Source organism: Adiantum capillus-veneris, chromosome 5, assembly GCF_014529385.1.
Source record: "Adiantum capillus-veneris isolate H3 chromosome 5, ASM1452938v2, whole genome shotgun sequence".
Lineage (NCBI taxonomy): Eukaryota > Viridiplantae > Streptophyta > Polypodiopsida > Polypodiales > Pteridaceae > Adiantum > Adiantum capillus-veneris.
Window position 1 is genome coordinate 9088995 of NC_140935.1, and position 72089 is coordinate 9161083.

Genomic DNA, 72089 nt, shown 5'->3' on the forward strand with positions numbered 1-72089 from the left:
TGGTGGCCTACCTTATTCTAGGATGCATCACTTTTTGCAAAAGGATGTGATGAATGCCAACATTACAAGATCACACAATGAAAGGATAAGATGTCCTTACATCATGTTAAAGTGACTCAACCATTTGAAAAATGGGGTTTGGACTTTGTAGGTCCAATTAGTCTGGCAGCTCGTAGTACTCAATCTCGATATATTATTGTTGCACGGAAGCCAGGGCGACACGTAAGGCTGATGCAAGGTCAATTTCCAAGTTTCTCTTTGAGAACATTATTACAAGATTTGGTTGTCCCTTTGGATATTGAGTGACAATGGCACTCGTTTTATAAATGGAGTGATAAAAGAACTCACTACCAACTTCATGATAGCTCACCAAAAGTCCACACCTTATTATCCACAAGCAAATGGCCAAGCTAAGAGTACCAACAAGACCTTAATATCTATCTTGACCAAAACGGTGGAAGCTCATCGCAGGGATTGGGATTTGAAGCTGACTTCAGGCCTATGGGCTTATCATACTTCTTACAAAGTGGCTATTAATTGTACACCATTCAAAATGGCATATGGCCAAGAAGCAGTTATGCCATGGGAGTTTGTAATTCCTAGTCTGCGCGTAGCTTCACAAGAAGATTGGGATGGTAACTCTTTAGTTGAACGCTTATATATCCTTGAGAGGTTAGATGAAAAAAGTCAATTGGCTATGCAAAACGCACTTGTGGAGAAAGATAGGAGGAAGAAATGGTTTGACCGTCGTCTAAAGAATAAAGATATCAATGTTGGTGAAAATGTCCTTATGTATGGAGTGCGTAACGAAAAGAAAAAGTTAAAATATGCTGGAAAAGGACCATATAGAGTATGTGAAATCACCCCACAAGGAACCATTCGTGTGGAGACTCTAGATGGAGTTGAAACCATTGGATTCCTCAATGGCAATAAATTCAAAAGGTACTATGATCCTCTAAGCTAGGAAGAGTTACAAGCCATCCATCAAAAGAAAGCAGCCAAAAGAACAAGTAGAGCTTAAAAAGATCCAAGTAAGAGTTGAGGTTCGAGGAAGACAACAACAATAGAAATGGATCCCGTTTCTATGCTTGCCTGGCTGATGTAAAAAATGATGGCAAATTTGGTTTCAATTGCAAATAACTGCTTATCTAGCCCTTGGGACAAAAACCTGATGCGATGTAGTGCCTCAGAACAGGCAGAGCCTGAAGCTGCTGATACCATGTGAACTTGCAACTGATATTATGTGAGAGTGCATGTGTGCAGAAGTGTGTGTGTGTGTGTGTGTGTGTGTGTGTGTGTGTGTGTGTGTGTGAGAGAGAGAGAGAGAGAGAGAGAGAGAGAGAGAGAGAGAGAGAGAGAGAGAGAGAGAGAGAGAGAGAGAGAGAGAGAGAGAGAGAGAGAGAGAGAGAGAGACAACATACCACAAACACTAGAGATGGGGAAAGGGGGCGATCAGCCCCCCACTGACTACCAAAGCAAGAGACCCATACAATGATCAGATGATGGAAGTGGATACCCCCTTGGCCCCATAAATAGGTGCCCAAGGGGAGGGAGGGCAATGGCTAGAAAAATCCCCGATGATTCAACAAGAAATAAATGAAATATGAGAGGGCGCTCGAACAAAGGTGGCCGACCGGCCCATGAGTGGGCGGCCGGACACTGCAGCCTTTATGCAGCCTGGAGCCACACTAGTTGTACATGTATGCCCTAGACCTGTGAAGCAGCAGAGTGGTGTAAGTCTAGCAGTACAACTTCTCATCCAAGTCACTATGTAAGAAAGTAGTGATTACATCCATTGGATCAAACTCCAAATCCAAGAGAGCACATAAAGCAACAAAACACGGAGCATAGTCATCTTCAACCATAGGTGAAAAAATCTCTTGGAAGTCTATGCCTTTCTTCTGTGCATAACCCTCAGCAAACAAACGTGCTTTGTACTTGGGTTTGTCATCAACACATGTACCTTATAAACCCACTTGTTTTGAATAGCTTTCCTACCTTTGGGCAAAGGGACAAGATCCCATGTATTATTTGCATACAGTGATTGTATCTCAGATTTCATAGCAAGCTCCCATTTACTTTTGTCTTCACAAGATTGGGCCTCTTTGAATGTAAGAGGCTCCCCCTCATCATTCAACAAAATCCAATCCATAGATAGCTGGAACCTCTCTGGTTGCCTTATAACACGTGTAGACCTCATCACCAATGATCTACATTGATTGGAAATGGGTCTATATCATCTTGAATGTGCACACCATCAATTGGCGCCTGATTTTTAACATTACCTTGCTGCGTTAATTCATTTTCAGCATGCTGGTCATGTTGTATAATACAATTTTGTGCATCTATTTGTTGTCCATTCCCTTTTGGTTGTTGCACAATAGGTTCTGCTCATTTTCAGCATTAAAAAGGATTAAATTTTCAGCCAAAGGTGGCTTTATGGCTGGCCGATTATGCTGAAACTTGACCTTCTTGTTGTCAATGCTACATGTGTAGCATTTTTCAGCAACTTAACCTCATTGAAAACTATATCTTGGCTGCGTATTATCTTCCTGTACTGAGGTATCCAAACTCATTGGAATCTGAGCCACCTCTATGATATCCAATTGAACTAAATAGACACTATGGGAGAGTACTATATAACGCATTATTGGATACATGAGCTCAACATAGTCTGCTATCATATGGGGTGTGGTGTCAGTTGGAAAAGCCACCTCTATCTGAGAGTATTATCCAAGTCAATGATATCAACAAGAACAAATTTGCGGTTTTTGGAATCTGGCACACTTCTGTCAGTTATGACAATGGGGTTGTAGCTCAAGACTTTTTGGTCATGCTTGCTGGAACTATGGAGGGTAATATAAACCTAGGACGCATGTGGATGATAGCCACCAAATGCATTATTGATTGGGGAACTGGGGGTGTCACAATGCAAAAACCAAATCTTAGCCCTGCCACTCAAGCCATAGTCCTTGAGATATTGCCTCTTAAGGAAATAAAACCGAAAACATTGCATGTCCAAGAGGTTGAACCATATGTACCCATAGCCCAATTCTCTAGAGCTTCAACTACTGTAGTTGAAATAAAGCTTGAGACACACAAGACCCATCTTGATATAACAAAGAAAACATATAAGTGGGTCCCTAAGGCTTCTTTAGCGACCATAGCTAGTGCTAAAAGACAGGAGCCTGGTAAGAGACGTCCACTTGCCCAAGAAATGTAAAGAAACTTTGCGTTGGATTCCTAAAAAACTATTGGAAGCCCAAGGCTACTATGAAGAAAATGATGAAATTTGGGTGTCAAAACGTAAATTCTGCTCTTACCTATCACCTGACCCATGTGAACCCAATCCTGTAGCTCCAAAACAAATTGACGGGATCACGGAAAGAAAAAAATCACAAAATGCTACACACCCGCTGTTAACCCTCACGGCTCACGGACACCCCATCACCTACAACGGACGTGTATTATGTATTTGGTCGAGTCAGGTACCGGGCTTGTCGGACCAATAGGAAAAGGGTAAGAGTGATCGCCGATGAGAGGCGCACTCTAACTGGGACATTCAAGGGATTAGTTGGCTAAGCATGGGCGCCCAAGTGTGAATGGGGTGAGCTCATATAAAAGCCAACTAAACCTAAAATTCACTCATTCTCTCATTTGTGCAATAGAAGAGTGCTCTTGCTCCATCTCCATCTCCATCTTCATCTTCTTCTTATTCACCTCCTTGTGTGTGTGTGTATGTGTGTGTGTGTGTGTGTGTGTGTGTGTGTGTGTGTGTGTGTGTGTGTGTGTGTGTGAGAGAGAGAGAGAGAGAGAGAGAGAGAGAGAGCGATCGAGCATTGCGGCGGCACGACGGCGGTGAAGCGGTTGAGCGCGACGTAGCGGCGTCTCCTTCTTCTTCGCGGCGAGGAATCCTCCACGGCATGAGCATAGAGCAGTGAGTGACACACCATTGCCCTCTTTTGAGCTTACTAGTTAAGCTAGTTGTGTGCTTGGAGCCGTCTATGGCTCGCACACGGTGTAACGACAAGTCCCTTGCTTCGACAGTGCGGCAAGGAGCGCACATTTTTGGCGCCGCTGCCGGGGAATCGCCCTGCACTAAGCCCAAGAGGCACTTTGTGCTTCTCCTATGAGTTGTTTGTAGTAGGAAAGACGAGGAAGAGGAAGAGGAATGAGTTGTTTTTCTGCAAGTTGTTAATTTTTGTATTGTCTGCAAGTTCTGTGATTTCTGCATAATGTTGTGTTTTTGGTTTGCACACAGTCTTTGCACAATTAGTAGTCGTTAGCTTGTTTGCAGTGAATGAATAAGTAGGAAGGCAGTTAGCAATTTCTGTTTGCACACAGTTTTCTGTCAAGGTTTGGCTGCACAGAGTGTTTGCATAGCACTGTTAGTAAGTAGATAAGGTAGTGAGCTGTCTGTGAGCTGTGAGCCTGTGGACTGGGAGGTTAGGTAGGTGACAGTGTGTGTGGCCAAGAAAGGGTCACCAAAACCAAAAATATTTAAGCGTGAGTGACTGGGGGGCTACACTAAAATTTTGATCGGGATCGGGATCATTTCCCCAAGCCCAAGCCCAAGCCCAAGCCCAGGCCCAGGCCTTAGTCCTCTGGTATATACTAGACTCACTCTTATATATATACCCTACTCCCTCAAGAGGGAATGAGAGCATGTGGGGCAAGTCCTCCACTCTCCTCCGTTCTCTTCCCACTTGCACCCTTAGACTTTCTAATTCGGGCCTAGTTCCCTACTAGAAATTGACGGTTTTAGGGATTCCGAGGGCATAAAGTGACCAAACGGAGGGCTCTAAAGCACGGCACGTCCCTCTGACCGAGACGCTCGTTTTGAGCTATCATACATTCTATTCTATAGCTAGGTCAGAAAAAAAGGACCAAAAAATAAGAAAAGACTTGGGTTGCAAAACACCCAAAATTACTAGGTGAGAAGCCTTCACGGGCCCTCACTGACACTTCTAGGGGATCCAAGTCATATGAACCTACGCTCTGGACGAGTGTTAGAGCACGAGCATATTGGTAGTGCCTCCATTTACGCGGGCACCCATTATTCCTCCACCCTAGGTTCTGGACCTTCGGCAGGGACTCAAGGTAGCGCGACCCAAGATCCTCATATCGCGTCTAGTGATTCTTCCTCTGACTACGAAGTCATGGAGGGGTATCCTACACCTAACCCTGATAGTTCAAGTCAAGACATGCATGCCATGGGCCCACGGCCCGGGTCCAACGTGTTTAGCCGCTTAAAAGAGACCCTTAGTAGAGCTACTCGGTCCGAACATGCGGTTAATGAAATAAATGAAGGGAGTGGGGAAGTAAATTCGTCATTCTTGCCTAAAATGGACCCTATGCTTCTTGAGAGTGTGCATGTGAATGTTCCATCCACTGCACCTCTTGATCCTTTAGGACTATCTCCCTCTGAGGTTTTACTACCCGATGGTAGGAGTCTTGCCGAAGTGCAAGAGATCGAACGCTATATGCAAGCAACAAGGGAGAGGGAAATTGAGAACCTACGAGGGCTAGAACAAAGTCGAGCCCTGAAAGAAAAGGCTCCTATGACAACAATCATTCCAGCCGAGCAACCGAGTGCTCCGAAGGTAGCAGTCACAAAGGGGCAAGCTATGGGGAGCAATAATGTTTCCACTTCAAGGGAAACCTCCAGCACGCCAGGCCTAGATGGGATATTCCTAAACGAAAATTGGGAGTATGAACTACAAGCAGAAGCTTTAACTGATCGGTACACAGGACACACCTATCATGTGGGTTGGTTAGATGTTCTACAATCCACATCGGGTGCTACTAGCATAGATGAGCAACAACAGAAAGTCTGTGATGTCCTCCATAGGATTGTCGAGTTAGAAAGACAGAACACAGGGATCAACATGCCTTCAACAGGCCTAATGAGATTCTTGGATACGGGAAAGGCCAACCAACAAACCCTGTCACAAATGGAGACTCCCTCAATGAGCCCCATTGATCCTCCATATGTTGTTTCGCCAGGAGCCTCAGTACAATTTGAGCCCACAAGTGGCAGCTTTACCTTCCCAGATCTAGCTCCTCTTTCTCTTAATGACACTATGGCTACCATGCATATCCCAATGGTGAGCATGACAAGAAGTACACCATGGAGTTCATTTGTTAACACTGCGCCGATGCCTAGTAGCACAGTGCCCCCAACTATACCTACATGTATGTATCAATCATGTGCACCTGTCGTACCTCAGCCTCATGTAGCTCCTACACCTCCGATTATTCCAAGAGCTTACAATCCACAATGGAATTATCCAAGCTCTTATACAAGTGGAGCCATGCCATTTAATAATAACATGCCATATCAGGCACCCCCTATGCCTAGGGCCACGCCTGTAAACTTTGGACCACCGTCTGGTACACCACCATACGAAATTTGGGACCCAAGAGCCGTGCGTATGCCAAGGCCAAGGCCAACTCCCATCTCACATGTGGTTCCAGGAGCACATACACCCATTATACGTGCTCAAATAGGAGATTTGGCAGCATTTGCTCAAACTATCGGTCGCTCTATTGCGGAAAACATGCGTAGTGCACCTGATAGAGAGCCTAGGAGCAAGGCAGTTCAAGTAGCTAAGCTCACACAGAAATTCAATGGAGACGGAGATGCTAGAAAGCATATGGAAGTCTTTGAACATGTGTGCGATTCCTTGGAAGAGCACAATGAGCTACATAAGTGTAAGGCTTTGAGTTTGACCCTAAGCGGAAAGGCTGGAGATTGGTATAGAACCTTAAGAGTAGAAGAAAAAACGATCTACTCTACTCTTAGGAGACTGTTCTTAAAAGAATACATACGAGAGGGAGTACTTTGGGGTGTAGCCTCTCAGCTCCAGAAAGCCCAACGAGAAGAAGGTGAGTCCGTGAGAGACCTCATTAGTCGCCTAAAGAATTTGAATTCTCGATGCAATCCAAACGAGCGATTCAACAACAACCAATTGCTCGATAGATTCATTAGGAGACTACGACATGAAAGTATTTATAACGGCCTAGTCATTAGAGGTATCACTACTTGGGAAGCAGTCACCATGAATGCAATCCAATTGGAGGATAATTTAATGATTGCAGGAGAAAGAGTGTCTGCCGAGCCGAAGTCTAGTAGCTCGCAAGCATCAGGGCATGAGCCAATGAAGATAAAGCAAATCGTGAAAGAGCAAACGATATCTGAGATGACTTTGGTAGATCTCACCAAGGCCATCCAAGAAAGCCTTAGGGGTAATCCTGCTCCACAAAACACTCATATGTATCCAAGAAGGGAGCAACAATGGTGCTCAATTTGCTTGGGCCCACATACTACGAGTGAATGCCCTACTTTCAGAGTAAAGTTTAACAGGACTTGTAACGCGTGTGGTAGGTATGGCCATCAAGCGAAGGATTGCCTAATGCTTAAACGCATCATGAAAAATAGACCGCCTATAGCTTGGGCAGACTCACCTCGAGTTCCTGCATTGATGCCTACCCCACCCATGGAGCAACAGTTGCCATTATAGCACATGGTCCCTAGAACCCAAAATGTGGTCCAAACCACACCGTTGCCACCTCCAGTGCTAGGACCGCAACTCCCTCATCCAAGAGTTACACCTATGAACCAAATAGGTTGCGAGTCATCTAGTACTTATGTAGATTGCGAAGGCGACATAGACCCTAGTATCACCTATGGAGTCGACATGCTTGAGGAGTGTCCCATGTACTATATGGAAGACCATTGGGGACAAATCAAACCGGTATATCAAGCTACTGCGCTAGCAGCAAGAGGCCAAAACATTAATAGTTTTGCCAGGAGACCACCTCTTCAGTGCTACGAATGTGGTGGACCACATCGAGTAGTTGAGTGCCCCATTAGAATGCAAAGAATGCTGCACTAATGCAAACAAGTCAAGGGAGTGCATTGCCAATGCCAATACTCACTTGTAATCGTTGTGGCATAGATCATTTGATCGCACAGTGTCTTAACAATCCAAACGCACCAAAAATCACACCATTGAACATAATAGAGATTGTTGATGGGACACCACCAACTATAAACATAGCGCCAGTGAATGCACTCACACGGTCGATGCTCCAAAAGCAAAATTACATCCTCGAAGAGAGAGATGCTGCATCCATTGGACGAGCGAGAAAGAAGAAAACACGAAGAAAGAAATCCCTTAATGCTTCTAGCTCAAAACCTAGTTGAAAGACTAACATAGGGATAGGAGAGGATCCCGTGTATATGAATGACCCTGAGGATGACTCAAATTCGATAGAGACCATGGAGACCAAAACTATTACTACAAAGGAAAAAGCCAGTGAGGAGGATCACGAGAGGGAATTACGACGAGCACCAAAAGAGTATTCAAAGTTAAACCACCCAGTTGCGAACCCCCAAGATAAGCCACAAGAGATAAAAAATGAGGATTGCAAGAGAAAGATTGGAACCTATCCAAACCCAACGGTGGAAATTGAACGAGTCCAACAACTGAGGGGTTTGGTGGAAGAAACTCAACGAACATTAGAACCTAAACTCAAACATATCCAGATGTCGGACACAGTGTTTCCCACACAAGTTCAACCTCACAAGAACTACAGGCCGTTAGCTATACCCAGTATCATTCGGGAACAGAGTGAGGGTAGGACATCTGAAAGTGGACACACACCTTTCCTACTAGAGAGAATGTTTGGTGAGGGAATGCCCGACCCCCTTGAGGAAGTGGAGATTCCATCTTCACCATTCTCTTGTGAGGGTCCTACGTCCCACAAGATGCCATTAAATGTTGCCATATTGATGGATTTCATGTCTTCAGAAGTTAGAACCACCATCATGTCCAAACTATATAAAGACCCCGAGCTAGTCTCAGCTCTTCGAGCCTTCCTCAATGGAGAACTACAGGCCGGATTACCACAGTTTGCACATATGAACAAACCTGACTCGGTAATGAATGATGAGGAACATTTAGCACCACCATCTGACCTAGCGGGACATGAATCTGTACTTGAAGTACCCATTGACAAGTTGGGGCAATACTTTAAAGGTGATGAATCTAATGCTACTCTACCAATCACTACTAAAGGAATAACTGTAAAGGGGGTCCTTGATGGTGGTGCGGGAGTCAGCATGGTGACAAAGAGTTATTGGGAGTCTATGGGGTGACCTCACCTTGAAGCCACAAGTGTAGTGGTAAAAATGGCTAATGGATCTATTGTTACGCCTATTGGGATGCTTAAGGATCTCAGAATCAAGGTCTTGGGACACAAGGTAAGGCAAACTTTCATTGTTATGGATTTTTCCAAGCATCCTATGTCATTTGAGATGATCTTAGGGCATCCATTCATGAGGGAAGCAAAATGGTGCATGACTGGTCCAAAAACCACGTCTACTTACAGTTCCAAGACTCTGTCATTCGAGCTGACCTTTTAAGTGGTCGAACGCATCCTCTAGGAAATAAATTCATCATTGATAATCGATCAGACACAACAATTCACTCAGCTCCATTACAGTATTGTTACACGTGTATTGAAGACACGGATATTGGGGAGAACTCTCCTTATATGGATATCCTACCCGGAATGGCTGAGTCAGACAATGTCAATTGGGTACACCTGGCGGCAACTATAGATACATGGGGAGCTAGAGGAACAACCTGGGTAACACCAGATGGGGAAGAGATACCACACATTGCACCAGTAAACATGTTAGGTGTAGCGCATGTAACATTCGATGATAAGAAAGAGGCACACCTACCTGAGAGTGAAATCGATGATTCCTCAAAGGCTTCAGGCCAATACACATCAGAAACGGAATCTCAGGGAGAAATGGATTCAGAACCTGAGGAAACATCGAGTGAGCCAAGTATAGAAACTGAACACTCAAGGTCTAGTACGACCATCTATGGTAATTTATATGAGAGTGAAGAAGATACAAGCGAAGACCTATCAAGCGAGTCGAGTTCAAACATTTACCAAAATCAAAACCTTAACAAGAAACAAAGGTCATATAAGAGACGACGATATCGAGCAAATGTGAGAGCTAGGATAAACAAGGAAAGATCTACTGCAGAATGGCTTAGCTATCTAGGGGCATGTGATGCTCACTGAAAGCTAGTAGAAAATTGGGGCGAACATCTCCAGAGTGTCATGTGGTGCAGCCAGCGACCCATTGACCTCGCTCAATTAGAGGTTACAGAGTCGAAATTGAGTCGAACTATAAGAAGACGTCAAAACCGAGAGTTAGCACAACAACAAAAGGAGGCAGAACTAAAAGAAAGGTCTCCGTCAGGACAAGAGCCTGCTGACTTACATACGGCTCCTGAACATTTTAAATCTTATACCATGGGGGAGCGAAAGGTTGTGTATGCCAAAGCCCAACGAATACCTACCAATGGAAGAAGTGGAGTCTATGATGGTCCATCGATAGTTAAAGAGATAGAATTAGCAGAACCAGGTGAGGAGTCTAAACCAGTCTTTATTGCTTAAGACCTTACCGAAACTGAAGAGGCTGTACTTAAGGAGCTCCTCAAGGAATACAAGGATATCTTTGCTTGGACATATCATGACATGAAGGGCGTTCCACCTTCTGTGGTGCAACATACAATTCCCATGATCAACATTGCTAAACCCGTCCAGCAACGACCCTATCCAATGAATCCTAAGTACGCCAAAATTGTACAAGAGGAGATTGAAGAACTTATCCAATGTGGATTCATATACCCTATTGAGCACTCAGAATGGGTTTCTCCAATAGTCATTGTGCCAAAAAAGAATGGGAAACTAAGAGTATGCGTGGACCTCAAGAAAGTTAATGCAGTTACTAGGAGAGATCATTATCCCTTTCCATATTCAGAACATGTGCTTGAAAGAGTTGCGGGCAAGGAACCTTATAGCTTTTTAGATGTGTACTCTGGTTACAATCAAATCACAATTGCATTAGAGGACCAAGCTAAAACTACTTTTATCACAGAGTTTGGAGTGTTTGCATTTCGTGTTATGGCTTTTGGCTTGACAAATGCCCCTGCTACATTCCAACGATTAATAAACACTGCGTTTAAAGAATTTCTAAGGGAGTTTTGTGAAGCTTTCCTAGACGACCTTTGTGTTTATTCTTCTTGGGAGAAGCATTTGTTATATCTACGAAAAATATTTGAAAGGTGCAGATTTTATCGCATCTCATTGAACCCTTTCAAATGCCAATTTTGGGTTAAGCATAGAGTCATTCTAGGGCATATAGTGTCCAAGAACGGGATATCCACAGATGAGAGTAAGATTAAATCCATTGCCGATTTGCCACCACCTACGAACTATAAAGGAGTTCAAAGATTTATGGGCCATGTTGGTTATTATCGAAGATTTATTTTAAACTTTGCTGAGATAGCCGTCCATTGTACAAGCTTCTTATCGAGTTTCACTGGATGGAAGAATGTCATCAATCTTATGAGTTATTAAAGAAGGCCCTAACAATCTTATGAGTCATCAATCTTATGAGTTATTAAAGAGTTTATCTCGTATCCCTAATGGCGAAGCTCCTACGGGGGTTGATGATGAATTGCTTGATACTCCTTTGTTCATTGTTGAGACAATGCTTGAATGGAGTGAAAAGATTGTTAACTTCTTAGTTAATGGTTTTCCACCCAAAGAACTGCAAAAAGATATAGCTCAAAAATTAATCAAGGAATGCGAACCCTATTGCTTACTGGCCGGAACTCTCTATAAGAGAGGAAAATATGATGTTCTTAGACGCTGTGCCCGCGAGGATGAGTATTTATATATTCTACAAGAGGCACACATGGGCGTAGCTGGTGGTCACTTTTCAGGAAACTTTACTGCCCGAAAGATCTTACAGTCAGGCTATTGGTGGCCCACTCTGTTTAAGGATGCATCACTTTTTGCAAAGGGATGTGAAGAATGCCAACGCTTCAAGAAGCCACAAAGAAGTGATAGGATGCCTCTACATCCCATCAAGGTAACCCAACCATTTGAAAAGTGGGGCTTATACTTTGTAGGACCGATTAGTCCGGCTGCACGTAACACGCAATCACGATATATCATTGTGGCTACAGACTATGTAACCAAATGGGCTGAAGCAAAAGCAACACGGAAGGCGGATGCAAAAACAACAGCTAAGTTCCTCTTTGAGAACATTATCACACGTTTTGGATGCCCCTTTGAACTTGTGAGTGACAATGGAACTCATTTTATAAATGAAGTAATAAAAGAACTCACATCAAACTTCATGATATCTCACCACAAGTCTACACCCTATTATCCCCAAGCAAATGGCCAAGCTGAGAGTACCAACAAAACTCTCATCTCCATTTTGACAAAGACAGTCGAGGCTCATCGCACTGATTGGGACCTAAAGCTTACATTAGCTTCATGGGCTTATCGTATTGCGTATAAAGTTGCTATTAATTGCACACCGTTTAAGATGGTGTATGGCCAAGAAGCAGTTATGCCATGGGAGTTTGTCATTCCTAGTCTTCGAGTAGCTTCTCAAGAAGGTTGGGATGGTAACCCCTTAGTGGAGCGATTATATATCCTGGAAAGGCTAGATGAAGAAAGGCAATTAGCTGTGCGAAATGCTCTAGTAGAGAAGGATAGGAGAAAGAAGTGGTTTGATAGCCATTTAAAGGATAAAGACATCAAGGTTGGTGATAAAGTTCTTATGTACGGGATACGTAATGAAAAGAAGAAATTGAAATACGCTGGTAAGGGACCATATCGAGTGTGTGAAATTACCCCGCAAGGTACCATTCGTGTGGAGACTCTAGATGGAGTTGAAACCATTGGATTCCTTAATGGGAGTAAATTCAAAAGATATTATGATCCTCTAAGCTAGGAAGAGTTGCAAGCCATCCATCAAAAGAAGGCTGCCAAGGAACAAGCAGAGCTTAAAAAAATCCAAGAAAGAGTTGAGGCTCGAGAACGACAACAACATCTTAGACGCCAACGAGAGGCTAATCTGGGAATCACGCAAGCATTTTTCGAGGACACAGATGACGACTCATTAGAATCTGAGCCACCCCTACGATACCCAATTGAGCTAAATAGCCCCTATGGGAAAGTACTATACAATGCCTTATTAGATACGGGAGCTAAACACAATTTGTTATCCTATGGAGTTTGGTGTCAATTAGGCAAACCGACCCTATCCCCGAGTATGATGCAAGTCAAGGGCATTAATAAAAAGAAAATTGCTATTCTTGGAGTCCTTCAGACCCCTGTTGTCTATGACAATGGAAGCATAGTGCAGAGGTTTCTAGTCATGCCCGTGGGAGCTATGGAAGGCAACGTAAACCTGGGACGCACGTGGATGTTGGCAACCAAATGCACTATTGATTGGGATACTGGTAGTGTCACGATGCGACCACCGACTCTTACCCCTATCATTCAAGCAAAGTCACCTACGTTGCAAACTCTAGAAAAGTTGAAGGATAGCCAACATTCACAAGCCAAGGTGGTTAACTCGTCTTTGCCAGCTACCCATGAACCTAGCACTTCAACACTTGTAGTTGCAGCAAGCAATAATATTGCAAGTACTCAACCTGCACGACCTAAGAGTACATATCAATGGGTCCCCAAGGCCTTACTTCCAACTACCTCAACCCTCCCATCCATTCCAAGAAAAAATTTCCTGGGAAAACCAAGAGCGCGCCCTAGGAGAGTCAAGACCAAATCGCGATGGATTCCAAAACAACTATTAGAAGCCCAAGGCTACTATGATGGAAATGAGCAAATTTGGGTACCTAAACGTAAAACGTGTCCTGCCCTATCGACAACAAACCCATATGAATCAAATAGTGTAACGCTAAAGCCAATGGCAGACCGTGGGAAGGGAAAGATCACAGAATGCTACACACCTAGTCCAGATCTAGTTTGGGCTCCAAGGCAAAACCAATTTATTCCACCTAGCTCAGGAAGGGGGGAGTTCCATGAAGCTTCTAGCTCCTCATGTAATACATCCATAGAGTTAAAAGCTTCTACACAGCCTCCATCTATAGTAATGGACCTCCATGAAGCTACAAAAAAATCCTCACCTCCTAGTGTTCAAGAATCACCTGATGAACCACTTCAAGTTCGATCCTAGGAGAGTACCTTACCACCCTTGCAACTTGACGAGGCATCTAGGGTAATAGAAAACTACTGGCAAAAATCCTCACCTATTACCAACTGGAACAATTGGTTTCAAAGGGTGACGACATCATTTCAAATGGTATGATCTACCCAAGGAAGGGGGGAGTGTTTGTGGACATCCATCATTCAATTGCTTCCCTCTCAACCTTTCTCCCTGACCTCTTAATCTCTGATCTTAGGGAATGTATATATAAAGCCTTATACTCACAAAAACAAGATAAAAAAGTAAAAGAGCAAGAGCCATAACACAAATCATAAAAACAAATTATGCACAAGAACACGACCCTTGTAATATTTGCACTCTAACCATCATCTATTTGCGTGTATAGATATGGCTAGTACGCTAGAGTCATCCACTCCTGCCTTGTGTGAGAGGTACCCTCGTTACTTTTCACAAATATTTCACATGGTCTTTCCAGTGCTTGCATGTGAATGGGATTTGATAGGTACGCTAGCATGTGAGAGGAATTATGAGGAGTTAGAATGGCTAATGCGTCTCTTGACCACGTCTGATCCATACTTAGTAGAGAGAGTTTCTTCCATTGCACAAGCCTACCCTTTTGACCAAGATGACTATAGGCGTCTAGTGACCTTCTTAATAAACATGGGCACCTATGATGAGGAAGAAAATTTACACGACTACACGGATGGCACATATGGTCTCATGGATGATGACTTTGTTTATCTCGACGACGAGGATAGGGGTTTAGCCTTAGGGTTTCCCCCCAACCTCTACAATATCCTATTCCCTTCACTCTCTAGGGGGAGTGCAAATAATTAGGTTAGGGTTCCTTATGTTTTTTATTGTGTTCAATAAGTGTTAGTACCTTTTTCCACTAATGTGCCTCCTGGAGGTATTCCTTTTGTTTCCTAGTGTGTACAGGAGCGTGTTGCTATTAGTAGGATTTGGACCTTCATGGAATCTTTATCTCAACTCACTCTTCAAATCAAGCGTGACCATCGACACAAATAGGTGTTTCTTGTCCATTAGCATTGCCCCTTATCTTTTTTGCATCTATGCTTGTCTGCTTTAATTATGATTGGTAGCCTAATATTCACCGCATTTGCTTAGTATCAAACATTTAATTCAATGTAATTTTTTGTCATAATCACTTGTCTAGGTTTAAAAATCAAGCAGTCCGACTAAGCTAGTTTAACCAAGTTAGGTATTAGAAATCTTCTCTTAATACCATGGGGAATGCCTTCCTAATAATTAATGGTTACTTAGGTTCTTAATCCTATTTAGGCAGCATTGTGTGAAATGTACTAGGGATTTCTAGTGGGCTTGACCCTATTGACCTTTAGCTTAAGTATTATAAAGGGAGTTTACTAGTGTGATGAGCCTGGGGAGGTGTATCAGTGTTATATGACCCCCCAAAGTTACAAAATTAAAATGCTGAAAATGAACAAACAAAAAATCAAAGTGCCACACTGTAAAATCTTAAGCTGGAAGAGAAATCTCAACTTGATTTGGTACTTCACTCACATGTATTGCCTATGGTACTAGAGCCCTAGAGGTTCCCAGTATGGGCGCTTTTACTTGAAAAGCAAAAAACCCAAGGCATACAAAATAAGCACACACATCAAAATTGAATCACTGTGAAAAGACTTTGGGGGGTCAAAGAAAAAGTAATCAGTCAGGCGATGATTTCATGAGAAATTCCTTTTATGGTAGCTTAACTACAAGGTCTTCTAGATATAGCCTCTAGTCAACCCTCGAACATGAATACTTGGCTCTCGCGATTAAACAACTTAATTGACCACAGAAAATTAAGAAGCTTACCCATGGTATTAATATTCGATCTCTAGTGCCTTTCGACCATCAAATTAGCGACCCTAGACTTGTTTAATTTTTTACCTTTACATCTGTTTATGCATTTGATTACATTGCAATTTAATGTTCATTGTTGACAAATTGTTTGAAATTCTTTTACCAATCAATTTGTCTACCTAAAACTGCTTATGCTTTTTAATCACTTATGAGAATGCAATTACTGTGCCAATGTTGTTTGATTTTGCAGTGACTGAAGAAGGCTAAGGACATTCATCTCATGCTCTTCCACCTCGACGAACGAGCTTCAACTCAATAGCTTCCGAGGACGGAATCTACATTAGGAAGGGGGGCATGTTAACCCTCACGGCTCACAGACACCCCATCACCTACGACGGACGTGTATTATGTATTTGGTAGAGTCAGGTACCCGGCTTGTCGGACCAATAGGAAAAGGGTAAGAGCGATCGCCGATGAGAGGCGCACTCTAACTAGGACATTAAAGGGATTAGTTGGCTAAGCATGGGCGCCCAAGTGTGAATGGGGTGAGATCATATAAAAGCCAACTAAACCTAAAATTCACTCATTCTCTCATTTGTGCAATAGAAGAGTGCTCTTGCTCCATCTCCATCTCCATCTTCATCTTCTTCTTATTCACCTCCTTGTGTGTGTGTGTGTGTGTGTGTGTGTGTGTGTGAGAGAGAGAGAGAGAGAGAGAGAGAGAGAGAGAGAGAGAGAGAGAGAGAGAGAGAGAGAGAGAGAGAGAGAGAGCATTGCGGCGGCACGACGGCGGTGAAGCGGTTGAGCGCGACGTAGCGGCGTCTCCTTCTTCTTCGCGGCGAGGAATCCTCCACGACAGGAGCATAGAGCGGTGAGTGACACACCATTGCCCTCTTTTGAGCTTACTAGTTAAGCTAGTTGTGTGCTTGGAGCCGTCTATGGCTCGCACACGGTGTAACGACAAGTCCCTTGCTTCGACAGTGCGGCAAGGAGCGCACACCCGCTCCACAGCTAGTTTGGGTACCGAAGAAAGAACGATGTGTTCCACCTAGCTCAAGAACAGGGAAGTCAAATGAAGCTTCTTACTCTTGATGTAGTTCCTATACAAAAATAGAAGCTTCGACACAACCTCCACCTACCATTATACATATCCATACAAATAAGGAAGAGTTTGTAAGTTCACCACCTACAACAAAGTTGCAAATAAAATAAAATCATGGAGTACCTTACCACCCTTGTAGCTAGATGAAATGCATAGGGTGATAAAAAACTATTGGTTAACGCCTTCACCCATAACAACCTGGAACGATTGGTTTCAAAAGGTGACGACATCATATGATCTAATCAAAGAAGGTGGGAGTGTTTGCTGACAGTCATCATTCACTCACTCTCCTCTCAACCTTTCTCATTGACCTCTCAATCTCCAATCTTAGGGAATGTATATATAAAGCCTTATGCTCACAAAATCGGATAAAAAAGTAAAAGAGCAAAAGCCACCAAACAATTATCTGAAAACTTACAAGTTCTATACATAACACGAAATCATAAAAACACATTATACACAAGGACACGATCTTTTGACACGACCCTTATAATATTTGGAAAAGGACACGACCTTTTGACATGACCCTTATAATATTTACACTCTAACCATCATCTATTTGTGTATACAAATATGGCTAGTATGCTAGAGTCATCCACTCCTGCCTTGGGTGAGAGGTACCCTCGTTACTTTTCACAAGTGTTTCACATGGTATTTCCGGTGCTTGCCTGTGAATGAAATTTGGTAGGTATGCTAGCGTGTGCGAGATATTTCAACAAGTTAGAATGGCTGATACGTCTCTTGACCACGACTCATCCATACTTAGTAGAGAGCGTTTCTCCCATTGCATAAGCCTACCCTTTTGACCAAGATGACTATAGATGTATAGTGAATTTCTTAGTAAACATCGGTGCCTCCAATGATGAAGACAATTTACATGATTACACGGATGGCACATATGGTCTCACGGATGATGACTTTGTTTTTCTCGATGATCAAGGATAGGGGTTTAGCCTTATGGTTTCCCCCCAATCTCTACAATACCCTATTCCCTTGACTCTCTAGGGGGAGTGCAAATAATTAATTAGGATTCCTTATGTTGTTTAATTGTGTTCAATAAGGGTTGTACCTCTTCTCATTGATGTGCCTCTAGAAGATGGATGTTTGGTAGTGACTATTGTGCAGTTTGTGACTACATAAGGATGCCTTTGAAGGACAATGACAATGGATGTTTACATATTACAACGGATGTTCTCCATTATATCAAGTGGACTACTTTCTTTTATCTATGCTTTCCACAGTTACATGTTTGCATCTTGTCATTTGAGTTCTATCAATGCATAAAATTTATGAGGTTGTGACATTGCCAATTTTAAAGCTATAATTTTTTTGAAACTTCTAGTACCTTGTTCTTCTCTTTGAGTTTGATCTATTAGTTGGCTTTAAGTAGATATCAGGACCTTAGGCTAAACTAAGTCACTTAATTGTTGACTGTAATTTCTAAATAGTCTATTAATTGTAGTAACTTTAGTAATGTTTTAGGCTATAAGGATATAGTCCTCTCTAGCTTATTTCACCTAAGTGTGACTTGTGTTGTGGAATTCCATGTGTTAAGCTCGTATTTGAGACCTTGAGTCTCCCAACTTTTAGTATTTGAGACCTCGAGTCCCCCTAGTACTTGTAGCAACTATGACAACAACAAAAAAGAAATTTTTTAAAAAAGAAAAGAAATAAAAAGAAAAAAAATAGCAAAAACTTCCTTGTATTTTATGTTGATCACACTTAAGTGGTATAAGTGATAAGATCACTAGTCTTTAGACCCCGACAAGCATTCCTAAGGTTAACTACTCTTTAGACGATATTTTTTAATTAACGTTCATCAATCTAGTACTTACTTTAGCCCTAGATCTTATGTACTTCTCTTAGAGTCAACCTAATAGACCGTAACTCAATTGCATTTCATTCAAGTACTACGTTTGTTCTAGTTGGCAATGTTACAATTCATGATTTTTTTTGCATTTCCTAAAATATCATGTATGCATCTCACTTATTGCACGCCTGCACATGCTACCTTTGAGCTTTCACAATGTTGTTTTTCTTCTGCTACAGGTACTATCGTGGATCCCGATGCTGCACTGTTATATTCCAAGGACGAAATCTACATTAGAAAGGGGGCCATGTTAACCACCGGCGTCCACTTCTAGTAGTCATGGGCCCGGTTTCTCGGTCCAATAGGAAAAGGGTAAGAGTGATCGCAGATGAGAGGTGCACTCTAACTGGAACATTCAAGGGTTAGTTGGCAAAGCATGCGTGCCCAAGTGTGAATGGGCGAGCTTATATAAAAGTATCTAAACCTAAAAATCACTCATGCTTTCATGTGTGCAATTGAAGAGTGCTCTTGCTCCATCTTTATCTTCTTCTTCATCTCCTTGTGTGTATGTGTATGCATGAGAGAGAGAGAGAGAGAGTGTGTGTGATCGATCATTGCAACGGCATGGCGGTAGAGAGGCAGATGAGTGCGGCACGACGATAGCTCCCTCTTCTTCGCGGCGAGGAATCCTCCACGAAGGCGAACGTAGGGTGGTGAGTGACACACTTTTTGCTCTCTTGAGCTTGCTAGATTAATCTGATTGTGTGCTTACAGCCATTTGTGGCTCGCACACAGTGTATGAAAAGTCCCTTGCTTTGACATGTGCGACAGATGCGCACACACTTGTTTATGTCTATAACGAGTGCTCTTATATAGAGCTAGAAGAGGTTCCTTATACATCATTGCTTATGTCATAGGTAACGTACATTGTACCTAGTATAGACATATCTAGATGAGTATAGAGGAGGTTTCCATAGCTAGTTTGTTTGGTAATGAGAAATATGACACACATCTCAATAGTTTTCATTTGAGAGTGTTGCTATCACATGGAGAAGCAAGAAGCAACCTACGATTTTTCTACCAAGTACAAAGGTAGGGTACAAGAGTAATGCAGTTGCGGCATGTGTAGTACAATATCTACGGTTGCTACTTCCAAGCTTTCGAGTATAGGTATAGAGGCCGACTTTCATCTATTGTGACAACTTTCATAGCATATAATTGGCTCGAGATCAAGTGTTTCAAGAAAGGACAAAGCACATCGAGGTGCATTACCACTTCATCAGTGATAGGGTCTTGGCAGGCAACATCGACATAAGAGCAAGTTGAAGATATCTTCATGAAACGGAGAAGATACGACGGTTTTGAGAGATGCTTGGCATATGGGAGATGACATATGGGCTTGAGAAGGAGCATTGAGATATCAAGATCAACATGTGCTACTCTTGGATGAATATCACTGACATTCATCATAACTGGCACACCATGGTGGATACGCATATCTTCTCCAATGATACTACAACTGGACTACACTGACTTGGTCTACCTACCGGAGTGATGATACACTTATTTAGCTAGATTACTCAGTAAAAATTCAGAATAGACCCTTGTGCTAGTTGTTCCTTATGCTGTATTATCTCTTTTATGCACTACTTATCTTGTATTAGTAAAGAAGAAGAAGAACAAGAAGAATGCTTGACCTCCATCTCTAGGTGGGCATGTGCTTGTAAGAGCTCCAACTCTCTCCTTATTTATCTACTAACAATAGTTAGACCATATTTGAAAGGGATCTTCATCTCCCACCTGTTGGGGTGTAGGCCAGGTGGCCGTGGGAAACCACCCTTGTACACTGAAGTTCACCTATTCAATATAGGGAAAAAAAAGAGGAAGTGTTGACTTCACTCTTTCTTCTCCACTAACCCACACAGGCTGCCTGTGCATCTCCCCCTTCCCCATTTCTCTTCTTCCCTTCTCTTGCACACACTCCGTACACGCACATGCGCACTCATCAATTGGTATCAGAGCTACGGCAGCGAACCGTACGCGCAACCGCTCTCTGACAATCGACTCGGAAGCGACAGAGCTCGCCGGCTATGGCTGAGCTCGGAGCTCAAGATTGAGCTTGGCAGTGTGCAGCAGATCCGAAATTGCGAGCTTGGCTTGGAGAAGCAAGGAAATCGAAGGCTTTGAAGCCGAGCAAAGGTAGTGGCTTGTGTGCTGGTTACACACACACTCAATTGGAAAGTCAAAAGCAGGACAACAAGGAGTGAGAGCTTTGGGAATCTTTGCAGCTTCTGCAGGCAAATCGGAGCCATCAAATGGTATCAAGGCACCCCGATCCCGAGCCCCGACTACCCCGTGTGTGTAGCTCTCCTTTTTGAGAGGAATCTTTGGATGCTTGGAAAGCTCTGCATAGCAGGAAATCGACATCAGAGACTGTGTGGGGGTGATTAATGAAGTAGCGTTTTCTGAGGGTCAAATCGGGACAGCTTTGTGAGGTCAAGGGAATGCAAACAAAGCTTTTTGAGAGCTTGAAGTCAAGCAAGAAAATCCATGCATGTGCAAGCACTATCGAAAGCTTCAAAAAGTTGTAGCAGCGAATTGCGAGCAGGAGTGAAAGGGGCCGACCAAGAGCTGTCGACAACAGCAAATTGTTTTTTTTTTTTCTGCGTGGTGACGACACACACACACACACATACAATGTGTGTGTAAGCAGCAAATCGAGTAGGTTGAAATTGCCGAGCAGCAAATCGAGCCTCCTGTGGCCATAGTAGTGGGAATTCGGTGGAACCCGGCAACAGTAGCTTGCATCGCTGCTAAAAACGAGCTAGTGTGGTGGTGTTGCTCACGCACGCACACACACACACACACACACACTCAATTGCAGAAGGGCGACCTGTTGCAGTGATTGGAAATTGCCAGGCATAGCCATGGGAAGAAGCCGACAACACACAACACACCCCTCCCCTCTCCTCAGAACTGCAGCTTTGAAAGTAAATTGATTTTTTTAAAGGCTACACAATTTTGATTGTGTGCAAGGGTTTGTTCTTGCCCTCGACCCTCAAACCCCGACTCCCCGAGCTTGGAGATAGAGAGATAGGGACACCTTCTCTCATTACCGGAGAAGCTTGTGTGATAAAGAAAGAGCGAGCGAGAAAGAGAGTGAGAGAGAGAGCTTGATACCGTACTTGCGAGCAAGCCCAAGCAACACACAGAGCGAGTGAGCGAGTGAGAAAGAGGGACCAGAGTCTCATCGTCAACATCAGTGATTCTCCGATTTCAACATCGACTTCTTCAACATCGTCACCCGACTTCGACGACCACACACCGAGTCCGACAAGCTTGAGAGCGATCTTGACAGATTGAGCGAGATCTGCGATCGATACGGATCCGACTCGGTATTGGCCGCTCGAGAATTGGCGTTTTACGGCTACTTGGCTAGCCACTTTCGCCCGGCGGCGGAAGGCAACATCGACATCGACACCGCTCATGCGCACCGGCTCGACACTCCTCATTGCGGCGGATCTCCGACATCCAACCTAGACACCAGGCGCTTCCCCACACGAGCGTGTTCTCGTGATCGAGGACCGTGCTTGTGACATGCGCGGGTGAGGTACCTCTATCATAGAGGAGTGACACCTGGCATCGGCATCGAGTGCACCGATTGCGCAATACGACACAGTTTACGGATATGATACTTTTGGTGGCTATTCGACTAGCATATTTCTGCCCGGCGGCAAAAATCGACACATAACGACACCGACACGCAGGTTACAGGTTACAGGGGGGTTTTTCAGCCCATTCACTCACAGATTCTCCAGGTTACCAGACACAGCGCTTTGGCGATTTGGCGGTCATTTTGACAGCAGATTCTTTGCGGATACATGCGTTGACAGATGCATTTTGTTGTGAGCACACCTAGTGCTACTGAGCTCTTTTGAGAGCAGATATCCCCGCAGGGATCACTTTCCTTGCATGCAGCAGTTCTTGACGCCTGTTTGAGCGCGGTTTTACTCATGTACGTTGAGTTGCGGACACTACCCACTGTACTACGTGTGGAGCCATTTTTGGCTATTTTGGCAGTTTTTCCCGGTCGTTTCTGAGACTCGGACCGGAAGAGCCCTTTCTGAGACTGTGGCTAGTCCATTTGTGTCTGCATTAGCCTTTGGAGGGTCAATAGCGTGAGGTTTTCTTTGAGTTGGGGTGTGCTCAAATGTTGAGACACCTTCGGTGATACAGGTAGCTGGAGTTCCCCTTTACAGTACCCTCGCCATAGGATATGTATCTGGACGGTTATTTATGCTTTTGACACCGAGTTGGCACTCACATACCAGTGGTTTTGTGCAGCAGATGCATAGTTAGTGCAGTTGGCACATTTATATGCATTTTGAGTTGAGTTTTGACTCCTCATACAAAGGAAACTTTGCCGGATTTAGTTGCCGCGAGTCGTGCCTTCCATAGTTGGCACTTTTGAGTCTATTTCGGTTGAGATTTTACTCCCGATACAAAGGTTACTCTACCCAAATTTCTACAGCTTCTCGCCATAGTGTGGCACCTCTCAAACCCTCTTATCAGCGATGGATTCTTCTTCAGAAAAGGAGGAGTATTTCATTCGGAAGTTCGATGGCAGCAACTTCACCATGTGGAAAGAGCGAATGAAAGATGTGTTGATAAACAAAGGCCTCTCAGAACCGTTGAAAGAGCGCGCAGAGGATGATGATTATACACAAGCTCAATGGGAGCTTTTGGATGCAAAAGCCATGGCTACGATACGTCTACATCTAGCCGAGTCAGTCTTCTTCACTATCATAGGGAAGAAAACAACCAAGGAACTTTGGGATAGCTTATGTTCAGCATGGGAGAGCAAAAGTGCATCAAACAAAGTTTTGTCTCATGAAAAAGCTTATGAAGCTCGACATGAAAGAAGGTAGCACAGTTTTTAGTCATTTAAATGAGTTCAACTCCTTGTTCAGTCAGCTGACATCTCAGGGCTTTAAGGAGTTTGACGATGAACTCAAGTCTATCTTCTTATTATGCTCTCTACCCAGTTCATGGGATATCTTTTGCACAGCCATTAACAATTCGGCTCCGAATGGCAAGTTAGAATTCAATGCTGTCACAGATGCGTTGCTCGCTGAAGAGATTCGTCGTAAATATCTCGATAATGCTAGTCATGGAGATGCATATATGGCTGGCAGTTCAACAAAGCCAAGAGGCCGTGACAGAAACAAATACAAAAGCAAAAGTAGAGAGCGAAATCCTCGTAGTCCTAGCAGACACAGGAACCAAAGTAGAGACCGCAATGCCAAAAATGTTGAGTGTTACTATTTCCACAAGAAGGGTCATTACAAAAAGGATTGTCGCAGTTTCTTAAGAAATCAGAAAAACATGCAAAAGGATAATTCTGGCAAAGGAAAAAGTACAGTAAAGATTGAGGAGCTCAATATTGTTGAGTCTCCCATACCTACCACTGCAGTAGAGGATGCTCCTCCTCCAGCGATGCACATTATGCCCACAGAGATTCATGCCGAGGTGACAACAAATGCCTCAGATGTTCTCATTTTCACTTCAGATCTCACTCCAGATGCTTTGGTTGCACAGGATGAGGATTATGCACAGAATTGGATCCTTGATTCTGGTGCAAGTTTTCATGTCACACCGCATAGAGAGTGGTTTTCCTCTTATGAATCCATGCATGGAATAGTCAAGCTTGGTGATTCCTATGAGCTTGACATTATTGGCATTGGTGATGTGAAACTTCAGATGCATAATGGCACTACTTTTGTGGCTACAGAATGTCAAACATGTGCCCGAGCTTACGAAAAGCTTGCTTTCTATAGGGAATTGGATGATCTTGGCTACACTACAGTTTTTGGTAATCGTTCTTGGATGATCCGCAAGAACAACCTTATCATGATGAAAGGCAATAAAAACGGATCCCTGTACTCTTTGTTTGTTTCGAGTGTCGACGAACACTCTATCTATGTTGCCGAGCTGCCGTCTCTTGAGTTGTGGCATAGCCGGCTAGGGCATATTAGCCAAAAGGGAATGAAAACACTTCAGCGTTTTGGCTACTTACCTGTGTTAGATTACACGGACTTTCCATTGTGTGAGCATTGTCTCTATGGCAAACAGACTAGATTGACATCTTCGCCATTGAATAAGAAACTAGGCGATCCTCTAGACTTGGTGCATAGTGATTTGTGTGGTCCAATGCCACATAAAACTCTAGGGGGGGCGAACTACTTTCTCACATTCATAGATGATTCTACCAGAAAGGTGTGGGTGTATCTCCTTAAGCGTAAGGAAGAAGTCTTTTCTACATTCCAAAAATTCCTCGCCATGGTTGAGAACCAAGCAAGAACAAAGCTCAAAGCTTTTCGCACGGACAATGGTGGAGAATACGTCTCCACAGAGTTCAAGGATTTTTGTAATAGAAAAGGCATTCGGCGGCAGTTTACTGCTCCATACACACCTGCACAAAACGGGATAGCTGAAAGAATGAATCGTACGATTCAAGAGTGAGTTGTCTCTATGATGTCTATGGTGAAGCTTACTCCCGAATTTTGGGGGGAAGCTATTCTGACAGCAGTGCACATCATCAACAGGTCACCTAGTTCTCCTTTGAATTTCAAAATTCCAGAGGAATTATGGACTGGCAAAAGGCCAAGCTATGAGCATTTACGTGTATTTGGATGTGAGGCATATGCACATGTGCCCAAAGAACTTCGTCGAAAGTTAGATCCCAGATCACACAAATGCATCTTTATTGGCTATGGTGCAAACGGAGAGATGGGATATCGTCTTTGGCACCCAGAATCAAACAAAGTCATTCGTAGCTCACTTGTGATTTTCAATGAATCAAAAATGCACAAGAAGCCCATCAGAGATGTTGAGTACAGACGTGTTCGTTTTGAGGATGTAGCCTCCGAACCAACTCAGTTCAGTAGTGTTGCACCCACTCCTTAAGTGCAAGATACTACTATTGCTCCGGAGAGAGCAGAGTCCAGCAGTCAGGCACTAAGACGCTCTGAGAGAGTATCACGTGCGCTTGAGCGGTTTGAGCCGGGTATACACCACATTTTGGTCACTGACAATGGAGAGCCAACCTGCTACAAAGAAGCTATACAAATGGAGGATAGAGTTAAGTGGGAGCAGGCTATGCAATCAGAATACAATTTGATTGTGGCTAATGAGACATGGGATTTGGTTGAATTACCAAAAGGCAAAAATGATTTACCTTGCAAGTGGGTCTACAAGAAGAAGTATACAGCGAAAGATCCCGAGCCTAGATATAAGGCTCGTCTAGTTGCCAAGGGTTTCAAGCAGCAAAAAGGTGTGGATTTTGATGAGATTTTCTCTCCAATAGTCAAGATGACTACACTTCGCACCGTGCTTGGCTTGGTTGCTATCCAGGACATGGAACTTGTCCAAATGGATGTGAACACAGCATTTCTTCAGGGGGATCTAGATGAAGATGTCTACATGAAACAACTAGAGGGATTCGTATGTGAAACCCAAAAACCAACGAGGACAAAATTGGTTTGTAGACTTAAAAAGGCACTATATGGCCTCAAGCAAGGTTCTAGGCAATGGTATCAAAAATTCGACAAATTCATGCAGTCTCAGGGTTACATAAGAAGTCAAGAGGATCACTGCTTATACACAAAAAGATTGAACGATGGTTCTTTAATCATCTTGATCTTGTATGTAGATGATATGCTTATCGCAGGCAAATCAATTGATGAAATCAATCAGTTGAAAAAGATGCTAAGCACTCAGTTTTCCATGAAGGATTTGGGAGATGCCAATCACTTTCTTGGTATGCACATAAAGAGAGACAGGCAACATGGAATTGTTGAATTATGTCTACATGAAACAACCAGAGGGATTCGTATGTGAAACCCAAAAACCAACGAGGACAAAATTGGTTTGTAGACTTAAAAAGGCACTATATGGCCTCAAGCAAGGTTCCAGGCAATGGTATCAAAAATTCGACAAATTCATGCAGTCTCAGGGTTACATAAGAAGTCAAGAGGATCACTGCTTATACACAAAAAGATTGAACGATGGTTCTTTAATCATCTTGATCTTGTATGTAGATGATATGCTTATCGCAGGCAAATCAATTGATGAAATCAATCAGTTGAAAAAGATGCTAAGCACTCAGTTTTCCATGAAGGATTTGGGAGATGCCAATCACTTTCTTGGTATGCACATCAAGAGAGACAAGCAACGTGGAATTCTTGAATTATCTCAAGAAAAGTACATTCACAAAGTCTTGCAACGTTTTAGTATGCAGGGGGGGAAGTCATTGAGTACCCCAATGCAAGCATACTCCAAACTTAGCAAGGAAGACTCTCCCAAGACAGTGGCTGAGAAAGAGGAAATGGTGAAAGTACCATATTCTTCAGCAATTGGTAGTTTGATGTACGCTATGGTAGCCACAAGACCAGACATTGCACATGCAAGTGGAGTGGTTAGTAGGTACATGGCAAACCCTGGCAAGAAGCATTGGGAAGCAGTGAAGAAAATCCTTAGATATTTGAAAGGTACAGCTAGCAAGTGTTTACGCTTCGGAAACAGTGATGCATCTATTGTAGGTTACACGGATGAGGATTATGCGGGTTGCGTGGATCGTAGAAGATCCACATCTGGCTATGTGTTCATGTTTGCTGGAGCAGCTATCTCTTGGAGATCGTGTCTCCAAGATTGCACGTCTTCATCTACCACTGAGGCAGAATATGTTGTTGCGTCTGACGCCAGCAAGGAAGCCATATGGTTGGCTCGTCTAGTGGGAGATTTGGGCATTCATGAGGTTCCAGTACTACATTGTGATAGTCAGAGTGCCATTGCTTTGGCAAAGAATCCAGTGTTTCACTCAAAGTCGAAACACATAGAGGTCAGATACCATGTCATACGAGATGCGTTGGTTGGCAAGCGTATCGAGCTTGTCAAGGTTCACACTGATGACAACCCCGCAGATGCTCTCACAAAGAGCCTAACCTCGGAGCGATTTACACATTGTATAGAACTTATGGGTGTAGGATGAAGCCTCGGCAATGCTTCATCAATTTTGTATAGAGTAACTATACTAATGCCACTATTGGCCACCATGACCTTCAAGTGGGAGGTTGTTGGGGTGTAGGCCAGGTGGCTGTGGGAAACCACCCTTGTACACTTAAGTTCACCTATTCAATATAGGGAAAAAAAAGAGGAAGTGTTGACTTCACTCTTTCTTCTCCACTAACCCACACAGGCTGCCTGTGCATCTCCCCCTTCCCCATTTCTCTTCTTCCCTTCTCTTGCACACACTCCGTACACGCACACGCACACTCATCACCACCTTCTTCCAAAAAGAAGAAGAAGAAGAGTATTTTAACGTCGTAGGAAATTATCCCAAGAGACCTCAAAGATCTAGCCAACAAGAGTTGAACTCAAGACATGTTATTCAAGAGAGAAATGGAATAACCAATCTACCACACTTGGGTGATAGAAAGGTTATATGGTTTTCCTCTTTTTATTCACACACACACACACACACACACACACACACACACGAGAAGAAGATGATTTTAACGTCGTAGGAAAGGTTATATGGTTTTCCTCTTTTTATTCTCACACACACACACACACACACACACACACACACACACACACACACACACACACACACACACACACACACACACACACACACACACACACGCACGAGAAGAAGATGATTTTAACGTCGTAGGAAACTATTCCGAGAGACCTCAAAGATTTATCCGATGAGAGTGACCTATTGGACCAAAAAACAAAACATTACAAAGGGTTTTGTCTACGGAGAGGAGTTGTTAAATACATCTCAGCTAAGGACTGAGGGTCCAAAGAAGGGCAAAAAGGATAAAACCTAAGGATGAGGGACAAGTGAAGGGGTAGCCGGTTTTGGAGTTCAAAACTCTTGGACAATGGCTTTACCTCCTCCGTAAACTGCCCATTTTTTTGCAATGCGTGCTTCACACATTTTTTGGAGTTCTACCTTCTTCTGCTTGAGTTGGGTGGGTGTAAGATCTTCTGCAAACCAAAGAGTGATGCCTTTGAGAATCCTCAATTGCTCGAGGAATTTAATTCAATCCGCTTTGGTCTTGAAAGCGAGGACTGCATGGTTGGTGCTGTGTTCATGTGCAAGGGTTGTGATTGTTTCTTGACTCCAATGTAGGAGCTCTTGCAGGGATTATTGTCTGAATTCGGGCAATGGACTCATTGAACTTGAGTCCCCCCTCCTCTTTCCAATCGCTTGGGAGCCCACCAATGTGGACATTGAGAGCTATATCTTCTTGCATTTTTGTTTGCATAGCGTGTATGCCACCTTGTCTTCCATGTTGCGATAGACCTCCTCATGTACTTGACTCTTGGAACTCCTTTGTGAGCATGGTCGCCACTTCCCCTTTTGCTTTAGTGAGCATGGCTTCCATCGGCTGCGTTTCTTTGTTGCCTTCCTCCATTACAGACGAGCTTCGATCACAATGAGTCTCTCTTTCAAATCCTTGTTTTCCTTGCAAAGTTTCTCGCGTTCATTCTGTAGGTAGGCAATACCATCAAACTTTAGGGGTGTCGCCACAACCCCGGTAAAAGTCTTTCCTCGAGAAGAGGCTTGAGTGGCCTCAACCATATGTCGGCTATGACATAGCCACATAGTGCTAATGTGACTTAAGTAAAAAGCAAGAGCTCTGCCCGGACCCAACGAGGGCAGCACCTCTGTGTTGTGGGTTGTCAAGCAGAGGACTACAGACAGCGGAACCAACAATGGACAGCTCGTGCAAAAGCGTATCAACAGATAGCTGGTGCAATAGTGTGTAGAGATCGACTTGGGGGGGGGGGGGGGGGAGGCTCTGCATCTAACCTCTTCTTGAGGGCATTGCCCCTGCGTCCACAGTGGAGCAAGAAGGGTCCACGTTAGCAAGCGTCCACGACAAAGGAAGCTAGTGTGTGTGTGTGTGTGTGTGTGTGTGTGTGTGTGTGAGAGAGAGAGAGAGAGAGAGAGAGAGAGAGAGAGAGAGAGAGAGAGAGAGAGAGAGAGAGAGAGAGAGAGAGAGTTTTATTATTATCCTCGTAAGCCAAATATGACATATGGGCCAAAGATAATATATTGAACAATGTATTGGGGGGGAGAGAGAGAGAGAGAGAGAGAGAGAGAGAGAGAGAGAGAGAGAGTTTTATTATTATCCTCGTAAGCCAAATATGACATATGGGCCAAAGATAATATATTGAACAATGTATTGGGGCTGTAAATGGTTTTCAATGCTCAAGGATCGAAGTGATGAGAGTCATTCAATGGATAAAGAGTGTGCGAGACCGTGGAGTATATTCGTGATATGGAGAAGGAGACACGCAGTGTGGGTAGAGTTCAATAGTGATCAATGTATCATTCAGTCCTTACTATATATATAAGAAAGAATAGAGTTAGTAGATAGGTTAATGGTTGTCCAACCATCCACTTGGCCATTACCCTAACAACCTCCCACATAAAAGCCAATATAGCCTAGGTGGAATAAAACAAAACCATGTACAAAATCTATACAATTGTGAAGCATTATAGTGGCTTTTCACCCCACACCCATCAACTCTTAGACTATACAACGTGAAAATTGCTTTGTGGCTAAGCTTTCATATGGTTGTAATTTGCATGGACTTTGACAAGCTCAAGCTGCTTATTTTCCATTACATCCCAAATGAAGTGATACCTTAATTCAATGTGTTTCATTTTGGAATGGAGCACAAGATTCTTTTCCAAGGTAATGGCACTCTATCAGAATGCAACAATGGAATCTGTTGACCCTTGTGCAGATCTTTCACTAAATGTATCAACCATAAAGCAAGAAACATACCCGCCTTTATAGTGGAAGAGGATTTGCAATCTTGAAGACACGATCTCCAAAAAATACTCAGCCTCTATAGTGGAAGGGGGTCGGTTAAGGAGCGAGCTCAACGAAGCGAGCTTTAGAGCAAGCTTTTTTTCTTTTTGTCATCCCACCACCACTACCTCCCATTGCCACCCCTTGGCAACCATCACCACCCACCACCCTAGCCCACCCCTGGTGGTTAGTGGTGCTAACTTACTACCACCATGTGCCGCCCCTACTCCTACCACCACCGCCCATTGCCGCCCCTCCCTCCAGTGGAGTAGCCAATGACCTCCTCTCTCTTCTCTCTCTCTCTCCCTCTCCCCCCATCCCTCTCGTGCTGTCTTCCCTCTGTGCATGTCTCTCTCGCCTGCCACCCCCCTCTCTCTCTCGTTGTCTCCCCCTCCCACCCCCTCCCCTCCTCCCTCCTCCTCTCTCTCTCTCTCTCTCTCTCTCTCTCTCTCTCTCTCTCCCCTTCCCTCCCTTCCTGGAGTGAGCTCCACCCCTTCTCCTCCCTCCCTCCCTCTCTCTCTCTCTCTCTCTCTATATATATATATATATATATATATATATATATATATATATATATATATATATATATATATATATATATATATACACACACACACACACACACACACACTCTTCAATAACGTTAAAATTCTCCTCTCTTTCTCTAAAAAACCTAAAACATTAGCGATTTTGCTTTTGCCTTTGGTTTTTTTTTAATCAGACCCTCTCATCGCTCCCCTTCTCTCCCTCTCATGATCCCTCGACCCATTCCCTCTCTTGCCCCCTGTTCTCTCTCTCTCTCTCTCTCTCTCTCTCTCTCTCTCTCTCTCTCTCTCTCTCCAACCCATCTCTTTTCTCTGTCTGGCCCCACCACTTGCTCTACGTCCGCCGCTCCCTCTTCCCTAGCTCTAATCCTTCTCTCTCTCTCTCTCTCTCTCTCTCTCTCTCTCTCTCTCTCTCTCCAACCCACCTCTTTCCTCTGTCTGGCCCCCACCTCTTGCTCTACGTCCGCCGCTCCCTCTTCCCTAGCTCTAATCCTTCTCTCTCTCTATCTCTCTCTCTCTCTCTCTCTCTCTCTCTCTCTATATATATATATATATATATATATATATATATATATATATATATATATTTACATCCTCCTATCTTGCTCTCCCTCTCCCTCCCTCCCTCTCTCTCTCTCTCTCTCTCTCTCTCTATGCCCCCCTCCACTTGCCACCCCTCTCCCCACCCCTATTCCCTTTCTCTCTCTTTACTCCCACCACATCACCCCTTGAGTCCCTCGAACCCTAGAGAGAAATGAAACGAAATGGAATGAATTGTTATATTAGCTAAAATGGAATAAAATGCTATATTAAGAATTTTCATAAGGGAAAAATAACAAATGAGACCAAACTGATACAGTCTTGGTGGATATAATATAATGCATGGGTACAAAGGAAAATCACAGAGAGAGAGAGAGAGAGAGAGAGAGAGAGAGAGAGAGAGAGAGAGAGATAGATTTTATTATCGTCCTCGGAGGTCAAATATGACCTATGGGACCAAAGTTACATGTGATGTAGTATGTGTATGGCTGATGAGTGACTCTCGATGCTCCAAAATTGTAGTGATGAGAGTCGCAATGGAGAGCCCACACTTTGGCTGGGAGAGGAAAGTGTGTAGGTCTAAGTTATGGCTGAAAATGTGAGAGAAGCAAGTTCGGATGTGATCAAAAGCTGAGCACTTTAGTAGTGTGTGGTACTCAGACTCTGGAACTTGCAGTGAGCATAATGTGCACAATCGATTTGACTCTTCTCCATTGCCCCAACGCCCTATCTCGCATCGAAGGAAATGGGAGCTAAGCCGAATTGCTGCGATAGTGCGTATTGCGGACAAGGGAATAGGCTCAAGCATGTAAGTGTGAGTACGGTTTCCTCTCTCAACGAAGAACATGGTTTTGTAGTTGGGGGCAATATAGGTGGTGTAATGTATGAAGCGTGACCCACCGGATTTCTCCCAAGCCGTAATACATTGGCGTTGTAGAAAAGCTTCATTTACTTGAGAGTCAATTGAAGCATCATGTAGCAAGTGTAATGCATCCCATCTCCCAAACCACTTCTTTATGTCTTGCATCCATCCCGTGCTCAAGATCTTGCTTTTATGCGTCTTTTGAACTTTTTTGCTTGCTTCCCATGCAATTGTAGGAAGTCGATGTGAGGGGTTTTGACGCATCTTTATCATGTACTCCACAACCCTTTTCATGCCCATAACCTCAATTGGAAGAGATCCCGACTCAAGAAGTAGGAGCATATATGGTGTTTGTGTCTTAACTTGGAGAAAGTTTGTAAGAAAATGCTTTTGGACATTCTCAAACTCTTTCCAAGTAGACTTTGAGATGCTCCCGCCCCACACTTCAACTCCATAAAGAAGAACTGGTGTCACCAATGCATCAAAAAGATACTTCTTGAGAACCCAACACTTGATGTTTCCCGCATTACACATGTTCTCAAATGCATAATATGCTCTCTTTTCCGCTTCCAAACGACGCATAGCACATTCATGCCACTTGTGATTGGATGGAACCTCAAGGCCAAGGTACTTAAAGCTCTCAACAACTTCAAGTGTCTCGTTGTTGTACACAATGCATGGCTTCTCCTTATGGTTGGTTTTCACAAGCATAACCTTTGATTTGGATTCATTTACAATCAGCCCACTATACAAGAAAAAGTTCTCAAGGACAACCATAAGCTTTTGTGCATCTTCTAAAGTGTGTGCTAGAAGCACTACATCATCCGCATACAACAAAAGCATGATTACCGCATTGCAAATAGTGACCTCTTCAATGCCTTCTTCTTGCATAAAGTCAAGTACCATTTGTTCCAATTGATCGATGCATAGACCAAAGAGAGTTGGTGACAATGGACATCCTTGTTTAACCCCAATAGTGCTTACAAAAATTTCTGAAATTTCTCTTCTCATACGCAATTGACAAATCACCTTCTCATAGATTCGAGAAACCGCAAGCATAAACTCACTTGGCACTTGGAGTTCTTCCATCCTTCTCCACAAATTGTTACGTGGAATCATATCAAAGGCTTTCTTAAAGTCCACAAAACAACAATACAATCGCTTGCCTTTCAACCGACTTTCCTCCATGAGAACACAAAGAGTGACAAGATGATCAATGGTGCTATGGCATCGACGAAAACCCGCTTGTCCCTTTGCACGCTTGTCATTCTCTTCAGCTTAATCACTCAATTTCATCTCCATTATGCACCCAAACAACTTTGCCATAGGAGACCCAATCATTATAGTCCGATAGTTGCTTATATTCTTTACATCCCCTCCTTTATGCAAAGGCTTAACCCAATTAGTACTCCAATCATAAGGCATACCATGTTGAAGTGCAAGGTTGAACATATCACACATCCACTCATGGGTAAAATCTTCCGTCCATTTGATCATCTCCGGCTTGATACCTTGAAGATCTCCCGCTTTGCGAGTGGCCAACTTTTCAAGCCCACCGCATACATCCTCAATAGTAAAAAAAGATGGCATACATGGGAGTGAACCATAAAATAGCATTTTTTCAGTATTTTCTTGCTCATATAATTGCCTACAATGTGTGTACATATCCACTAGACTCAAGTTACCAAAATTCTCAACCCGCTTGCCTATCAAGTTTCTCCAAAATCTTCCACATGCATGTGCCTTTTCTTGGACTTGAAATTCTTGTTGCTTTACTTCCCATCTTCTTCTCTTCTTTTGAATCAATGCCTTGTATGTATGCAAATGACTTCGATAGTTGTCTTTGTCCATAGTTGTATCAAGCTTTATCAAGGAATTTCGAGCATCTTGACATTCTTTATCAAACCACCTTTTGCGTGATCTATCTTTATTGATACCATGGAGATGCTTTATGGCAAAGCATTCTTCCGCACAAGAACAAATAGCTTTCTTGAAAGCTTCCCATTTAGTTTCCAATGGTGCATCACATTGAAGCTTTGTCATCCATAATTTTTCTCAACCATTTCAGCATATAGTCAATCACACTATCCCCATTATGTCTCCTACATGTAAATCCATTGGTTCCACTCCACAAAGATACACCATTGGAAATGAGCATACCCGTGCTATTACACATGTGTAAAAGTAACTTTCCATAGTGATCCGGCTCTTTCTCATCCATTGAAGTACGATCGTACAAGTGAACTTCCTCCAACTCCCTTGAAATGTATGGCATATCAAATTGTTGAGTATCATGTTGCAATGTTTTTGTGCGAGCATTCATATCCCCAAATACAATAACATCACCTTCACCTTTGAAATAAGAAATGTCCTCTTCCAAATCAGAAAATGGTTGATCTCTATCCATGCAAGCATAAAAGGGAGAATCATGATGAGGAATGTAGCAACCGGCTACAAAAATGGGTGCTCTTTTTGGTGTCATAATTTTCAGCCATACATAACGTTTGTACTTGTCATCTTTCACAATTGATACAAAATCTTCCAATCCTTTCTTAACCATACATGCTAACCCTCCTTGTCCTCTTCGTTGCTTGAGATTCTTTGATCACATCAATGAATGTACATTGTAATCCTCCAAGCCGTTAATCCTTTGTGTATCATGCTCCAAAGTTTCAACAAGAAGAGAGAGAAGGGGCCAGCGGGGGAGGGAGAGGTAGATAGATAGATTTTATTATCGTCCTCAGACGTCAAATATGACATATGGGATCAAAGTTATATGTGATGTAATATTTGTGTTCGCTGATGAGTGATTCTTCATAGTTCCAAATTGTGGTGATGAGAGTCACAATGGAGAGCCCACAATATGGTTGGGAGAGGAAAGTGTGTAGGTCTTGGTCATGGCTGAAAATGTGAAGTAAGTAAGTTTGCATGTGATCAAAAGCTGAACACTTTAGAAGTGTGTGATATTCAAACTCTCGAACTTGGGAGAGAGAGAGAGAGAGAGAGAGAGAGAGAGAGAGAGAGAGGGTCATTTTGGCCTTTTGAAGACGGTTAACATAACATTTCATTTTATTTCTCATTGAGATTGGAGGGACTAAATCAACTGTGACAGGAGGCAAAGAAAGAAAAAAGGAAGATGCAGTGGGAGAGAGATCAATAAGGAGAGAGAGAGAGAGAGAGAGAGAGAGAGAGAGAGAGAGAGAGAGAAAAGGGGGCAACAAAATTGTGAGGGAGAGAGGTGCAGTGTATTATTTTTCTTTTTTAAAGAAAGACAGACTCACCCTGTACAACCCTCACCCCGCGCGCTCGCTCTCTCTCTCTCTCTCTCTCTCAATCTCCTACTCTCTCTCCACCTGCCATCCATCTTCTCTTTATTTCTCTCTCCCTCTAAATGCCCTCCCTCTCTCTTCCCCTCCCGCTATCACTCTCTCTCTCTCTATCCCCCCCTCTCCTTCTTTTACAAAAAAAAAAAGCACTAGAGATACTGCTAGTGCTTTGATTTTTTTAAATAGCTCTCTCCCCCCCACCCCCCCCCCCCCCCTCTCTCTCTCTCTCTCTCTCTCTCTCTCTGCCCTTGCCACCCTTCCCTCTCTTCCTAGTGTGTGTGTGTGTGTGTGTGTGTGTGTGTGTGAGAGAGAGAGAGAGAGAGAGAGAGAGAGAGAGAGAGAACCCTTGCCACCATTCCCTCTCGTCCTAGTTAGTGTGTATGTGTGTGTGTGTGTGTGTGTGTGAGAGAGAGAGAGAGAGAGAGAGAGAGAGAGAGGGGGGGGGGGGGGGGGGGGAGGGGGGAGACAATGAGAGCGAGGGGTGGTGGGCCAGAGAGAGAGACGCACACGCACAGAGGGAAGAAAGCAAGAGAGAGAGAGAGAGAGAGAGAGAGAGAGAGAGAGAGGTTATAGAGTGACTAAGAAAAGAAAGAGAAAGAAGGGAATAGGAGATAGGAGGACTTTAGGGAAAGGATGGTGGTTTTTAGAGGAGGAGTTCGAGGAAGGGAAGGTGGTTAAAGGAGTAGATGGAGAGAGGAGGTGGAGGAGAGGAAGGATTATGGAGGAGGAGGCTGAGGAGGAGGAAGGGAAGAGGAGGAAGCACATGGCCGGCAAGAGGAGGAAGGGGAGGTGCACTCAAAAAAAAAAAAAGCTCGCTCCAAAGCTCGTTCTGTTGAGCTCAGTCGAAGATTTGACTCTAGTGGAAGAGGACTTGCAATCTTGAAGACATGATCTCCAAAAAAAATAGCTCCTCTATAGCAAGTATGAAAAATTAAACAAATGCAAACCTCCTACTGTTTGCATCACTATTTCTGAAGTGTACGCGCTTACTTGTATCTTTCAAAAACTTGATGATATACTTCACTACATTCCAACGTTTCTTTCAAGAGTTAGCAATGTAAGGACTCTCCACTCCCATTGCAAATGCAATGCCTGATCTTATAGCAACCATCTTGTACATCTGCCCACAACTAAGGAATACAAAATCTTAGCCATCCTTGTCGAGTTTCACATATGTCGACACTGAGATACGAGATGCCTTCCCTCCCTACATATTGAAGGGATGTAAGACCTTATGTATATATATGATTATTGAGACAAATGAGACAGCTGAAGAATGCCCTTTTAACCCATCACATTTCATATGCAAACCAAAAAGTGATTAGCTACTTCCAAATCCTTAATAGCAAATTTTTGACCCAACATTTTCTTTAAATTGGTAATCATGACAGTTCTTCCATCGATAAGCACGTCGTTGATCTATAATACAAGAAAAAAGAGTGATCCATCACTGAGTTTCTTCGTGTACAGTCAATAATCCTCTTGAATCCTTTTATATCCATGAGATTGCATAAATAATCCCTCTTTAGCAATGACTCTCCAGAAAAAGAACAAGTTGACCAACTACATTGAGAGATTGTCAATCAAGGGCCGTCGAAACAAGAAACACCCCCTTATGTATCCAATTTAGTCCTCGACTAATCAGATGCAAACTTTGATTCTCTAATATAAATTCACCCTCCTTAATTTTCTTTCTGAGTGGTTTTTTTTTTTTTTGGGGGGGGGGGGGGGGGGGGTTGTGGTGGGGGAGAATGAGAATGAGGTTCTTGTTTAGGACTGCGTGGTCTCTTGGAATGGATTGCTTGAAGGATTTGCCTCACGTACAATGGTGGGTGAGGGAGCTCTAGGTTAATCTTAGCAGCTGCAAACCAAGGTGGTCTCTTGGAATGGATTGCTTGAAGGATTTGCCTCACGTACAATGGTGGGTGAGGGAGCTCTAGGTTAATCTTAGCAGCTGCAAACCAAGGACGTATTAGCTTCTTGTCCAAAATGCAGTCTCTTGCAATGCACAGGGTGTTGGAGGATACATTCAATAGCGGTTGTGCGCCGAATGTCATGTGCTCTTGAATGCACAGTTCTTACGATCTATTTCTTCAAAGGCATGTGGCAGAGTCGGGATAAAATTGTTGCGAAAGCTGAGGTTGCTGCCCACACGGAGACGAAAAATGAACTTCCATGCTTGGCAATGATTTTTAAGCAAAAACTAAATTTGATAGTCAAACTGTCATTTCCAATATGGACTTTCAAATTGCCATGTCGAGCACAACAAAGGATCAGAATCCCCTCATGTGAGACTGCTCACCTTGGAACAATACCAGTGCACGAAAAATGAGTGTCCTTTTGCCCACAGAAACATGAGTGAAGATCGGCAGCGCTAAAAGCTGGTATTTTGATGTAAATTAACCGACTTGCATTCAGAAAAATTGTCCTTCAGGGTTTTCTTCTAAAAGTACTAGCAAAAATCAATGCATTTCAGTAATAAATCCTGCAAAATATCCTTAAAAGTTTTGGCTCCACAATCCACAAAGCTTTTTTTCTGCCAATTGCAGCTTGGCAAAATAAATGTATTCCGAAAAATACATCTTGCCACTAAGTGTAGAAGTTTGGCATTTGAGACGGTTGGGATGTGCTTAAGAACAATCTTGTCTAAAAGGTTTTGTAGGAGGGTTATGCTGTACACAAAAAGCTTGCTAACTATGACTTCCCCCTTTCTTAGCTAAGAGAGGGGCATAGGTGAGAGATCTGCCTTGGCTGGCCCATCCACACATCGACCAAATGCATCGAAGATAGATCCATGGCATGGACAGTCCCAGCTTTTGTCGATCGGATTCCACTGGACAATGCATTTCATATGCGGGCACACAGCTATTTGCAAAACATAAAACAAGAGTGGTAAGTTATACAAGTGACAACTCCAACTATGCCTGTTATCACCCAAATACACTTACAACCCAATTGCAAATGCAGTGTGTGTGAGTGTGCATGTGCACGCAGACGAGCAGGTCAAATGCACCCACATATCCAAATGCCTGTGTGTAAGGACAAACTTGATGAGTGAGTGGTCTGTCTCTTTGTCAGGATAATTAAGTGCTGCACATACTACGGTCTATTCCAAGGCAATCAAAACACAAATGTAAATTGTCTGTGGCTTTTCCAATGCCCAAAGAATGCAGATGGGGCATCTTTGAGGTTGTATGGCGTAGCATGAAGCTAAGAAGGTCTTAATCAAACCTGAGTACTTGTGCAGCCCACCATGTTTGTCTTTGTAGATAGCCACCTTGTGCAAGCCATCTTGCTTTATGGCCCCCGTGTCTGGCAGCAAGTCTTCGATGTCAATAGCATCGATACAAATAACTGGCGATTTGCTTGCATAACCCTGGAAAACGATGCGCTCTCAAGATTTAAGGATTTGGACAAGTTCATTTACAAACAAATTTCAATAATCTTAATGCATGCGGCCGTTTTAGGCAGTGGTCATGCAATGCATAGTTATCGGTTACTGTTCGAAATAATTGTGCCTTTAGCAGAAAAACCTTGAACGATCCACTTCGCAGTTTTGAACTTAACGCAAAGGCTTCTTTCATGGAAAAAGCTAGCTACCCTCATAGTGTGCTCAGCTATATCCACAGCCGCCGATGCAGTTGACTTGTCAAATGGTGGCAACCTGCTAGGGCTATACACTTTTGCCCAACGATTCTCTCTCTTTAGTATTAGATCTTTTATGAGGATGCCAGCAATAGTCCCTCCAGTCATGCCTTGCCCACTATCACCTGTAGTAGTACAACTTAAGGATAAGCTTGCATATTCAATGTGTGGCATTCAAAAACATTTGTATTGTACAAGAAATTTCTTTCTATTAGCACATGCCTGTTACAACGTAGACGTCTGTTGATGATGCTGGGTTAGGATCAGGACCAATCAAGTGAAGGCTATCTATAGGTTCGTAAACCTGCGGGCATTTTGCGACATTTCAGCTGATCATCTTGGATTAAAAACATGCAAGACACATTTCCTATTGACTTTTGTACCTGTCCTGTCCATTGATAAATAACTTCATCTGCTGCCGTCCATCTCTGTCGTGCCCACTTTTCCAAAGAGCTGAACGGAGTGGACTTCATGTAGTCTTTAGCTGGCATTCCCGTGGCATTGTCATTACCTCCAACAATTAGCACATCAAATCCCTCTCGCTCTTCTATTCTTATGTAGTGATAAGGTTCATTTGTGTCCCACCATTGAGCCTTCCTGCAAATTGATTGTTTGGCAAGATAGTGACTACATAATAGAGGATAGAAAAGCGAACATGCCAATTCTATTGTGGTGACATTGGCAACTAGAAGAAAATGGCAAGATAGTGACTACATAATAGAGGATAGAAAAGCGAACATGCCAATTCTATTGTGGTGACATTGGCAACTAGAAGAAAGTTGGAGTCATGATTCCAACTTACTTGACAGAACCCTTTTTCACCTTGAATCCAAGAACATAGGTCCGCTGCGCTTCCTGGCGAGCGTGAATTGCAAGGTTGTGGTTCAAAGGAGAAAGTGTAGCAAGGACCACAGATTCTGCTGTTACGGTCACACCATCCTCGGTGGTTACCTTGTGGGCTTCATTCTTGCTCACTCTGGATTGCTCATAAATTTTGCCTCCTCTTCGCACAATCGCTTCGGCAAGCCCATTAATGTACCTGAATAAATTTGATGCCAAAAAGATGACGTAATTCAATCCCAAGACAATGCCTCACAACCTCATGAAGGCTATGCACACTCTTGCTTTTCCTACCTCAGATTCAAACATTACTGAGCAAGGGAGAAACAATAGCGCTTTGGTCTATAAATAGGCTTGATTGGCTCTAGACCATGCAACTGAAGTCAATGCAGTTTGAAACACTATGTAGATTGCTTTCATACCCACTTACATAAGCGGGTGAAAATCGCCATTGCCAGGGAACTGAATTGCATTTCCTATCTTTCCGCATGCAGGATCTCCGGCAAGGTCCACCATCTTCACATCAAAACCAGCCAGCTTTGAGGCTTCAAGCTCCTACACAAATGAAATCCCTTTGGTTCGCTATAGATCGCAAGAAGGAAAGACATTCAAAGAAACCAGCAGGTCTATATAAAGAGTAGACCTCCTTTAGAATTCCCAAAGCTTCATCCGAATCTTCATGAGGAAAAAGGTACCCATCAACTTTAGCAAATTTGCAGTAAATGCCTTCTTCGTCGACGGTGCGAGCGACGAAATCTATAGCAGCTCTATGGCTTTCTCCAACAATTTTGCAGACTTCTATCCCATGCTGCTTGGCTATTTTGTAGTAGTAATCGTCATTCCAAGTCATAATGTGGGCCGTGGTTCGTCCTGTCATTCCACTACCTGTGGTAAAATGACAATAATTGCTACGAGAGAGAGAGAGAGAGAGAGAGAGAGAGATCATTTTAGGTCTATTAGAGGCCGAAGTCAGCCTATGAGAAAAATGGAACACACATGTGTTATCTCCTCCATCAAAACGCTAAACCCTAAACCCTACAAAAGAAAATTCAGTAAACGTCTTCTACAGGCCGAAATCGTGATAATGCTTACCTCTTGCCTTGGCTTCAAGAACCACCACCTTCTTGCCTTCTTTCACGAGGTTGTACGCTGTACTAAGGCCAGAAATCCCTGCACCCACGACTACCACGTCGGTGGCCTCATCTTTGCTTATCTTTGGGTATATTGGCCTTAGGTCTTGCTGGTTCCACACCGTGTGTCGAAGCCCATACAACCCTTCATTGAACTTTTGATCACTGGCTTGCTCTGCTTGCGGTGTTGCCATGGTTGCAAAAGAACTCAATCCTGCCGCTGTTGATAATTAACGATGGCAGTCATTAATGTACCACCATTAATGATACATGTTGATCATGCAATTCATCATCTTGGTATAATTGAAGATGAGACATTATGTGAACAGTTGCAACCATCTTAAATTGCGTGCGTACCTTTGCCAAAAATGGCCTTGCAGCCTTCGAGCGCGAGGGACCTGCCGATCCAGGAGGAGGGATAACGATGCAGAGTGGTCAATTTGAGTATTTTATTCATCAAAAGTCACCCTTTAACCACTGGCAAACAAAAAGTCAGACAAAAGTTTTGCTTAGCAGACCTTCTGGAACTTATAATTATTTCAAAACTTTGATTAGGCATATCCTGCGTGTCCCTAGAATGTCTTGAACAACAATTGAAGCATGATTACTGAAGTCAAATCCTGTTTTTATCACCACTTAACGTCATAATTGCCCAAGCCAAGCATTTTAAATTCCAGTTAAACATCGAAACTACGCCAAAACAGTCTCCTAATCTACTCCGTGGGGATGTCGATTGTCTGATTTTCTTAATTAGCGTCTCTTACTCTACTCTGCATGGATGCCAATTGTAAATCAAATCGTAGGAGATATGCTCACATGCTGGGTGGGCATGAGCATGATTAAGCGCTCTTAATCAATCGCATGAATTACCCTTTTGGCAGAGTAAGCACATCAATTGATAAAGGACACAGAGAGAAAAAAACAAGACTAATGCCGTTCTGCAAAGCGAGACCTGCACGAGCATGCAATAAAATGCAGCTGAAGTGCTCTTCTCTTCTGTCAAGAGCTGTCGTGCTGATTATATAGTTTAGCTCTTGTAACTCTGTGTGCAGTAATCCTAAAGTGGTACAAGTAAAATTAGTAACTGGAGATTATTATCGGAGTGCCACGTTCTTCCTTCTAATTTCTAGAACCTGAGGTTCCCTGCTGGGCCTATCGTCCTCTGTCCACATGTCAAATTTTTTGGCCTGCGACCTTTAAGTTTCTTTGACCTTTGTGAAGTGTTGGTTTTTTGTAAGCAAAGTGCGGGATCACTCCCAGAAATAACATCAACTAGTGTGCCATGATTACTTAGCGTGGATTCAGATTGCACGGAGAAGTTCGTTTCGTCCAGAAGAAGGTATTCGCACTTCCGGACCCTTCGAACAATGGGTGCCCTCACCCCCTCGGAAACAAAGTGCTTCCACGCCCTTTGTCAGCACAGTATGCGAAGATAACTTCGAGCTCTGAATCTTGTCATCTGGGGCATCCGTGCTAGCCATGCTATAGAATTACGATTCGCTAGAAATTACTCTTTCTTTTCTGCACTGGTGTGGACAATATAGCTATGAAAAAGGTGAAGCTTGCCTGGAGACGTCACACAGTCTGAACCGAGCCTTAGGTTGCGAGGATAGTCCTCTTGTGCCATGAATATTAATTTCTAACCTTCTAAAAGTATTTTCAAACTTAATTGGCCACTTAAGTGCAGGGCAAATAAAAAGAGAACAAGTGAAATTGACTAAGTGCCGATGGACCAACCGGTAAACGCTTGGGACCAAAAGGGGAAAAGTCTGTAAAAGAGTAAGGGTAATTGCTAGCTACTTATCTCAGTCATAGGTACACGTCAAGGAATGATAAATGTATCCTGGACTGCCTTGATAAAGGTACATGACAAAGGAGATGACCGAGAGCAACTATAGGAGTCTAAAAATAAAAAGTGAATGTGCTAAGCTCAAATCATTATAATAACTCTTTAGACTCCAAGTATGAAGTTTGGGAAGCATGATGGTGAAATTCTAACTTGTCACTAATTGTCTAAATAGGTTTTGGAAGCAGCTTGGTGGCACCTTCAAAGCACTGTGCTACGTCTTGCACAAGAGGTGAAAGTTCTAAGCCCAAAGGGTGAGTTTTATTTTTGCCAAAGTTTATCTTGATTTAACAGGTCCTAAATTAAGCAGGTAGATTGTAGCCCCGGGTTAGCTTCATAAGCCTCCAAGGTTTTGCACCTGAACTGATCAATAAATGAAAGAAAAAAGCTAAAAACTAAGGTTAGATTAGCCATTGTTGATTCTAATCTACTAAGCCCAAAGTGGCACACACTTGCTTTGTTTGAACTTAACAAGTGTGTGTGGTGTCTCTACTTGCCATGAAGAGTCCAAAGAACTCATTGCGGGCGGGGGGGGGGGAGGGTGGTTCTTCATGCAAGGTAAACCAGGACAAGTGTAGGATAAGCTTGAGTTTCATTATGAGGTGTTCTTACCTCATTGATCAAGTTGTATGCATTCTAATTGAGACTAGTTGCACAATGCACAAGCATATAAGGAGAGGCTCGTCTTTACCATGGTGTTGGAGATACATGAACTGCCGAGCATGAAACAAAAACCACTTGTGGACTCGTGTGTCAAAACAACCAGCCCAATCCGAGTCCAAAAAAGCATGTAAAAACCGGTGGCAATGATCCTCCTTGGGATAAAACAAGCCAAGATGTAAAATGCCACTCAAGTAGAGAAAAATCCTCTTGACAGCCTGCGAATTCTTAGACCCTGGGATATGCATAAATTTGCTGACTTGTGAGACTGCAAACTAAATATCCAACTTCGTATTGCATACATAAATAAGGCATCCAACAACAGTTTGGTAAAGAGTGACATCGGCAAAATCACCAGCATCATGAAGACTCAATTTTTAACCCGTTTCCATGGGAGTGGCAATAGGTTTGGAATCCTCAAGTCCAAACTTACATAGCAATGTCTCTATGTAACTTGTCTGACACAAGGCAATACCACTATCACATTGCTTAAGCTGTATACCCAAGTAATGATGCAATAGTCCCAAATCTTTTAGCTTGAAAGTAGCATTCAAGTTAGCCTTAAATTTAGCAATATGTCTTTCATTTGGTCTAGTGATCAACAAAACATCCACAAAGAGAACAACAATGAGATGTACATCACCCTCACGCTTTATATACAATGTGCTTCTGTTGGACTGTACGAAAGCGTCATTTGACCAAATGAGTGTCAACCTTCTCATACCAAGCACTGACAAAATTGCTTCAACCCATACAAAGCTTTCTTACATTTGCACACTTTATCTTCCTTACCTTTAATGACAAAACCGCGCAAAATCAAGTACTCTCCCTTAAAAGCGAAAGCGTTGTGTGTGAGCTTACCTTGAGTTTAGTTGATCTTATTCATTCTCTCCCACAATCCAATGTGCTTGAGATAGCATCTAAGTTTCAAATGGAAGTCGCTTGCCCTTACATTGTAAAACAAATCTAGACTTAATAAAATTGTTCCGAAAGTTGTTGTACTCTGAACATGGCTTTATTCCATCTCAATGGCCCGAAAAACAAAAATAATTAGAGGAAACACTTGATACAACTTCTTTTCCTTGTTTTTGTTGTGGTTATTTTGTCTTTAAAAAAAGTCTATATCGTTTAAATCCATTAGAAATGTCTTGGCTCCAAAACATTCTAAGGCAAGATTTGTCAAAGTCAAGTACTAGTATAAAAGTGTGTGAAGGTTGTAAGAAGCACTTATGGGCCCAACAAAGTTCTCTTCTTTTCATGCACGGTGCTTTTGAGTTCAACAAAACCATGTCTAGGTCACAACATTTAGCCCCATTGAGAGACAGATTGTATCCATTCATACCCCTTTTGCACAAATAAGGCTCAAATATGAAGGACAATATGGTTTGTGTCGGAGTGTGGTGAATGTTATGATAGACTTGTCTAGGGTTCAAATAATTTTGAACCGCTTTGCGGATGAACATGAAAAAATCCTTTTTGAGGTGAAACAAAAACTAGACTTCAACCATGCATATCTTAGCGTAGCAGTCCACCCATCCTATGTGCTTTGTGCTTTAGCATCATCGATTCAAACTCTAATATTTCTTGAACACAATGTTCCCATAAATAAATCTTGGGATTCCACTTCAAATAGTTCTTGATGTTTTATTGCACAAATAAAATGAGGCTATGAAAGAGTGCATGGATCTACTCTTCACAAAAAGTGGTCGATCATAGTGTGCATGAACACAATGTTGCACCATGTGAAAGGTTTAGTCCCCTTAGCTTGTTTGATGTTGATGCATGTGAAGAGATATCATTCCTAGATTTCTTCTTTGGGAAGAAAAGAACTTATGCCCAACTTGCCAAGGCAAAGTATCAAAAGGTTTCTCGATGTGAGCTTCAACACAAAGATAAACAATTTGCATTATACATTGAGAACCTTTTCTTCATGGTCATGAAAATAATTGTTGACAAGGTTTTAGGTTCCATATGGGTTCGTCTTCAAAAGGAAAAATTGCAAAGGAAAGAGTTGCATGCAAGCGATGTCCATGTAAATACTAGCATCGAACAAGTGATCCAATCACAACTTGGCTATCGTGATTTTGAAACCCTATGCACATCATGTGATTAAAAAGCAAAGCTTAAGCGCACTTCTTTTACAATGATTCAACAAGTAGGACAAACCACTTCTTCATTACCATATCGTGTGCAAAGCAAAAGTGGAAACCTCCACATAAATGTCTCACACCGCTCAACCCACAAATAAAAACAACCCATTTTTAGAATAGTTCCATTTTCATTCTCTCTTTGTGATCTAACCTTATTACAAAATCTTGCTACAATGTTCACAAATTCAAAGATTTGAAGAAAAAGCTCAAACATAACTCTAGAATACTTGGTGAAATCTTTGAATTCTTTTGTGTGACTGAATTCCAACATAGAGGCAACCAACATAACCATGGTTTACCTTGGATCAAGAATGCACCATATTTTGGTGTGGCTCAAGATCGAGTTATAACCTTTGTTGATAAGTACATCTCCACTGACAAAGATGGGCTAGTGGCATGAGCTCAAAAACTTTTAGGCCCATTCACACTAAAAGATATGCAAAATCCATAGAAAAGCTTTTCGCTTTGGATTTTCCCGTCCAACTAGCAAGCACATAGTTATACTACATCCAATTGCGACAAGTGAGCCAAGGAAGAATACACTTCTTTTGTAAACAAAAAGAAACTTTATAAAGGACTTGTAAACATTGGCCATGAACCAACATTGAGCTTTGATGAATGTTGAACTCTTTATTAATGGATGAGAAATCATATCTTGAGACACTTTCATCGACACTCATAGAAACTACTTTTTACTTAAACAACATTCAAAGGACATCTATACAAATAATTTCAATAAATTATTGTGTACCTTATATGAGATGGCAATATTGATATGCAATTTATTTTCAATGATCATGGAGCTACAACATATTGCACATCCTACATGTTAAAACATGACTCAACAAAAAGCAAAGCAATAAAATATGTCCTCCACAATTGTAAAAAAAACAACTCGTCCCAACTTAAAAGAATTGGGAGTGCCTTAATCAAAAGCCAAGAAATCTCAACCCAACAAGTGGCATATATTGCACTCTGCTTGCCATTGTATAGTGCTAGCAGAGAGTTTGTTTTCATAAATGCAGACTTCCAATCTCAAAGAACATTGCATTCAAAAGGAAGGGCCACTATAGAGACACTTGATCCTGATAGAAAACAAATTCTCTTTGATGATTTTGTCACTAAATACACTAGAAGACCAAAACGTTTATCACACCTATACATGGTCAAATTTGCAAGCCAATTTAGCAATTCACATGGTACACAACATAAGAAAAAAATCCTTGTGTGATTAGATACACAAATTTCAATAGAGAGTTCGATGCTGAGAGATATTATCATGAGCTTTGCTTGGTCTTTCTCCCTTTCACATGCAATGAGATTGAATTTGATGCATGTGTGACAACATAGAGAGATAAGTTTGAGTTTAAGATTGACATAATCACTAAAAATAAGAGAAAATTCACAAAATCTGAGATATTGGCAAGTAGTAAGAAACAATCCTCATCTAATTCTTCCACAAGAGAAAATAATCAACAAGTATTCAATTATGAACTTAGCCTTGACTCGCCAATAAGTATAGCTCACAAAACAAATATTGCAACATCATCAAGACTTTTTGCATTCTATCCATATTTTTTGGATGAGTGGTTGTAGTACTTGAAAGACATTTACACTACATGCCATTGTGTAGGGTTTGGTTCAACACTACAACACACTGAATACAAGTGACATTGAGCTCCTAACGACATTGTTGGATTACACAAATAAAACAACTCATAATTTTGGCGTCATGACCATTCATTCATCTTTTCAATTTTCATTGACGCTCAATGAAAACATTGCTCTCTCCAATGAGACCCTAAGAAATCTCTCCCAAATGTATATGAATCTCAAGCTACTATTTTTTTATGACGCCTCTTTATTGGGAATAAATTGCTCTTTATTATAGATACAAGGCTTCAAGCTATCAATCATAATCCCTCTAATCCATTCGGAGGGCTAGACGTAATTTTTTGCAGGGATCTTTGCCAAGCAAGCCATGTACAAGGCCACATGATATTCAATGACTCAAGCAACACACTTGATTTCCTAGTGCATTCATTTTGGAACTCTCACATAATGTGTTGAGCTCATGACATAGAGGCCTTGATTTGAATCATAGTTGCAAACCAAACACCACTTGTCATTCATAAACACCAAACACACAAACAAGAGCTTTGACATTTGTCAGCTACAGCTAGAATTGAACTAGTGTAGATTTAGACTTTACACTTCCACAAATCTTTACTTCTTTACTTGCATTAATGATTGCTACTTAGAATGAGAAGTAATTCTTTTTATTTCCCCGAAGAGAGGGAATGAGGGAGAGGGTTAGAGATGTGTGTGTTTCTGTGGGGGGGGGAGAGAGAGAGAGAGAGAGAGAGAGAGAGAGAGAGAGAGAGAGAGAGAGAGAGAGATTTTACTATCGTCCTCGGAGGTCAAATATGACCTATGGGACCAAAGTTACATGTGATGTAGTATGTGTATGGTTAATGAGTGACTCTTGATGCTCCAAAATTGTGGTGATGAGAGTCGCAATGGAGAACCCACCTTGTGGCTAGGAGAGGAAAGTGTGTAGGTCTAACTCATGGCTGAAAATGTGAGAGAAGCAAGTTCGGATGTGACCAAAAGCTAAGCACTCTAGTAGTGTGTGGTACTCAGACTCTTGAACTTGTAGTGAGCATAGTGTGCATAGCCGATTGGATTCTTCTCCATTGCCACAACGCCCTGTCTCACATTGAAGGGAATGGGAGGTAAGCCAAATGGCTGAAATAGTGTGTATGGCTGACAAGGGGATAGGCTCAAGCATGTAAGTGTGAGTACGGTTTCCTCTTTCAATGAAGAACATGGTTTTGTAGTTAGAGAGAGAGAGAGAGAGAGAGAGAGAGAGAGAGAGAGAGAGGATAATGAACCCCGATGGGGTACCAACCAACCCTCTCAAGGGCCTCCCACACTATTGTGTTTGCTATGTGGTATTCATGGCAAGTCATCTACATGATGTCAAACATAACTCTAGAATACTTGAAGAAAGAGCTCAAACATAACTCTAGAATACTTGGTGAAATCCTTGAATTCTTTTGTGTGACTAAATTCCAACATAGAGGCAGCCAACATGACCATGGTTTACCTTGGATCAAGAATGCACCATATTTTGGTGTGGCTCAAGATCTAGTTATAACCTTTGTTGATAATTACATCCCCACTGACAAAGATGGGCTAAGCACATAGTTATACTACATCCAATTGAGACAAGTGAGCTAAGGAAGAATACTTCTTTGTAAACAAAAAGAAACTTTATAAAGGACTTGTAAGCATTGGCCATGAACCAACATTGAGCTTTGATGAATGGTTGAACTCTTTATTAATGGATGAGAAATCATAGCTTGAGACACTTTCATTGACACTCATAGAAACTAATTTTTTACTTAAACAACATCCAAAGGACATCTATACAAATAATTTCAATCAATTTTTGTGTACCTTATATGGGATGGCAATATTGATATGCAATTTATTTTCAATGATCATGGAGCTACAACATATTGCACATCCTACATGTTAAAACACGACTCAACAACAAGCAAAGCAATAAAAAATGTCCTCCACAATTGTAAAAGAAAAACAACTCGTCCACGTTAGAGCAACTTAAAAGAATTGGGAGTGTCTTAATCAAAAGCCAAGAAATCTCAGCCCAACAAGTGGCATATATTGCACTCTGCTTGCCATTGTATAGTGCTAGCAGAGAATTTGTTTTCATAAATGCAGACTTCCAATCTCAAAGAATATTGCATTCAAAAGAAGGGCCACTATAGAGACACTTGATCCTGATAGAAAACAGATTCTCTTTGATGATTTTGTCACTAATACACCAGAAGACCAACACATTTATCACACCTATGCATGGTCAAATTTGCAAGCCAATTTAGCAATTCACATGGTACACAACATAAGAAAAAAATCCTTGTGTGATTAGATACACAAATTTCAATAGAGAGTTTGATGCTGAGAGATATTATCATGAGCTTTGCTTGGTCTTTCTCCCTTTTACATGCAATGATATTGAATTTGATGCAGGTGTGACAACATAGAGAGATAAGTTTGAGTTTTAGATTGACATAATCACTAAAAATAAGAGAAAATTCACAAAATCTGAGATCTTGGCAAGTAGCAAGAAACAATCCTCATCTAATTCTTCCACAAGAGAAAATAATCAACAAGTATTCAATTATGAACTCGGCCTTGACTCGCCAATAAGTATAGCTCACAAAACAAATATTGCAACATCATCAAGACTTTTTGGATTCTATCCATATTTTTTGGGAGAGTGGTGGTAGTACCTGAAAGACATTTACACTACATGCCATTGTGTAGGGTTTGGTTCAACACTACAACACATTGATTACAAGTGACATTGAGCTCCTAACGACATTGTTGGATTACACAGATAAAACAACTCATTGTGTAGGGTTTGGTTCAACACTACAACACACTGATTACAAGTGACATTGAGCTCCTAACGACATTGTTGGATTACACAGATAAAACAACTCATAATTTTGGTGGCATGACCATTCATTCATCTTTTCAATTTTCATTGATGCTCAATGAAAACATTGCTCTCTCCAATGAGACCCTAAGAAATCTCTCCCAAATGTATATGAATCTCAAGCTACTATTTTTTTATGACGCCTCTTTGATGGGAATAAATTGCTCTTTATTATAGATACAAGGCTTCAAGCTATCAAGCATAATCACTCTCATCTATTCGGTGGGCTAGAGGTAATCTTTTGCAGGGATCTTTGCCAAGCAATCCATGTACAAACAAGCCATGTACAAACAAGCCATGTACAAGGCCGCATGATATTCAATGACTCAAGCAACACACTTGATATCCTAGCGCATTTTTTTAGGAACTCTCACATAATGTGTTGAGCTCATGACACCCATGCTCCAATCAAATAAAGTGTCATAGAGGCCTTGAATTGAATTATAGTTGCAAACCAAACACTGCCTATCATTCATAAACACCAAACACACAAACAAGAGCTTCGACATTTGTCAGCTATAGCTAGAATTGAAATGGTGTAGATTTAGACTTTACATTTCCAAAAATCTTTACTTCTTTAATTGCATTAATGATTGCTACTTAGAATGAGAAGTAATTATTTTTATTTCCTTGAAGACATGGAATGAGAGAGAGGGGTAGAGATGTGTGTGTGTGTGTGTGTGTGTGTGTGTGTGTGTGAGAGAGAGAGAGAGAGAGAGAGAGAGAGAGAGAGAGAGAGAGAGAGAGAGAGAGAGAATTTACTATCGTCCTCGGAGGTCAAATATGACCTATGGGACTAAAGTTACATGTGATGTAGTATGTCTATGGTTACTGAGGGACTCTTGATGCTCCAAAATTGTGGTGATGAGAGTCGCAATGGAGAGCCCACACTGTGGGGGCTGGGAGAGGAAAGTGTGTAGGTCTAACTCGTGGGTGGCTGAAAATGTGAAAGAAGCAAGTTCGGATGGGACCAAAAGCTAAGCACTCTAGTAGTGTGTGGTACTCAGACTCTCGAACTTGTAGTGAGCATAGTGTGCACAGTCCATTGGATTCTTGTCCATTGCCCAAACGCCCTGTCTCAGATCGAAGGGAATGGGAGCTAAGCCAAATGGATGTAATAGTGTGTATGGCTGACAAGGGAATATGCTGAAGCATGTAAGTGTGAGTACGGTTTCCTCTTTCAATGGACAACATGGTTTTGTAGAGAGAGAGAGAGAGAGAGAGAGAGAGAGAGAGAGAGAGAGAGAGAGAGAGAGAGAGAGAGAGAGAGAGAGAGAGAGAGAGAGAGAGAGAGAGAGAGGATAATGAAACCCGATGGGGTCCCAACCAACCCTCTGAAGGGCCTCTCACACTGTTGTGTTTGCTCATGTGGTATTCATGGAAAGTCCTCTGTATGATGTCTAATGAAACCACAAAATAACTTCTCAAAGATAGAGGCTCCTCTTTTGGCTTTTACTAGATTGCCATATGATGGAAGCTCTACATGAATCCTCGTCTTTGCAATAGATGTGGCTGGGAATGTAGGCTCATAATGCATGTAAAGTCTCGTGGTGGTTGCCTCAAATTGGAACCTGTTGGCTCTTGATTGATGGCTAAGAAGATGCAGATGGTGTGGACCTGAAAGATGTGTACAAAACACTGAGGATACAATGTCTCCTTTGCAATGATGTAATTCTCCAAACAGATGAGAGAGATGGTTGTGTAAAAAATGCGAAGACTCCAAAGCTAATAGGGTTATCTAGATGGAAATGGAAGACAGTCAGTGCTAGCAAAGGAAGAAAGCAGAGCTCTGAGAGTCTGCAAGTGCAAAGTAGGTATGAAGAGCAAGGGTGGTCAAAGGTATCCAATAGTGTATGTTCCAAGAGGTTTTTGGGGCCAAAAAATCCTATTTTGAGGGCTAATAAGAGGGACGCCAAAAGCCTAAAAAGTGCAAGCTTAAAAAAGTTTTTTTTTTTTTTTTTGGGACTAAGGGTTTTTTTCGGACCCCCCAAGTGGTGCTCTTCTTGTGGCATTGCCATGTGGCGGTAAAGTTTCCCCACATGCACTTTTATCAAAGCACTCCGCGGGGTATGTATACAAAAGTCAGTGCCCTCCATTGTTGTTAAGCAAGAGAGAGAGGGAGATCAAGGGCACCCGCAATGGCGGCCCCTCCTCCCCCTCGCACACAACGATGTGTGGCAGCATTGTTGGCATCCCGATAGTGGTCCTGATGGTGTTGTGGTGGTGTGATAGTTGACCCCACAAGGAATGGTTCAAAAGGGGGCCCAAGGGGCCCACCTTTTATTGAGTTGAAGGGGGTTTTCCCACGTGTCTTCCAAACAAAGACCTAGACACCATGGGCCATGCAACCTCTCATGCAATGATTACTAAAAGTATTATGTGTCTGGCTAAGAGATCCTTACCAAAAAGAGGAAAATCCCCCCTCTAAGGGGATATTTTTTTAGTGTTTTGATGGCTTCTTTCTATTTTTTGGCAACAGGAAACCAAGAGAGAGATTGTGGTGTGTTGGATCTCTATCAAGGAAGCAAGCAAGTTGCCCCCCATTACCATATCACATTTTCCTTGCGTCGTCTCATTCCCCTTCTTCTCTACTGCTCCTTTGTGTGGTTAAGCCGGTTGTGTGTGTGTTTGCCCCTCGGCGCTTAGTGTTGTGCAAAGAGAGAGAGAGAGAGAGAGAGAGAGAGAGAGAGAGAGAGAGAGAGAGAGAGAGAGAGAGAGAGAGAGAGAGAGAGAGAGAGAGAGAGAGGTGTTTTGCGCAAGGGAAACCAAGAAATTGGGTGTGTTTATGGGTGTGTGTTGAGCTGCATTCATGACAAGCGTATTGTGTGTGTTAAGTTGTGTACGAGTGTTAGTTTGTTAGTTAGATTGTGTGTTTTTGAAGATATTTTTTAGAGGACAGGGGTGTTGTGGATACACTGGTCTATATATAGGGGCATTTGTTTGTGTTTTGGGTGTGTTCTCTCTTTTCCCTCTCCATTTTGTGGTGCCCCCACTGATTGCTCCTTAGTTGAAGTGCATGAGAGGATTTGCGGTGTTGATTGACATGTCAGCATGAAGCTACAAACCAATTGTTGTTGATAAAGAAGACCCAAACGAATGGATTGCCGATTTTGAGTTGTACATGCTATTGGTTCAGATGGAAAATGAAGAAAGCAAGATGCAAAGTTTTCCTCCAACGATGCACATCAAAGCTAAGGTATGGTTTCATACTTTGGAAGGTGAGTTGAGGAAAGAATGGACGACTCTGTGGATGTGGTTTTTGTTTGATTTTTGCAAGGAGGTATCTCCATTCGATATGGATGCAAATTTGAAGACTCTCAAGCAAAATGTAGTAAAGATTTCAATAATTTATTGATAATTTTGATAGAATAGCAATGGCTATGAAATTAGCCAATGGTGAGTACTTCAAGCTGGACAAATTTATGGCATGTATGTCACGTGACACATCCAACCCTATGTGTCCGTGGACAAGCTTCAACATGACCAGGGTTCAGTTCAGTCAAGTCAGTTTAGAATAGGATATGCATGTCCAAACACTAAGATTAGATGCATATCCTTTGGTTGCACACAGCGTGATCATCAGATTTCCATCAGAACCCATCAGGAGCATTTTTACAGTGCATAGACCTGTTTTCCCTATTTTTGACATTTTCACTTATTATTTTTAAGTGACTTTGGTTGGAAAGTAGGTAGGGCAAATTTACTAAGTTTGTATAAATAGAAACCTAGCGCTCTTTGTTTGGTGGAGGCCGAGGACATGGGCCATTCAACGATAGAAGAGACCAGAAAAGCTACTTATTATGCAAGAAATGCACACATAATAATTAACAAAGATTGATCCTACCTCTTAATTAGCCGCAATCGTCCCATGAGGGTATTAGCCCATGGATGTTCTCTCAATGAGATGATCAAAATCTAGTTAGAGTATTATTAGAAATACGATCAGCAGTTGCTATGGCCAAGAGAGAGTTCCAAACAATCTAACATGGGGAAGTTGAAAAAATACATAGAAACCTTTGACCATTAGCTCTGATAGCAATTGTTAAGATTAGGGAGGATATGAAAGAGAAACATTCATGGTGTTTGTATACTAATGATAATGCTAATTACACAATGCAATAGACTAGAATTGGATGCAATAATAGATTGATTTAATTGTGTTGCAAGTGGGTACAAAAGGCTCATTATATAGAGTTGGCCAAGGCATATCATCTGACATCATCAATGACATCATACAAAATTCCCAAATCAGTCGTACGAGTTGTAAACTCATGGATGACTTTTCAAGGTACTTTAGAAGTGCATTAAGTCTTCCTAGGTGATTCAACACCCTTTAGTAATGACCCTCATGGGTATCCACACCCTTAGGCACCTTTTTCACATTCTATCATGTGGTTTTCTGCCACCTATGCATTCCAGTAGGATAGAGGAGATACGCACTATCATAGGAGGAAGCCCGCAATTCCCAGCAATATTGACATTTTTGGATGGTCTAGTGAATGGGGTAAATAGTATTTTCAAAACAATACACAATGGATATTGAGCCACATTGGACACCCATATTCAAGGCAACAACAGAGTTCCAAGTTGGGAGAAATCAACTCAACATAGTCTCTGTGATGGAACTACCAATACAATACAACTTGCCAATGCACGCACGATCCATAGATCGTAAGATCTGACAATGAATTTTGTAGCATTTGACCTTGTTGGCATACGAGCCCACGGTTTGGTCTACACTACACTTTCACTGTTAGCAAATTGCCATGACGGACATCTGTAGCATAGCTATCTGAAACTAACATAATATTAATACTCAGGAAAATGCCTCGGATGGGACACGGAGACTCTTTGAGGTTGTCAATCTAAAGAAGTGAACCTAACAAACTAACGCAACAACTCAACAACTTGCAAATCAATCATTCAATGATAAAAAAAAATATGTCTGTGTCCTTTCTCACCGCTCTACGCCATTTTCGGCACACGAACGGACTCAAAATGCTACGGAACTTTAGGAGGAGGTCTAAGACACATAGGGGCACTATCCACCAAGTCTCGTCGCAATCCAACAAGTTACCAAAATCACAATCCATCGTGAAAAAGGTCCTAAAAACTTCAACAGATCAGTCCAAAAAGGTTGCCATATGGTCTAAGAATACTCTCCTATGATCAAAATGACTAAAAATAGTGATCTAAGCACTGAAACCTGCGCAATTAAGGCTCACAAACACGTAGTCACGAACCACAACAAAACTCAAAATGATTACACTTAACTGAAAGACCATGGAAAGAGGAACACAATGCAAGTTTCACTTAATTGAAAGAGCATGAAAGAGGAACACAATGCATGGAAAGAGGAACACAATGCGATGATTACAAGTTGGAGCAGCTTTGTAGCTTGAGTGTACGTACAACAGAGCTCTTTTCGCTTCTAAAGATAAGCCTCATTTTACATTAAGGTTACTGACATTTATAACTAGGGATTTCTAAATGTCCAGTGGCCGACTCACATGGGTTTTTACAATTATCATGACATAATTATAGCTCAAGGAATTAACCTGCTACTTTGGAATTAGGATTCACATAGAGTATCACTACACTAGCTCGAAAAAAATAATAGAGTACAATTGTGGTGTCCGGCTATGTGTCTGGCCAGGTGGACGCTCGTTCGATCAATCTGCTAACATTCCCCCCTTCCTAGCTCGTGTCATCCCTTGACACGACCATGTGCAACCTTGTTGTTAGGTTTGTCTGCAGCTTTCGACACTAGGCTTTGGCACCTAGGTTTGATGATTTTCATTGTAGAAGCCTTGATTTTGTAGTTGAAGACGCGATATCTATCGACAGGTCTTAGCACCCTCGATTGTGATTGGCTTTGGACCATCATCGGAGGATTGCTCTATAGACTAGGAGTAGATGGGGTTCTTCGAAGGTGTGTGCCAATGGAAGGGATAATGCAAGTTATTTTTGAGGTGCATGATGGGAATTTTGGAGGACATTTATCCACTGATATTAATTACAAGAAGATTTTGCAAGCTGGATTGTGGTGGCAAACTTTAATATCTGATATTAGAAGCTTTTGCAAAACATGTGATATATGCCAGAGGATGGACATACCAACAACAACTGATATGACTCCTCTTACTCCAGTTCAACCATTGGGAGTATTTATGAAATGGGGTCTGGATTTCATGGGTCCATTCAAGAAAATCACTCCAAGGAAGAACCGGTATATATTGATGGCCACTTGTTATTTCACCAAATGGGTGGATGCCAAGGCTCTTCCAGATAACACCGTGAAGTCCATTGCTGTATTCCTATTTGAAAATATTATCTTCCGATATGGATGTCCTGTGGAGATTGTGTCTGATCAAGGGAAACACTTTATGAATGATACTATGGATATTCTGATGGAAATGCTCTCAGTAAAGCACCAAAAATCAACACCATATCATCCCAGGTACAATGGGCAATCAGAGAGCAGTATAAAACCATCAAGACCATCCTTACCAAGATTGTGCAGAAGGAGCCACACTAGTGGGATCTTAAGCTTCAGAGTGCTCTATGGGCCTACAGGACAGTTTATAAAGTCACGACTGGACTAACACCGTTCAGAATGGTATATGGTACTAAACCTGTAGTGCGTATGGAATTTGTGATTCCTAGTCTCAGGATGGCGGTAGAGTATGGATTGGATTTCAATCACAATTTAAAAAATAGATTGGAGGAATTAGCATAGTCGGATGAGTTACAACATCGTGCTATGCTGAAACAAGAAATTGTTTAGCAAAAAAGAAAACACTGGCATGACAGACGCATCAAAGTTAGGGAGTTCCAGAAGGGTGACTTGGTTCTGCTTTATCAATCCAAACTGAGCCCTAAGAAACCAAATTTGAAGATAGCTTGGGCCGGTCCGTATGAGGTTGATTGGGTGTTTTCCAATGGCACAGTAAGGTTGAAGGATTTATCCGGATTACTGTTGCCAGGTGTTTATAATGGGGCCAAGATCAAGCTATATTATTCTAATGAGAAAGAGACTTCCAAAAAAGAAGTTATTGGCATTCTGGGAACTGTTGGCTAGGAAAATTTAGAATCAGCTATTCTAAATCTTTTTCATATACAACCAATACTAAATCCAGTCAAGGTGTCAGAAAAGTTTCAACACGACAAAATAGTGCTAGTGGCAGAGACAGTACCGCATCCGAGCTAGTATCAGTTTTTATGGGAAAAAGGCCCAGTAGGACTGCATGTGATAACCATAAAAAGGAACATGGAAAGTATTAGCCAATGCATGTATGCCATGTCGCTGACGGTGCACAAAACTCTAGGAATGGTAAGTAGTGGAGATTTTATGGCAGGAACTCTTATAACAGTAAGGCGAGTATGCATTCTTTCTCACAAATCTCATGCATGATGCCTACCTCCTGTTACACACTCGCCATGGCCAAGCTCGGAGGCTTCTTCACTACAACCACATACTTCCTCATCCGAAGAGTCTATCGATCACTGCCTGTCCTTACCCAGCACACCCGGCTATGACTTTGACTATCCAAGTAATACTTCTTCCTCTCCTGACTTACTGTCCTCTTAGTGCATGGGTAAAAGAAAAATGCCCGAGAAGATGCAAGATACCATAGACGAAACTTCGGCACTCATCACCTCTATTAAAGCTTCTCTAACACTTATTCCCCATAGCAAGATACAAAGGTATGTGTTCACTGAGCAAGCCGAAGTGCTACTGCAATTATGGGACTTGCATGTTGTGGTGCAAGCTACCATAATAGACTTTGACACGACTATAATTAAGTAGGTTCTTGATTCCTTCAATGCCAAGGATGGCAGTGTTGTTGTCAATGGTATGAAAGTCACAACAACTCCTGACAGTATTGCTTATGCTTTCAAAATGCCCAATGAGCCGAAGCCAACCATAGCAACTGCAAAAAAAATAAGTTCGGCTCTCAAATAAGATAAAGTAGCAAAGAAAAAACACAAGGCTAGTGCACAAGGGGTTCCAGAAGCAAGTCTGGGCATCCCTGCAGTTTACAGGTTTGTTGCTGAAGCTATTAGCCTGAAAAACAACCCCACATATGTGTCAAAAAAGTTTTTTGCCATGCTTCTTGCAAAAAGATTAGATGCTACAGCCAAGATCAACTTATGTCAGATCTTATCTCGTAATGTGCTCCAACAGACTGCCAAGTTGAAATCTCAGAATGTCTTCAAAGCTTGGTATGTCTGGCAATTTCTTTACTAGGCAACTCCTCCAGATGTTCATTATCAGGTACGGATGGCTTGGAGTCAGAAGCCCATCCCAGAGACTAACAATGCTGATCTTTCTTCAGATGACGAGTCTCCAGGAAATAAGTGGACAAAAGAGGAAGGCTACACGAGTGGAAACCAGTGGTTCAAAGAAACAGAGGCCTACATTGGCCAAAAGCACTGCTTTGATAAAGCAACTAGAGAGTCAGGCTAAATATTTGCCTATTTGGAAACTTTCAGCAGGCCAAACTTAAGCAGAACAGACTCCAGCACAGACCAATGCTGAGAAGGAACAACAAGAAGAGAAGATTGGAGCAGACAACAACACTAGAAAGGGCCAGGCAAAAACGTCAAGTGTTGAACAGGCGGTAGGCAAAGACATGGGAAAGGGTTCAATACTTGATAGGCCAACCAACATAATTCCTTTTAGTGAATTTGCTTTATACATAGCCAAGAAGGATAGACTGCAGCAGATACAACAAATTCTCTCAAAGGACGAATAACTTTGCAAACATCTAATTTGGCCCACTTACCATACATGGCTCCTGTTATGGTTTATGAGCCAGTCCAATCTGACGAGGCCACAGTAGCTGATGGCTGCTCAATGCTTATCCAATCATCATGGAACACCATTGTCAATGATTTAGGACAGATGATGGATGCATCAGCTTCCAATGATCAGTTGGCTAAGCTAAAAGAAGAACTGGGAAGCAGCCAATAGTAGGTTCAAAAACTTCAGTAGGATGTGGCTGCATAAAGACTCAAGCATACTATTGCTGAAAACCAGTCAGTAAGGACAATCAATGAGCTGCAGACAAAGTTGTTGGAATAGAAAATTGGCAATTGAAGGAAGATAAGGCATAGCCTTAAGAGATGCTGATAGGTTTCAAAATTTGTTAAGAATGAAGCGGGCAGACTTCAAAGAACTGATGACAGCCCACACTGCAATAAAAGCATCTCTTACAGAGAGATATTTTTATAGTAATCTTGCTAATATTCTGAATCCAGAGGGCAACGTCACTCTGAATATGGACAATCCGAAGGCACTTATGGAGACCATGCAAAGTGATATGCAGGACAAGCTCTCTGAATACAACATGGCACTAGCAAATCAAGCCATCATGGATTATATCGAAAAGCAAAATAATCCTGATGAGGATTCTAAGAGGGATGAAGAGAAGGATGAGGAAGGGGAGGACAATCTAGATGACAAACCTGATGATGACTTGCTCGATCTCCTCTATAGGGTTTGGGCAAGTTCCGATCTTGTTCCTATGTTCCATGGGTTGTGTCCATTGTGGCTCATCATGATCCTCATTTTTTTCTTTTCTAATGGTCGTTTTAGTATCCATGGTCTCACCTAAATCAGAATCATTTTCAGTGTAGTTCATATACACGAGGTCATCACCAGTCCCTATGTTAGTCTTTAAACTGGGGTTTGACTTTGTTACCTATTTTGATCTCTGCCTTCCTGTTTTGTTCTTCTTCTTGGATTGGGCGATTGACGCTATGTCTCTTTTTTCAAGAATAAAATTTTGGTTTTGGAGCATCGATACATTCATTGGTACCACCGGTGTACTTTGTGATGGCGCCTCACTAATCTCAATTAAGTTCAATGGAGTGATCCTTGGTGCATTCGGATTATTAGGAAATTGGGCAATCAAATGATCTATGCCACACTATTAGACATGAGCATCGGCATTGTAGATGGTCCCGTTGATTGGTATGCACTAGTGTGGCATTCTTTTGTATTCTAATAGGACACTTAGCTACACGTTGTGGACCTCCACACTCATAGCATTGAAGAGGTGGTCTCTTGGCAATGAGATTGATATTTTGGCCTCTTACTGCAAGAGCAGCTACTTGATAAACAGGTTTGACTTCTCCCGAATAGTACTCCATATAGTATTCTGGACACTCTTCAAATCCATCCATCCCATAGGCAATAGTAGGGTCTATATATTTCTCACAGCCTTCCAAACAAGCACTAGATGGCTCGCAACCCATATGATTCATAGGGGTGACTCTTGGATGCGGGGGTTGCGGTCCTAGCACTGGAGGTGGTAGCGTTGTAGCTTGAGAAACATTTTGGGCTCTAGGAACCATGTGTTGCGATAGTTATTCAACAGGTGGGGCAGGCATCAATACAGGAACTCCAAGTGAATCCATCCAGGTCAAGGGTGGTCTATTTTCCATCACACATTTGAGCATTATACAATCCTTAGCTTGGTGATTGTACCTACCACATGCATTGAAATTCCCGTTGAATTTTACTCTAAATGTAGGGCATTCACTAATGCTATGTGGACCAAAGCAAACTGAGCATCGTTGATGTTCCCTTCTTGGATACATATGATTGTTTTGTGAGGCACGATTATCTCTAAGACTTTATTTAATGGCCTTGGTGAGATCCGCTAAAGTCATCTCAGATATCTTTCACTCTTTAACGATAAGATTTATGGTCATTGGCTCATGCCCCGATGCTTGCAAGCTAGTAGATTTAGGCTCAACAAACACTCTTTCTCCTTGAGTCATTAAATTATCCTTCAATTAGATTGTATTGGTGGTGGCTGCTTCCCAAGTGGTGATACCTCTAATGACTAGGCCATTATAGATATCCTCATGCCGTAGTCCCCTAATGAATCTATTAAGCAATTGGTAATTATTGAAGCATTCACTTGGATTACAACGAGAATTTAAATGCTTCAAGCGACTAATAACGTATCTCACTGACTCCCCTCCCTCTTGTTGGGCTTTCTAGAGCTGAGATGCTACACCCCAAACCACTCCCTCTTGTATGTACTCTTTCAAGAACAGTCTCTTAAGAGTAGGATAGTTCGTGCGCTCTTCATTTCGTAGGGTTCAATACTAGTCCCCCTACCTTTCCACTTAGAGTCAAGCTCAAAGATTTGCATTTATGCAGTTCATTGTACTCTTTCAGGGAATCACATACGTGCTCAAATACCTCAATTATGCTTTCTAACATCCCCGTCCCCGCTGTATTTTTGTGTGAGCTTGGCCACTTGTACTGCCTTACTTCTAGGCTCTCTATCAAGCATGTTACACATATTTTTAGCAATAGATCGACCGATAGCATGAGAAAATGTTGCGAAGTCACCCAAGTGAGAAGGTATAGTGGGGACAGGTGCTCTCAAGACTGCATATGGAATGGGATCTGGCATCGGGTTAGGCATACAGTTGATCCTCAGGTCCCAAGCTGGGTACGATGCTGTGCCATGTGGTGGTTGAAAGTTCATACGTGTGGCCCTTGGCATAACAGACATAGGATATGACACATTAATACTAGCTAATATGGCCCCACTAGAATGAGTACTCGGATAGGGTGGTTGTGGAGTTTAGGCCATCAAAACAATTGGGGTTGTGGGAGCTACATAAGTATGAGGGCCCATAGGTACATATGATTGATGTACATGTGTAGGTATTGTTGTGGGCATTGTGTAACTATGTAGCAGTGCTTTACTCCCGAATGAGGTCCAAGGTGTAATTTTTGGTGGGACAGGCATAGTAGCCATAGATTCTTTGAGGGAAAGATGAGCTAAATTTGGGAATGTGAAACTATTGCTTGTGGGTTCAGAGGGTATCGAGACTCCATGTGAAACAACATATGAAGGATCAATGGGACTCAATGAGGGAGTCTCCATTTGTGAAAAGGTTGGTCTTTTGGCCTTTCACGTATCCAAGAATATCATAGGACCTGTCAAAGGAATGTTAATTTCCTACTGTTGCCTCCCTAATTGGACGACACCATGGATGACATCACAGATCATCCATTGCTGTTTCTCTAAACTTGTGGCCCCCCAAAAGTGGATTGTACCACCTCTAACCACCCGATAGGGTATGTGCAGCCTGTGTACATTTTGGTCAGCGTCTCAGTTTGTAGGTCATACTCTCAATTTTCTGTGAGAAATATCCCCTCTAAGCTTGGTGTGCTAGAGGTTTCCCTTGAAGTGGAAGCATTATGGCTCCCCATCGCGTGAACCTCTGTGACCGCTATCTTAGGAGCACTCGGTTGCTCGGTTGGCATGGTTGTTGTCATAGAGGTCTTTGCTTTCATGTACAAGGTCTACATGAAAAGTGAAAGGCGAATCTACCCCCCCATGGCCCTCGTTCACTTCACTAGTTGTGGGCTTCAAACGGGTGGCTTGGCTAAAGGTCTCTTTTAAGCGGCTAAGCACGCTTGACCCGTGCGGCAAGGTATGCATGTCTTGACTTGACATTCGAGGGTTTTGTGTAGGATATCCCTCCATGATGTCGTAGTGAGAGGAACAATTACTAAATGCGATACGAGGGTCTTGAGTTGCACTACCTTGGGAGAGGAACAATTACTAAATGCGATATGAGGGTCTTGAGTTGCACTACCTTGGGTTCCAGCCGAAGGCCTGGAACCTAACGTGGGTGGATAATGGGTTTTCGTGCAATTTGAGGCACTCTCTAATGGATCAAACTCTATCACTTGTCCAGAGAGAAAATACATGTGAGGCACGTATCCCAAAGGTGTTGAGTGACGAGTACTCTAAGAGGTCTCTCCACTAGAGATTTTAATCGTTTCACTTGGTCTTGTTTGTTTTGTATTATTTAAAAAAAAAAACATCTTTTTATGTGCGTGAGACAAAATAGGTCCTGTGATAGCTCGAAACGAGCATATCGTTCAGAGGAATTTGACGTGCTTTACAACACACAATTTGGTTACCAAAAACTCTCATGACCCCCAAATTAGTCAAATTCTAGTTGGACGTGTAGGCAAAAAGGGGGAAAGTCCAAAGAAGCTAGTGCAAGGAAAGGGTGAAGCCTAAATCCCACATGCTTCCTTTTGACCTCTAGACTTGGTGTATATATATAAATAATGTACGCTATTCCTTCACTTGAAAGAAAGCTATGGAGGTCTGCTCTTCCTATATATATATATATGTGTGTGTGTGTGTGTGTGTGTGTGTATATATATATATGTACATATATATACATATACATACATACATACATACATATATATATATATATATATATATATATATATATATATATATATATATATATATTATATATATATATATATATATATATATATATATATATATATATATATATATATATATATATATGTATGTATGTATGTATATGTATATATATGTACATATATATACATATACATACATACATACATACATACATACATATATATATATATATATATATATATATATATATATATATATATGACCAAGGAATTTCAAAATTGAAAATTTACACAATTTAGAGTTTCAGATTTGCAGAAATACAATACCTATGCACAAAGATCTAAAGCAAAAACAGTTTTAACAAAAAATTAAAAAGGACAGTGCCAACTTCACTAGATGTACTTCCAGATCTACAAAAAACAATCCCACACACACACACACTCTTCCCAACCTTTCTTTGTAAACAAAAGGAAATATTAACCTCAGCAATGCAGTATGTAGGCTATCGATGCGGATTGGACTGGTAGTACATACGATTACAGGTCTACCAGCGGATTCATGTTTTCACTTGGAAATGTTGCTATCTGGAGCAACAAGAAGCACCCTACGATTTCTCTTTCGAGTACAGAGGCAGAGTTTATGGGTGCTACAATGGTGGCATGTGAGGTAGCATGACTGATATTGCTACTTCAGGACTTTGCAGTATAGGTATAGAGGCTGGTTGTCACCTATTGTGACAACCTTAGCAGGATACAATTAGCATGAAACCTAGTGTTTCATGCCAGGACAAAGCACCTACTTCATTTCAAAACACTTAATTGAAATTGCAAAAGTGAGGATAAGTACTTGGATGGTAGAAAATGGAAAGACTTCTAAGGGAGTCTTGGTAGTGGAAAGTCAAAAAGACCTTAGTGCTCTATCTATAATACTTAAGCCTATAGTTTTTAGGATGCCATTTCACTCTAGCCCCCAATTTCAAGGCTGGCCACTAACTACTTTTATTTTTGAAAATCATTTGAGTGGACAGTCAAAAAGACCTTAGTACTCTATCTAAATTATAATACTTAAGCTTATAGTTTTTGGGAGGCCATTTCACTCTAGCCCCCAATTTCAAGGATGACCACTAACTACTTTTATTTTTGAAAATCATTTGAAGTGTGGCTTTCCTTTACATTTTGAAAGTCATAAAAATTTTGTCCCCACATGTTGCTCAATGAACCTCCCTTCGTAGATTTGCACATACCTTGTATGTTGTAAATGATCTTTAACCTCAACACTCGAAGTTTAAAAGATAGATGCATGTATTTGTGTGTGTACGTGCGCGTGCATGTGTGTGTGTGTGTGTGTGTGTGTGTGTGTGAGAGAGAGAGAGAGAGAGAGAGAGCCATTATCTTGATGTGTGTGAATATAAAAGATGGCGCATTATATGAAGGCTTTCCACATTTGCATTGTATTAATGAAGTACATTGAGCTTGAAAATTCAACAATAGGAGTCAAGCAATTTGTTGTGGATGTCCTGCACGCATTGTGTGTGTGTGTGTGTGTGTGTGTGTGTGTGTGTGTGTGTGTGTGTGTGTGTGTGAGAGAGAGAGAGAGAGAGAGAGAGAGAGAGAGAGAGAGAGAGAGAATTCGTGTAAGCGAGTGCGAGAGAGCGTCATTCACTACAACCTGTGTGAGTGAGTGTGTGTGTGTGTGTGTCTATGAGAGAGAGAGAGAGAGAGAGAGAGAGAGAGAAAGAGAGAGAGAGAAATTTTATTATCATCCTCGAAGGTCAAATCTGACTTATGGGACCAAAGCTACATGTGATGTAGTATGTGTATGGCTGATGAGTGACTCTCGACGTGTGGTGATGAAAGTTGCAATGGAGAGCCCACACTGTGGCTGGGAGAGGAAAGTGTGTAGGTCTAAGTTATGGCTGAAAATGTGAGGGAAGCAAGTTCGAATATGACAAAAAACTGAGCACTCTAGTAATGTGTGGTACTCAAACTCTCGAACTTGCATTGAGCATAACGTGCACAGTCGATTTGACTCTTCTTCATTGCCCCAACGTCCTAGAGTCGCATCGAAGGAAATGGGAGCTAAGCCGAATGGTGCGATAGTGCGTATCGCCGACAAGGGGATAGGCTCAGGCATGTAAGTGTGAGTACGGTTTTCTCTTTCAGCGAAGAACATGGTTTTGTAGTTGGGGGCGACATGGGTGGTGTAATGTGTGAAGCGTGACCCACCGGATTTCTCCCAAGCCGCAATACATTGGCGTTGTAGAAAAGCTTCATTCACTTGGGAGTCAATTGAAGCATCACGTAGCAAGTGTAATGCATCCATTTATGTCTTGCATCCATCCCGTGATCAAGACTTTGCTTTTATGCGGCCTTTGAACTTTTTTGCTTGCTTCCCATGCAATTGTAGGAAGTCAATGTGAGGCGTTTTGACGCATCTTTATCATGTACTCAACAACCCTTTCCATGCCCATAACCTCAATTGGCAGAGATCCCGATGAGAGAGAGAGAGAGAGAGAGAGAGAGAGAGAGAGAGAGGGCTCTCACATACGCACTAGAGAAAGAGGGGAGGGAGAATAAGCATTGGTTTTACAATCAGCAATCGACAATCGAAGAAATCTATAATCGAGAATCAAAAATAAAAAAATTAACATCGACATCTACAAGATTGAGAATTGACAAAAATTGGTTTTACAATCAGCAATCGACAATCGAAGAAATCCATAATCGAGAACAAAAAATAAAAAATCGACATCGACATCTACAAGATTGAGAATTGACAAAATTGAGAGTTGACGCAATTTGAAAAGTTCAATCCGTTAAATCCAAAGCAGAAGATGTGCAAGCCCAAGGTTGGAACAGACCTCAACAAACCGTAATGGTGGATGACGGGAGGCAACTTCGACAATTCTCGACTATTTTTGAAGGTTCTTACGTTAGATTTCTTTGAGCTTTGTCAGTGCTCTCGCCTTTGGGTTGACTTGAAATTCAAAAGCGAATCTCAAATTTGTAAGTGGGATTGCACTAAATCTATGTTTTCTAGACGTAAACGGCAAATTAGGATTTTTGAGGCAAATCTCAAAATTTTGTAAGGGGGGTAACACCAAATCGAGTTAAGGCATAGTGTTTTCTCCTAAAAGCTTAGAAAACTTGCACAGGAGAAATTTTAGGGGCAACTTGATTATAGTTGAAGGCTTTTACACTCAATTTCTCTATACTTTGTAGGTTTCCTCAACTTCAAATTTATAATTTAGAGATAAATTTCAAAATATGTAGGTGAGATTCCACTAAATTGAGAAATTTTCAAGCAATTGGATATACTATACCTTTTTTCAAACATTTTAGAGTCAAATTTACTATATTTGAAGGTTTTTTCACTAAATTTCTTTGCACTTTGTAGATTCTCTAAACATTGATTTATGTTCTCTAGCCTTTGTATTTTTTAAATTATTTTTAATGCTGTTAAGGGCTTGATTTGAATTAACCCAAAAAGAATACATGCCAACCTTGGCATTTCCCTTGCACAAGAGTCTCCAACCATTACAACATATGCACATAGTGACCCAAACATACCTGAACATTTTTGCAAGTACACTATATTTCTATCAAGAACCAATCTTCTTCTTCTTCTTTGGAAGCCGCTTCCTCATGCTTGATAAACTCCATTTGTAATTAGAGATAAATCTCAAAAAATTTAGATGGGATTAGACTAAACCTAAATTTTCTCCTCCAATTGTTGTGGGTGTCCTAACATTCAGCATCTTAGCATTGAATGCATTTGGGCTTCTTCTATGGCAAGCAGTGTTGTTTTAGCTTCTAGGAGACACTATCGCCGACTACTTTAGCTTCACATATTTAGAGAACCTGTAGATGTTTTACATCTATTCCAAGGCATGTGTGTGCGCCAGTGAGTGAGTGTGTGTGTGTGTGTGTGTGAGAGAGAGAGAGAGAGAGAGAGAGAGAGAGAGAGAGAGAGACATTGTTATCTTCCTAGAGTGATTCCAAGGACTATAGTTTCATTCTCCTCACATGTGGGCACGCAAATGCACACACACGTACCTACCTATATATGAAACCATGTGTGTGTATGTGACTATAGTTTCATTCTCCTCACATGTGGGCACACATATACAAAGACACCTACATATATATGACTCCATGTTGTGTGTGTGTGTGTGTGTGTGTGTGTGTGTGAGAGAGAGAGAGAGAGAGAGAGAGAGAGAGAGAGAGAGTACAACCATGCTTTTCTTGGCCACAAGAGCGCACGGGTCACAAACTAGTATGTTTTAAGAGGATCAAGATGAGAGAGAGAGAGAGAGAGAGAGAGAGAGAGAGAGAGAGAGTCTAGTGTGATTAAAAAAATATACCCATTAATTATGAATGAAATGAAATGAATAAAAGATATAATCTAAAAATAGAAAAATGTGTATAATCATCAAATATTGAGATTGAGAGTGAAAATAAATACAATAAGTTCACAAGTAAAAAATAGTAATCTTTTGTTTTGGTGCCCTCCACCATTGGAGTTGGATGGAGTTCTTCTAAAAAGACTACTCTAATAGCCTAAACTATTGGAGGTGAGCTAAGTACGTCATAGAAACCATCCCAAGAGGCATACAAATTCTATTCAACCACTTATGAAAATGGTACTCTCATAGTGTAATCTACTAGAAGTGAGCTAAGGGTTTGTTCAGACTGCAATGTCATTGACTACAAAGGGGGCAACAATGACATCTACAAAGGGAGGAATAGTCCAGGTTATGTGTAGTATATACTCAACACGCCCTGCCCCCTCTTCTATCTCTCTCTCTCTTTCTTCCTTTGCCCCTTGTTCATATGGCCGCATGTCCCTTGATACGGAGGTGTTAAGCTACTATTTATGGTACTGATCATGGGTCTACAAATGAAAGGGTGGCTCTTTATGAGTGAAGTAAGAGACACCATTGTACTAGTCCACTTACATTTCTGAAGGCTTGACATTCTAACCCACCCCTTTTTTTTAATGGGGTGAGAACTTGATGATCATAATGTACCAAGCATAGTATAGTATCATATCAATAATACTCCATAATGCTTTACGCGGTTTGCTCTATCACCCAAGTGTGGTAGATTGGTTATGCCATTTCCCTCTTGAATCTCGTGGGATCGACCTTTGAGGTAACTTGGGATGGTTCCCTATGACATTAAAACATTCTTTTGTGGGGAGTGTGTGTGTGTGTGAGAGAGAGAGAGAATAAAAACAAGAAAATGGTGTAACATTTCTATCACAATTTTTGTGGGGAGTGTGTGTGTGTGAGAGAGAGAGAATAAAAACAAGAAAATGGTGTAACATTTCTATCACCCAATTGTGGTAGATTGGTTATGCCATTTCCCTCTTGAATGAAAGCCCCTGAGTTCAACTATCATTGGATAGACCTTTGAGGTCTCTTGGATTAGTTTCCTACGACGTTAAAATACTTTTCTTCTTGGTCTTCTTCTCTCTCTTTAAGTGTAGTTGCTTTTGTTCATCTTGAAAGCCTTTGCATGCACTCGATTGGAGGGTAATTATTTATGCATTTGCATACGCTTCATCTCAAATGTAGCTAACAAAGCACTCTGGTTTTGTGTTAGTTTTTCCAAGTTATAGGAATAAGTTTATTTCGAGCATTGAAGTTCATTGTACATTCTTTGCTGAGTTGAACTATCATTTCCACTCACAATTATCAGCCAATATGTATTTTTTCAAATTTATTTTGAGCATTGTTCAGACTCAATGCATGTTAAGGCACATCCGCACGAGTTGAGGTAGAACCCCCGCTACTCGTAAGCAATTTTGACCATTAAACCGTTCCTAGCCTCTTACCTACCATATGAGTAGAGAGAGAGAGAGAGAGAGAGAGAGAGACCTCAGCACTATCTCCTTAAATGTACCAATTTCTCGAATTTACACAATTGATCCGAATTTACATAGCAACGGGTTCATCATCAACAAGCACGCGTAGGCGAGGTGGTTAAGGTGGTAGGCTTGCAAAGAGGATGTTCTCGTTTCGGATATGCCCCCGGGGGGGGGGGGGGGGGATTTACAATTTATGCACTCGAGTTTACCTATTTTCTCGAATTCACACAAAGCATCGGACGGCCCAAATCGCACTCGATCCCCGAAATGAGCGTGGGCCATTGATCCCCTCCTGCCCTCGAGATTTCCGAAGAGACAACTGATATCGAGAAGAGAGCACGCTCTGAAGCAACGAAACGCTGTACATTTTCAACGTGCAATGTGTTGGGTTACATGTTGAGAAAAGGGGGGGGGGGGGGGGGGGGGGGAGGGGGGGGGGGGGGGGGGGGGGGGGAAGGCAGGCTTAATCAGCAGAAGTGTTGGCACCCGTTTGGGAGAAAGAGCGGATATCTTAACAGAGACAAAGGGAGTTCTTCACGGGGGAGCAAATACACAGATATGGCAAGACGAAGCTGGCTGCTAATTTTCGGGAAGGAGTGGAGAAAGGTGGGCCTTGGCAGGTCCATTCACGCATCGACCGTAAGCATCGAAGATGGATCCATGGCAGGGACAGTCCCAGCTCTTGTCCACGGGGTTCCACTGTACTGTGCATTTCAAGTGAGGACACACAGCTGCATATATATATATATATATATATATAAAGCATTGAACCCCAAGTTAGTCATCAGTACCCACCTCTGCTCTTTGAAGGCATCATGTTTAATGAGTAGAACACTGGTATAGTGCGTGTGTGAGAGAGAGAGAGATAAAACCTTTTTTTTGCATCTGCACTACAAGAATGAGTTTTTGGACTTTAGTACCTGAATACTTGTAAAGCTGGCCATTTTCATCTTTGTAGACGGCCACCTTATTGAGGCTCTCTTGCTTGATCGCTCCGGTTGTGGGCATCAGGTCTGCGATGTTGATGGCATCGGTGCCAATCAAGGGAGCATTGCTTGCATAGCCCTGGGAAGACACACAGTTTGAAAACCCACCCTCAGACATGATCGATCGGACTGAAAGATGGATACACTCAGTGCGTATGTGACGTTCGACAGTTGCTTGCATTGAGAGAGCATCTAAATGTGATGACATCAAGTAGGTACTACCTTAACTGTTTGTTCAACGATCCCAGTCCCCGCTTGTGCTGTCGATAGATCAGGAGAAGGCAACCTACTAGGGCTATACATTCTTGTCCATGGATTCTCCCTCTTCAATATCAAATCCTTCAAGAGGATTCCAGCAATTGTTCCTCCAGTCATGCCTTGTCCACTATCACCTGTAACCATTAATTTCTTGAAGCAATAGATTGAGAAACACTAATATAGTCTTCTCTGATGCAATACAACCTTTACACAGACAAGTACACAAAAAACATTGTATTAATGTAGGGATCTTCCTGGGGGATTCACTAGTAATAATAAGGGGACGACATCTGCATCAAATGACCCTGTTTTACCCCTACATGCGGGGCCATACTTTGGAAAATGCACCTTTTCTCCCTTTCATAACTGCCGTCCCTTACACTATTGTGCTACCATACATTAACCCTTAGTGAATGCCCCGGGTCAGTCTTAGTGCAGTACTCTAGAACACTCTCGACATTAGAGCTATTTAACCGTCTTTGCCACATTGGTTAAACTGGTATGCTAGTGATGCCATAGATAAGTACACACCTGTAGCAACATAGACATTCTCTCCCAAACTTGGCTTGGGGTCGGGGCCAAGCAAATGAAGAGTATCTATTGGCTTGTACACCTGTTGATCAGCAATTCTACAGTTTAGGTGTACAATCTTTGTCACTCAATCAGTGTCTGGGAACAACTTAAGAAAAGGGTTTGACGCAAAATTTATCCTTTCAATATACCTGGCCAGTCCATTTGTAGAGCACCTCCCCTGCTTCTGTCCATCGATCTCGAGCCCATTTCTCTAAAGAGCTATGTGGATCCAAGTAGTCTTTGCCCTTAATTCCAGTGGGATGGTCATTACCACCAACAACAAGCACATCAAAGTCGTCCTTCTCTTCGATTCTTATGTAGTGATACGGTGAATTTGTGTCCCACCATTGAGCTTTCCTGAAAGTTCATACAAGTATG

At 42.0% G+C, this 72089-nt stretch overlaps 2 protein-coding genes across 2 annotated transcripts in view; both read right to left on the minus strand.

Annotated features, from left to right (window-relative positions):
* Positions 1 to 38190: 38190 nt before the first annotated feature.
* LOC147456857 (uncharacterized) lies at positions 38191 to 42600 on the minus strand. Its single transcript, XM_086511974.1, has 11 exons — positions 42424 to 42600; positions 41965 to 42084; positions 41570 to 41827; positions 41121 to 41362; positions 40908 to 41032; positions 40440 to 40676; positions 40021 to 40234; positions 39860 to 39941; positions 39593 to 39762; positions 39224 to 39368; positions 38191 to 38857 (listed from the first exon to the last, which is right to left on the minus strand). The coding sequence occupies exons 2-11, from the start codon at positions 42062 to 42064 to the stop codon at positions 38709 to 38711; spliced, it is 1722 nt and encodes a 573-aa protein (XP_086368100.1). The 5' UTR covers positions 42065 to 42084; positions 42424 to 42600; the 3' UTR covers positions 38191 to 38708.
* A 27757-nt stretch (positions 42601 to 70357) lies between these two features.
* The window catches only part of LOC147456858 (uncharacterized), a 3928-nt gene continuing 2196 nt past the window's right edge, over positions 70358 to 72089 (minus strand). Inside the window, exons 7-11 of the mRNA XM_086513464.1 lie at positions 71861 to 72068; positions 71670 to 71751; positions 71103 to 71272; positions 70815 to 70959; positions 70358 to 70625 (exon numbers count right to left, since the gene is read on the minus strand). Of these exons, the coding sequence (XP_086369590.1) occupies positions 70474 to 70625; positions 70815 to 70959; positions 71103 to 71272; positions 71670 to 71751; positions 71861 to 72068 (757 nt within the window). The 3' untranslated portion in view covers positions 70358 to 70473. The remainder of the gene's footprint in view (positions 70626 to 70814; positions 70960 to 71102; positions 71273 to 71669; positions 71752 to 71860; positions 72069 to 72089) is intronic.

What these genes read in the sequence shown, in the direction of transcription:
- LOC147456857 (XM_086511974.1), bottom strand. Translation starts at nt 42,064, where the DNA reads ATGAATAAAATACTCAAATTGACCACTCTGCATCGTTATCCCTCCTCC. An exon ending in TCTTGAAGCCAAGGCAAGAG is followed by an intron (nt 41,363 to 41,569) that starts GTAAGCATTATC and finishes ATTTTACCACAG; the next exon opens with GTAGTGGAATGACAGGACGA. An exon ending in GGCGATTTTCACCCGCTTAT is followed by an intron (nt 40,677 to 40,907) that starts GTAAGTGGGTAT and finishes AAATTTATTCAG; the next exon opens with GTACATTAATGGGCTTGCCG.